Here is a 72,089-nt window from a genome sequence, read left to right as displayed (position 1 = left end):
GGAAGCACATGTTTCTTGGTCTTATCTGAGGAATGGGATGAATATTTCATCTGAGATGGAGATATCTCCTTTGGTTTGAAAATCTAGGGGGCAATCGTATATGATGATTCTAGCCTTTTAGAGTGGGATCAGTGATGCTTGTGATAAATATGATGACTTTCTATGTTAGTTTTTTGGTTAGGTTTCTTGCACATTTTTTTTGATAATTTTGGTGTCCGAGTCAGCTTTCACACACCTCGACTATTCCACGGGTACTTGTTACCTCCCACCACCACAAACATCGGGTAACTTTGTCCATCAAAGCTTAGAGATAATGAGATATGGCATTATGAATTTATGCATTTGTAAATATGAAGTTGCTCTACAATTGATGCTGTTTATGAAAGTATATTTTTTTTTTCAAAGAATTCCTTTACTGAACAAATGCTGAGTCATTTTCTGGCTATCTCGAAATACTGAATCCACCTTTTTATGATCAAGATTCTGTGAGGGCCAGCGGCACATTGTTTGAAACTCTGTGGATAATGAGCCCGACTCTCTACCCTTCTCCAGTTACGTGCCAGACTTCTGTCTGCTGTAGGGTTCAAACTCATAACGTACACCTAACCCAACACATCATGTGCTGTCCCCTTATCACTAGACCACTGTCATTAAAAGCCTATCACTTTGTCGCTTAAAGCGATGAAGCGATGCGAAGCAAAGGGTTATTTGTCTTGATTGAAACCATGCACCTCAGAGAAGTGTGCACTACAAACAATAACACACAAAGTGATCCCATTAGAAACAATCCTCTATGGATCTCAATTTTGAGTTGTTGGATTAATATCAGTATTACTGCATCTTGGATGTGGAGATTAGTTATGTTAATTGCAATTGATTATTAAGTACTAAATAACATATATGTTTTGATATTTTTAATTTCGCAAATTATCTTCCTTCTAAGGAAGCGTATGGTTTACTTTTGACTTATCAGTTCAAACCCCATGGACCTTGTTGCTTTTGTGCGCTTTTTACTTCTAAAGCACTGTGTATGTTGCTCTACCATTGTGTCAGTCCTTTGATTAATGCGAAATTCTTTAGGTCCTTTGAGATTAGTTATGTTAATTTCAATTTGGTTATTAAGTACTAAATAACATATATGTTTTGATATTTTTAATTTGGCAAATTGTCTTCCTTCGAAGGAAGCGTATGGTTCACTTTTGACTTTTCAGCTCAAACCCCATGGACCTTGTTGCTTTTTACTTATAAAGCACTGTGTATGTTGCTTTACCATTGTGTCAGTCCTTTGATTAATGCGAAATTCTATAGGTCTTGGCTGTGCCGAAACAAGGTGAAATTGTTTTTGGCCAAAATCTTTCTCAAGCTTTGAAGTTTTGTTTGTTTGAAACTTTTTGCGCGAACCCCCCCTCCACCAAAAAAAAAAAAAAAAAAAAAAGGAAGAAGAAGAAGAGAAAGTTACCATTTTTCTCTAAATTGAAATTTTTTTTTTTTTTTTTTCAAATACATTGATTTCAAAACATAAGGGACCTTTTTTATTAGCTTCAATGGCCCTAAGTGAAAAGCACTACTCCTCGAGCAGCTCACCTCCCCTTCCTCTTCTTCTTCTTTGTGTTTTCTTATAAACCATTTTGATATGAGAAAAAAAAAACCATATCTGTATGAGCTTAAGATAGTGCTCCAGTTGGTTTCTTCTTGATCTAGACTTCTTCTTACACTAGTGTCTTCACATTTAACTTCTTGGTTGGTTCTGTTCCTTTTCTCCTTTTGTCTTTATTTGATGGTTAATGTGCCTTAAGTTGTATGACGACAGACTGATGCAGAGGAGGTGTTCAGGATGCTTAAAACAACCCAAAAGGAGCTTTATGATTCTGGATCAAATTTTATGAGATGTGGCCTATGTGGAGGAACTACTTCGTCTTTCAAGATGCTTCCTAATGAGCGTGGTCGTGATAAAGGAAGAGATGATTATGATGGTTCAGTTTTGAGAAAAAAGGTGACGTCTGTCCCATTATATTATCATATTCATATTTTAGGAGTACTTCAATGCACATTTTCTTTATAGAGGATTATGTTTTCATGAAGTGTTTTAGCACATTTTATTGCTCAGTTCTCTTCAGTCTGTTGACATAAGTTTACTGCTTCATTATTCTCTGCCTGCCGTATTATACTCTGTGGTTTAATTTAACAAAATATTTTTGTGTGTGTGTATGTGTGCGCGTGCGCGCGTGTGTGTCTATGTGTGTGTGTGTGTTTCATTTATAGCTTTGGATCTTCTATGTTAGGATGACCAAATACCGCTATTAAGTGTTGGATCATATTATCTATGCTACACATAAAATATTTAGTCGAAAAAATGAAGCTTTTAGGTGCTGCGTGGAGAATTTCACTTCTTTACATTTCTGTCATGCAAGATGCAAGCCTATGGATGATTGTATAAACACAGTTGTAAATTATTTCGCATGGTTCGATGTAATCAAGCTTAGAAATGTGAGGAAAATCCTGCATTAATGGATACTAATTACAAATTTTATCTAGGTTCCTTTCTCTTTGCCACTCCAAGAAAGAAGCACTTACCTTTCTAGAACTTTTGCTTTTTCCAACGGTTTTCATATTTCACGAATACCAACAAATTCACCTTTTCATTTTTATCTGTTCTTGCAAATAAGCATATTTTATATGCTTGATATGACGTCTGTTACCTGTCAGTAGGCAGCACCAGTAGCTGTCAAGGAATGGTTTGGTTATGATGATTATGCTACTGTATGCCTACGTACAAAGTTTGTATTCGGTACTGCATGTCCATCATTGCCTATTTCGATCTATGTGGAAGTAATTTTATCTGAAACTTTTTAAAAAAGGGCAGCCCGATTCACAAAGCATCCTGCATTAGCAGGGTCCGGGGAAGGGCCGCACCCCAAGGAGGTGTGATGTAGACAACCTAACCTAATGCAAGCATTAGTGACTGCTTCCACGGCTCGAATCCGTGACCTATAGGTCACACGGAGGCAACTTTACCGTTGCTCCAGGGCTCCCCTTCATCTGAAACTTTATGTGGTGTACAATTGACTTCTTAAAACTTGGCATGCAGCATGATGAATATGAACTCCATGAGTCAGTGAATGTTAATTAGTCGGAACTAGCTCGTCGCTATTATTGCTCCAGAGTTCAATTGATTAAATAGTTTATGAAATCCCATATTCCCGTTCCTCTCTGTTAGAGTCCCAGTGTCCCACATTGGTTGAGTGTATAGGCCGTCTTCATATATGGTTTTAGGTAATCCTTACCTGATGAGCTAGCTTTTGGTGTTGATTTAGACTCGATGTCTATTTTCTTAACATGGTATTAGAGCAAAACTCATCCTGTTCTTGATTTACCTAGTGTTGCGCCGACACGTTATGTTGTTCTCACTCCAGATGTCCAGTCTTGACCATGCAAGGGAGTGCCAGACTCCCATATTGTTTGTGGGTATGGGCTTTTATCTCCTTATATAAATTTAGACAATCCTTACCTCATGAGCTAACTGGGTCTGAGTTTAGCTCAATATCCATTTTCATAATATTCAAATATTTCACTTCAATGACAAGAAACAACATTGAGTTGCTTATGTTTCAGAGTATGTGTACTAATCCCTCTGGCTTTTATTGGTGATTTTCTTACTTGTGCTAGATTTTTTTGTTTCACAAAATTGGAGATTGTTGCATCTTTTGAAACTGGCATTAGCCAAAACAAGATGTGAACTGAAGGATATACATTTTTCTTACAGGAATGTGCAGCTGCTGTAGTTTTTTTCAGGAATCGGTATGCTGCTTTAGTTGCTTCTCAAGGACTTCAATCTTCGAATCCCATGTCATGGGTTACGGATCTTGCGCCAGAACCAGATGATATGTACTGGTCAAACATTTGTGTTCCTTACCGACTCCTTTGGATTCGTAAAATTGCGCTTCTAGTGGCCTCTATTCTTTTTGTGGCATTTTTCCTTGTGCCTGTTTCACTAACACAAAGTCTCGTTCACCTCGACAAGCTGCAAAAGACATTTCCATTTCTTAGAGGAATTTTAAAGAGGTAATGCAGTGTTCTGTTTTTGTTTCTGTTGACCTAGTCTCTTGATAGTTCATGGAGCACAGGTTGTAGTCCATGCATGTGTGAGAGAGGGAGAGAAAGAGAGAATGAGAGGTGTTTGTGTATGTGTAGATAACTTATAGACATTATATTATAATGTAATGGAATAAAGTTTGGCTGCATAATTTCAAGACTGATTTTTTTTTGAAAGGATGATGCTGGGATTTAAAAAAAAAAAATCATCTAATTTAGAAGTGTTCACAGTTTTTAGTTCGTTTGTCATCATTTAAAAGAAAAAGAAAAGAGAAAACGGTCTCAACTTAACAAAGGCGCTAGACGGACTTAGGGCTTAAAAGAAGAAGTTAATGGTTGATTAACAAAGGAGAGTAGTAAATCATATTCGACGAAAACAAAAATAATTGGAATCCGTAGTTGTGGATCTCGATCCAAAGGTTCTTTCTTGATCTAGCTACAAGGATGGGGTAGTATGGAAAGATAAAATGTGGAACCTAATAGAAATTACTACTAGTTGGACCCAACAAAGAAGATGTTTCCAAGAGATTGTGTGATAACTTTTCTTCTTCTCAATCTTTACCAACTTCCTTTGTATTATAACATTTCCTGTTTGTTTTAATTGGAGCTTTTCATTTTCTTGCTTTAAATAACTTGTGTTCTTTTGTCCTTTCTTGAGAAATAGAAAATATATTATGAGAGGGAAACATACATGAACAATATAGTAACCCTTTATCTCCCTCTTTTTTGCAGGGACGGAGTTACTCAGCTTCTCACAGGATATCTACCAAGTGTTGTATTAATCTTATTTTCCTACATGGTTCCTCCGTTGATGATGCTATTTTCTAAAATGGAGGGCTCTATCTCACGTAGTGGCAGGAAGAGGAGTGCATGCATAAAAGTTCTATGCTTCTTCATCTGGAATGTTTTCTTCGGTAACATTGTATCCGGATCTGTTATTGAGAGATTAAATAAAATTTTCAAGGATGTAAACAATCTACTTTCTACGGCTGTGCCATCAACGGTAACTCCCCTGCCTCTCTGTGTGTTTACCTGCTTTATCTCATGGTATAACTATCTTGTTCCAATATTTATAAATATACTTACTCTCTATCTTGCCCTCTCATGAATTCAGGTATTCATATGTTTTATTTGAGGCTTTCTGATTAATGCATATAGTTCTTTTAGCTTTTCCACTGCTTGATGAATGCTAGAGCTAGTCTTCTTTTGTGTAGTTTATGTTTTGGTTTTGCATTAATCTCATGGTATGAGAATTTTACATGCAAGTAGCGCTAAATATGATTCAAGATTATTCGGGAGTGGGATAGAAGGTACTAATCCTATGAAGGAAGTACGTATCCGCTTTCCAATATGTTTGATTTGATAAAAGGAAGAAACGGGACTTTCCATTGTTTCTGTGACTGAAAGTATGAGAAGTCCAACAAAACTACTGCTTCCGACATTATTTGATTTGATAAAGGGAAGAGAAGGTAAATATGTAAAATCTGAGACTGGATATTAGAGGAAGTCAAACAACACTACCAAAGCATAATGATGTCTTTCTAGTGCCAACTGCTTCTAACCTGTCAAGTTGACGATCAGAGAATCTTACATACACCTAATTTTCCCCCTCTTTAGCTAGTTTTCTGGTTATCTACTTTTCCCTGACAATGTAAATGAATTAGTTTGTTTACCCTAGTCGTTCATCAATGATATCGGTATCGTATAATTCATTCAGAGCAAAATGATGCCTTCTAGCGCCAATCTGCCTCTAACCTGTCCAGTAGAGGACTGTAGAACCTCACATACACCTAACTTTTCCCCTCTTTAGCTAGTTTTCTCGTTATCTATTTTTCCCTAGCAATGTAATTGAATTAGTTTGTTTACCGTAGTCTTTCATCAATGATATTGGTATCGTATACGTGACCACAAGAGTTGATTGATTGGTAATATGATTTTTTTTGCAGGCCACCTTCTTTATGACTTATGTTTTGACATCAGGCTGGGCAAGTCTGTCTGTTGAACTCCTACAACCATTTGGTCTCATCTGCAGATTGTTCTCCAGGTTTATTCTCCGAAACAAGGAGGTTGAGTCTCATGGAACACTGACATTTCCATACCATACAGAAGTCCCGAGGATCCTCCTATTTGGGCTTTTTGGTTTTGCATATGCCATTTTGTCACCCTTAATACTGCCATTCTTGGTGGTTTATTTTTCCATTGCTTACCTTGTATATCGTAATCAGGTAAATATATCCATTTAGTTTAAATCTTCTTTTATATCTCCTTGTTTTTATCTATTACCTCATTGACATTTGGTTACAGAGTCTTTAGAACTAACATTCTTGTAATGTTTTTCTTTATCAGTATCTATTGAACTCTATGAATGACCCTACAATAATAAAGTGAATCCTGATTTTGTCTTGATTTGTGGGGAATTTTTTTTTTATGCCTGTTCTTGCCTTTACATTTGACAGTTAATGAGCTTCTAGAGCCTGCCCTTCTCATCTCTCATATGTTGTGAAACTTATGAAAAGTGACACTTTTAGAATATGTCACATGACATTTCTGTTTCTGTGATGTTTTGGTATTGATATGACATAAATTGGTGCGGATATGGGGTATCTTTAGGATTCCATCAACTTAGTATAGATCTAGGAAGAGCATTTCAGATACTCAATATAGACTACTATTGTTAACCAAAAATAAGAACTACACCTCAATTTCAAATGAGTTAGGGTCAGCTATATGATTCCTCATTCCAAGTCGTTCCATTTAAGTCCGTCATACTCCAATGTTATAAAAGTTAGTTTCTCTGCATTGGAGATTCTCTACATTTTCTAGTAGCATATAACTCACTCACATGCATGATGCATAATGACTCATAGCAAGTAGTGGACTTAAAGTAAATGTGCTAACATGAGTAGAAATTAATCTCAACTAATTGGTATCGCTTATGTAGACCTTTTTCTTGCATTGTGCTCTATCTTTTGCTAGGTCTACAGGGATTCGAAGATATTGTAGGTCTTTCGAGACAACTTTCTTCCATGTGATTTTAGGTCTACCTCATTCCTTTTTAACTCCTGTGTTCACCATGGTCTCACACCTATAAATTAGTGCATGTGGAGGTCAGATGTAGGACATGACCAAACCCTCAAGCGATCTTATCTTATTTTGTCCTCTATCTGTTAATTGCGTCTTCTGCCAAATGTGGTTATTTTTAATATTGTTTAATCTTTTATGACTGCACTCCATTTAGCATCCGCTGTGATACTCATCTTGTCGATATACTGGACTTTAGAGGTACAACATTCCCTCCTGTGCAACATAATTGGTCTTAGAACCGTTATATAGAATTTGTCTTTCACTTTCGTAGGTATCCTCCTATCACATGACATTTCGGTAGTACTTTTCATTTTCAACCATCATTTTATTATTCTGTGTAACATCTTCATCTATCATACCATTTTCCTGGAACATCGGTCCTAAATATCTAAATTGTTGCAATTAGGCAATGCAATCCCATCTCATTTCACTTTTACTTCACTTTCTTATATTGGCCAAAATTGCAGTGCATAAAATTCAGTCTTAATTGTACTTGTCCTAAAACTCTTACTTTCTAAAGTGCTACTCCAAAGTTCAAGCTTTTCATTGACACTCTTGGTAGTTTTATCAATTAATGCAATATTGTCTGACTCGGTACCTCTGCTGGTGGGAGGTAGCATGTACATGGTGGACTATATAATGTTACTTTTGTATCACATTTTAATTCTACGCATTATATCAAAGAAGCCTGCACTTCACTTCTCACTGCTTCTCGCTTAAAGCACTAGGAGGCTTGTCTTTTTCCTGCTTATGAAAACACTACGCAGGATTACATTCTTTTATTAGTTTTGCTACTTGTTGAGATGAGAAGGGATTTATTTGCAAAGTGTTTGTTGATTGACTTATATACTTTCCTTTTCACCAATGAATATCCACATTCTTGTATATTTTTTTCCCTTTTCCTCTTTATCCTGTGGTTTGACAACTTAGTGAAATTATCAGATTCTCAACGTATATGTGACAAAATATCAAACTGGTGGAACCTACTGGCCTATTGTGCACAACACAACAATATTCTCAGTGGTGCTGATGCAAATTATAGCATTGGCTGTCTTTGGATTTAAAAAATCTTCATCCACATCAAGCTTCATTATTCCATTGATAATCTGTACACTCCTCTTCCATGAGTACTGCAGGGAAAGGTTCGGACCGTTGTTCAAGAACCCTCCTGCTCAGGTATGACTAATTGCATAGTTCATTTATGTTTGTCCATATATGCATCTTATTCTGTGTGTGCATTTGCACAGATCCTCATTGATATGGATAGGGATGATGAGGAATATGGGAGGATGAAAGAGAAGTATCAACAACTCACATCAGCTTATTGTCAGTTCAAATCAACTTCACTTTCACTGGGCAAAGCTGCTCCTGAAAATGACGAAGAGAACATGTGTATCCATAAGGTTCAAGACATAGAAGACATTAATCCAGGTTCCAATAGCTTAATGACTAGATTGGACGGTCTTATTTATCTGGATGTTTTTTTGACATGCTTTGTTGCTTGCAGGGAAAAGTCCTTCGCATCTTCCTCCATCATGTACATCTATTGACATTAAAGGTTCTCATCTTTTATCACATACATCTTTGGAAATAAAAAGTCCTCACCTTCTATCACCACATGCGTCTTTGGAAATTAGAAGTCCTCCACATCTTCCGTCATCACGTACGTCTTTGGAAATTAAAAGTCCTCCTCATCTTCCTTCATCACGTACATCTTTGGAAATTAAAAGTCCTCCTCATCTTCCTTCATCACATACATTTTTAGAAATTAAAAGTCCTCCTCATCTTCCTTCATCGCGTACATCATGGGAAATAAAAAATCCTTCTCATCTTCCTTCACTATGTACGTCTTTGGAAATTACGAATCCTCATCTTCCTTCACCACGCACGTCTTTAGAAAATAGAAGTTCTCATCTTCCTTCACGATGTACACCTTCGGAAATTAAAAGTCCTCATCTTCCTTCGCCACGTACATCTTGGGAAATTAAAAGTCCTCTTCTTCCTTCACCGCGTGAATCTTCGGAAATTAAAAGTCCTCGTCTTGCTTCACCGCGTACATCTTCGGAAATTAAAAGTCCTCTTCTTCCTTCACCGTGTGAATCTCCGGAAATTAGAAGTCCTTTTCTTGCTTCACCCCGTAAATCTTCGGATAAAAGTTCTCGTCTTCCTTCACCGCGTAAATCCTTGGAAATTAAAAGTCCTCATCATCCTTCATCATTTACATCTTTGGAAGTTGAAGAATCGTGTGGCAAGTAGATGAATCTTTTCTGTGCATTAAATCGCGGTGTTGGTGCTGTTTGTGCATTCTTATGGACTGCCTATTCTGTGGGCACGGTTGATGTGTCGTGTGAACTGCCTTGTAAAGATACTACTTGGAAGTGTACAGGAAACATATACGTATGAGAAAAATGGCGTCTGAATAGACTTCTTGAAGTGTACAGAATGTGTTTGGGGGCTCTGAAGCTGCAAACCTTCAAAGAGTTACTTAAAAGATTTTTTTTGTTTTGTATTCCTTTATAGATGGTTCCATGACTATGGAGACCTGTGTATATGTATTGTTTGAACTGTTTTGCTTGATTCGAGTAAAATTTTGTTTCTTTAGATTTTATGGCTGAAGTTGTAATATGCAATAAGAAGAATAAAAATTAGAATACAAGGGAAAAAAACTTCTCTTGCATCAGCTAATACCATTGGAAGCGTGTGCGACCTGGAAGGTAAATTTTAGAATCTTATGACCTCAATCTTGACTGTAAAATTATTTCTACGGAGGATTGTTGGTCATTAGACTCTGTAATGTGAACTGTAGAATATTGTGACCTCAATATTGGCAACATTTTGATTGAGGCTCGTTGGTCACTAGACTCAATTTTTTTTTTTTTTTTCTTGGGAGTAAACTGATAACAACAGTAATTTTGGCTGTGGATAAGAGGATGATTAAGCTTTGATGAAAATTTATTATAATGTGATCAGGACCAAAGGTGTACAGAAACGAATCAACAGTGTTCTTTTAAAAGGATGTTCCTGGACAGCCCATACAATGGGTAAGACCGTATTAAATCTTCTATTGATGATTAACATTAGCTTCTGTCAACGAAACCAGAAAACAACTCCATATTACCAATAGTCCTTGGAATTATAAAGGATGCTACATAGTAATTCTTAAAATAGAGAGCAAGTACCCTCATGACTCATTGTACCATGTTTCCTCTCCCTTTCTTGTTTTCAGATCCAGGTATGCGAGATGGAATAGACAAGAATATCTTGTGGACTAGTTACCCCATCATTTTTGTACATCCCAGGGGATTATTATCCATTATCTCACCAATCAAATGTAGGATAAAATAATTTCACATTTTATCCCGAGATTGTTATCTCTTATCCCACCAACCAAACAACCCTTATGTAACAGAGAAAAGGGATAGTAAAGCGGCTGAATTCTGAAGAGTGCACTGACGGAGCACTTCAAAACTAGAAATTTCTTGGAACACTGACTGGTGCTTCATCTGTAACAACGGTTAACGACTTTATATCATAGAAATAACACTTATTGTTCATTTGTCGGCACTGTCTTTGAAAAATGATTACTTATGGAGTTTCAAATTCACATATGAAAGTCCATGAATATATTTTGGAATTTTAAATGTGAAATTTGAGATTTCATGATAGTGAATGTTTTCAATTGCAGGGGCTGCAATTGTATATTACCCCGTTTTATCCGGAAATTCTTTTATATCTCCTGGGCTTACTATGAGTACTAAACTCGTTATTTGGTAACAATCACTTTTCCTATACTTGTTTTTCGGTCTCTCTCTCTCTCTCTTTTTTGGTTTTCTAAGGGAAGATGCCTACATCCTAATTCAAAAAAATCTATTGATAAGGACAATGTATAAAATATGGTGAAAATTTTCATCAGACCAAATGAGAGAATATCGACAGGGGGAAATTTTCTCCAATATAGTACAAGTATTATTTACGGTGTGCATGATTATGTAAACTATGTCAGTGTCAGCATCCTTCTTTTGACAACTATTAAAATGTGTGAAATCGCTTATCTGCTTCTCTTTGGAGACAGAATAATCCACAATTATTTAGTCCTTTTCCTGTCCAAGAAAACCATGCTTTTCAACACATTTTTTAATATAAGAAAAAAAGAGCCTTTTGTCCAGTGATTGCATAGGACAAATCTAAAGGAATTTCCTCTTCTTAGTGACTGTCACTCTCATTTAATAGACAAACCATTTTAGTTTATTAGTATGACCTTAATAGCTATTTAATTGAAAAGTTGTGACAATAGTCGTCGTTTGGTTATTGTCATGCCTAATATGGCTTATCACGGACATCTTTAGTGATTATTATTGTCATCAAAATGTTGACAGTATATGTCTTTAGTAGCAGTCAAATTCTTTGAAAAAATTTTGGTTGCTTGTTTAGGACTGTTTCTGTGTTGCTCTGTTGCTAAGGGATATTCCTTTGGGACTTCACAGAAATTTAGGCATTAAATTAAGCTCCACAATATAGTTATGAAATTCGACAAAATTCAATAGCTTTAATTTAAAAGTTATATTTTTATTTAAATATGGGCCAAAGCCAAATATACCCCTAATGCATTCAATACAGAACAACTTATCCTTATTTCAAAATGATCTCGTTTGTAGCTCTGTCGTCACCCAAATGGCCCCTATTTGTCATTATTGACTAATGAACCTGATTTTTCCTATTAAAAATTATAATTTTTTTTTTAAAATTGAAAAATGCCACCTATTAATAATTTTTTAATCTACAGTTGTTCTACTTTAGACTTAGCTGCATATATGCTTTTTTACATTCATTAATAATACTGTTAAGACCTGAAAAGAAAGATTAAGAAAATTGTTAGATGATAAAAAAAAGTTAGCTAGGCTAGCTAAATTTGTCCGATTAGTTCCCTAGGTTCGACCTCTAGCTAAAAATAAGATTACAAGCCTTCTAATTAGTGTCTTTACATTATTAGCACAAACTTTCTTGTCATAAATTAATATAAATCTAATTGGAGTTGACAAAAATGTATGATTTATAGTTCCCTCCAGGCAACGGATTGAAAAGAGAGTGGTTGAGAAATTTCAATAAAGCAGAATGAGATATACAAAGTTAGTAATTCTTTTAACTGCTTTAGGCTAATAAAACATCTAATTTCTTTTAGATTGATTATATGTCAACGGTGTTCTAATCAACCACATGACTATAGCTTACCAAACAATTACTTTTGAAGAACAAAAGTCAGCCAAAAGTTATATATTCAGCTAAGTCTAAAGTAGAACAACTGTATTCAACTTTAATTTCCCTACTTGTGTGTTTTAATTTGTCGGCTAAAGGATATATAATTAATTCAAGACAAACTTTTTTTTTTTCACGGTTTTCAAAACTCAAAAGTTACGTTTTAGGACTAAATTATAGTACCAGTTCTTAAGAAGTTTTCAGTCTTTAAGCTGACCTAATTGTCAAATAAAGAAGCTATTTGTGAATACTTGTGACGTAAATCAAAAGAATTTTGGTGCCCTATATATAATGAGCTAAGTGTACTGATAATAAGAAGGCCATTATCGTTTGAGATATATGTTGTAGTCAATTACCAATTTTGAATATCATCATTACTTTTCTATAATTCTTTGCGTTGATTGTATTTGAATTTAAGGAAAAGGAATATAATACATGTAACGATTTTCCTGGTTTGCAATTTCAAATCTCAATACGAATAGAAGAACAACTACCGCTTGCAGAGATAGATTCAGTATTTAAGTGCAATGAATTCAACTTTTAAGATTTTTTGCATTGGATTATTGTATTTTTAAATAATCCGATAGACAAAAACTTACAACTAGGAATAATTGACTTGATAGCGTTATGTTGGAATATAATCACTCTATAATATGTGCTTGAAAGTATACCACATATTTAAAAAGATCCGACAAAAAATCGAAACATGGACAAAATCGACAAAAATCGAAGGAATGAAAAACCTACTTATTAGTTTGGTTTGATCCCAATATTAAAAAAAAAAATTGATCCCAATATTAAAAAAAAACTGACTTAATTTATTTATTTCTTTATAGAGAAAACTGATCCAAACCGAACCATGAACACTCCCGTGATCATCCTTCTACTGATAGACAAGAAGAAATTAGGGTTCCGGTTGGGACAAGCTAGATCATTTATTCAGTCCCGATACAAAATGGAAATGAAACATAGGGATACCTGGTTATTTACTAGGAAATTACAACTTCCTTTCCATTTTATGTAATCCTATTGGAATGAGCACGTAACTTAAAAAAGACAAGAAATGTTTGAAACATGTAGTTTTAACTCTTAAATATGCGCATAACATGTCTGTTGCTATATAAATTTCTCATAAAATTAAGTAGTTTACAAATTTATAAAGGAATTATTCTCCTTAGAATGGACTAGAAAAGAAATAGGTCACGTAGAATAGAATGGGTAATAAATTAAAGAGTAATAGATGCAGTATGCTACGGCGTAATGCAAATGTTTTTGTAGTTTTATTTCTTCTACTACATGGGGATGCAGCAGGATAAATCGAACCTACACCTATTGTATGAAATATTCTCACCAATACCACTAATAAACCATCACAATTTACCCGTTTTTGTAGTGTTTCCACCATGAACGATGACAAATTGATCCAATTCAGGAATTGAAGATGGATTGAATTAAATTAATGAAGCTCTTCTGCAAAATACATGGCTTACTAAAAATCAGTGATTTAAGGCCAAAATAATAGAAGAATCTGTAATACGAGGACTGTTTTCTTGAGAGTTTCAAGGGAATTTGTGACAGACATCCTCTGAGCGTTCATATGCAACAACTTGTAAGTGCACATAGTACATATACTAGCATTTTATAATTAAACCTCTAGAAGTAGGATCTAACTTATATGCTCTGAAAGTGTAAGAATTTTTAAACTGTTAATATTGTGTATCTTAATCTAGGTTTGCTGCTTTATATTCCAAGATACTAACATCTATTCAATTGTTACCTATATTTATATTCTAAATGAACTGATAATGTATAATTTACTTTTACACTTGACAGTACTATATAAAAAATTACATTCTTTCAAGTAATACCAATGAGTCCAAACTCATGACAATCGTCCAAACTGAGAGGATCATTATCAATGGACAAATATATGGATCAGCAAATTTTTGACATGGCTGACTCTAGCTAGTAGTCAAATAACCAAGTGAAAAGATGCAAATATTTGAGTAAACAAGTTTATTAGGGTTTCTCCAACAATTAAACACAAAATCACCCAGCGTCTCTCCTACAAGAAATTTACAATGTCAAATGAAATTTACAGAAGTATTATTCATCCCCAGTGTACCTAAGTTCATCAAGTGCACCTTCTTGAAGCAAAGTGCAATGCTGATGACCTTCATTGTTAGAAGCAACTAGTGGAGCAAATGGAAACACCAAATTATTCATATTTTCCCACTCCAAGTTTCCTCCCAAAGTAGTTGAAGGTTTATTATTAACCATATCCTCATATAACATTTCAAGACCATCTAATTTTTGTGAATTACTTGTGTACATCATATGCTCAAACTCACCAGCAAAACCATCATTTACTGCTAGGACTACTGGAGTATCTAATCCCATTCGCTCCACTAACTTTCGTCTCTCGGTGTCAGTGTCAGCCCAGCAGTCTGCTTTCCCGTCCATGTTGTATTGAGTATTTGTGAAATGTGAATGTGTCATGTTTATGACATCCATTGGATTAGAAGACATCAAATTGATAGAATTATGATCATATATTGGTTGCATCAAAGTATTATCCATGGTAGGATCATATTGAGGATTTGGTACTCCAATATTGATCTCTTTATCATCATCATCATTTGAAAATTTTCCTCCAAGATTCATCAATAACTTTCTGATCGAAGCGTGGTCGTTAGTGATATGTGGTTCTTGGTTTGAGTATGGTATTTGCTGCAAGATAGGACGCTGATCAGGCCAGCTAGGGTTTGTGTTAACAATATTGTTATGATCACAAACCATACTGGAGCTGATCATTTCTGACCTTCCTATTTTTCTTGATCCTTGTTTTTGGCTTTTCTCTTTAAGATTTTTGCGCTGTTTTCCAAATAATTTCTTCTTTAACTTGGTGTTCCAGTAGTTCTTTATATCATTATCTGTTCTTCCAGGAAGTTGTGCCGCAATAATAGACCACCTAATTCATCATAAAATTAGCCAAGATTAGAGAACTAATTAACAGAAGTGAATTCAAGATCTGGAGCCAGTGAACTCAGAACAAGTTTAATCTCATCATATGCATAAATATGTAAGCTCGAGGCTTAATAGAAACAGATTCAAGATTTACATTTGATGGGTTCAACCATCAAAATTTGTTAGCATGAACTCCTTATATATAGTTCTGAAATTGATGATTCAGAATTTAATATTTATTTAAAATTTAGTGTTTTTTTCCCCACATATATATAGATGTTCTGTATTGCTGGTATTAGGTTCAACCGAACATTGGGCGAAAGCTCAATCCACCTCGAAGTAGAAAGTAATAGTTTCAGTTGAACCTATATAAACCGCCCTAGATTTGTGCGACTTCACACAAAACCTTAGTATAATTAGTAGTAACAAGTATTGCTAGTTAAAGGGTGTACATAGTTATTAGGTATCTAAGTATAAACATGAAGGACAGATATAACAAGATTTGAAGAAAATTTACCTGCTTCCAATACTTATATAGAAGCTCAAAATGAAGTTATCTTCTTCTTCTGAGAATCCACCATGCTTGATGTTTGGTCGCAAATAGTTTAACCATCTAAGCCGACAACTCTTTCCACATCTTTTCAGACCTAATAAATATTTAATTTAGAAAAAAAAATCCTATATAATTAACTATCATCAAGAAATTAATTAAGACAACGAAATAAGGATATATACCAATTTTCTGAGGCAAAGCAATCCAATTTCCAGCAGTGCCATGTTGCTCAATGTATGATTTCAACTTAGCATCTTCTTCAGGTGACCATGGACCTTTCTTGACATTATTTTTGTCACAGCAAGGTGCTCTTCCCATTTCTTGTTTTGGTTTCACTAATTAACCAAAATTGGTGATTTAAAGCTAACTTAGATCTTCTTCTATGATTTTTCTTGTGCGTGTAGAGAGAGAGAGAGATTAATTATAATAATAAGTATAGTGGATAAATATGTTTTGAAAAGCAGGATGTTTTGGGGGTTGGGGGGAGGGGGGGGGGGGGAGTCGAGTGGGTATGGCCAGAAAAAATGCTGGAGGAAAAGACCTTTCTTCTTGTCTTTCTCAGTGAAGAATAATTAAACATACAATATTATGACTAGCTAGTATGATGAATAAAACTAATTTTTAATTAAGGCCATTTGGAAAAATCATGGACACAAGCTGGTAGTCTATCAAAAATAAAAAATAAATTAAAAATAATAATAATAATAATAATAATAGAGATTTAATAATAATAATAATAATAATAATAATAATAATAGAGCTTTTGCAAATGGAGTGTAACCTTTCCTAACTTATCAATTGTAGCAAATGATATGAAATTGACTTATAAACTATATACATTATCGGTATAAAATTTTTTATTTGTGGTCAGATTATATACTTAAAGAATATCTACATGTAAAGCTAAAGGCTTTTTAAAATGTGGATTTATAATCTTTAAAATAAGATAGATTACCAGTTGCTACAACAGGTAAAGATGACCTGATAGTGTAAAATTATATATACTGATAATATATAACTTAAACTCATTTGGTAATTAATTAAGATAGCTGCGAAGAAATGATTTAGCAAGTGATATGAAATTGATAACTAAGATATAGCTGCAAATGAAATTGACTTCCGTCCAAAATGAGAGAATTAAGTTAGTTTACCCAAAATAATTTCTGGTAAACAAACACTAGAAAATTTGACTTTTCTATGATAAATTCTTTTCTTGAAAACTGATTTCCGTTATATCAAACACATCTCTACATTGTATAGATTAACTTCTTTCGTCAAATGATAAAGCTTAAAACTCTTATATTTCGATTGAACTATACTAATTGGAAGAACAAAAAAAGATCACGATCATTGTCTTGCCGAAGAATGAGAGGTGGGATTAAAAAAACATACATAGATCTAAGAAGAATCTAATAAATTGTTTAATAGTCTAGCTAGCTAGATTAATTATATTGGAAATTCTTAATTAAACTAAATGTGATGTGACGCCCTATATGTCACTCTCTGTCGTGTTTATCATATTAATTGGCAGCATCTCACAACAAAAATGAACCTTGGTCATGTCTTTTATTAAATTACTTACAAGAGTATAACTTTTATGGAAGAAGAAGACCAAGATTTTAAAGAAGGAAATGAAGCCCCTCTAAAGTTTCGTTTCGAGGAATCTTAGTAATTTAATGGTCGACTATCTGAATATAAGAATATTCACCTTATTAGTGATAATTTAATTTTTCACCCTGTAATTCGATCTCTTCTCCATTTACTCTTCTTTAAATTATGCCCCAACATTACTGGTCTATAATTTTTGCCCTTCACGTTGCAACTCTGAACGTTCACGCAGAAATCATGAGGTTCTGGATTCGAACCTCCGCTCAAGCATAAATTAAAAAAAAAAAATTGCAAAGCAAGATTTGGGTCGCGTGTATGCCGGACCCGGCATACACTTGTTAAGGAATTACCAAAGTTATATTGGACCCGGCATACTCATGCCTTATGGGCAGGCTTGGCATGAGTATGCCGGGTCCGACATAACTTTGGTAATTCCTTAACTAGTTTATGCCGGGTCCGGCATACATATGGGCAAACTTTTAGTTAAGCCTTAACTAAAAGTCTTTTCCTGGTTATGTCTTATTGGGGCAGACTTTTAGTTAAGGCACAACTAAAAGTATGCCCCATAAGGCATAACTAAAAGTATGCCCCATAAGGCGGAACTTTTCCTTAAGGCATTATTAAAAATTTGACTTATAAGACAAAGTCTATGTCTTAAGGAAAAGTTATGCCTTATGGGGCATACTTTTAGTTGTGCCTTAACTAAAAGTCTGCCCCATAAGGCATAACTAGGAAAAAACTTTTAGTTAAGGGTTAACTAAAAGTTTGTCCATTAAAAGTTTGTCGGACCCGACATAAACTTGTGAAGGAATTACCAAAGTTATGCCGGACCCAGCATACTTATGCCAAGTCTGCCCATAAGGCATAAGTATGCCGGGTCCGACATAACTTTGGTAATTCCTTAACAAGTGTATGCCGGTGGAGGGCATAGCGAAATTTAAACTCTGCCTTGCGATTTTTTTAAAATTTTTGACTGAGTGGGGGTTCGAACCTGGAACCCATGGGTTTTAGCCGAAGGGCAAAATTTAAAGATTTCAAATATGAGGGGCAAAAATTAAAGACCACCCCAAAAGAAGGGCAATTTGGCGAATTGCCCCTCTAATTTCAATTTCTCTCTCTACTAGTGTCATTTGGCCCGTGCTAAGTCCGGGCCCAAACCAATGTTAGAAATTTAATTGGAAATTTTACTTGTCATAGCTACTTCTAAGACCTATTTATGAATAATAACTACCTTTTATTTTATTTATTGTTCATAACTAAAATATTTTCTTAAATTACACATCATAACTAGTGTCCTGTATTTCACAAAATTCTCTTTTAAATTAGTTTTCTCTCACCTCTCAAATCTATTTCTCCCTCACCCTTCTCTTTCTCTCTCTCTGTTCCCTCTCCTGCCCCCAGATCTGTGGGATCTACTTCCCTTGCCTGGACCCTCTATTTATGGCTGTTGTTCTCCTTTAGCCTTATTGATTTATGGCCCTTGTATCTAAACAGTCAAAATTATTTGAAATGGCTTGCAGAGGTATTGAGGCTAAGCAGCCCAACTTTGCTATTCGTAAATGTGCTAGGGTTCAATTGATCAAAAACGGGAAGAAGATCGCTGCATTCATTCCTAACGATGGTTGTTTGAACTACATTGAAGAAAATGATGAGGTGTTGATTGTCGGATTTGGTTGAAAGGGTCATGCCGTAGGAGATATTCCTGGTGTCAGATTCAAAGTTGTGAAGGTTTCTGGTGTATCTCTCTTGTCTCTCTTCAAGGAGAAGAAGGAGAAACCAAGATCTTAATTTGCCATTTTGCCAAAATACTGTTTCCATGGACTTCTAGTTTTCAGAGGAAGTAGAAGAATTTGATGAAAAAGAAGAACTGTTCTCAAAGTTGTTAACTTTTTATTCTTCTTGGATTTTTGGTGAATCTGTGATTAGTGTGGAAGTTGTAGAAACACCATTGATGAGAGTTGTGGAGCTTCACGCCCACCAAGTGTTTGATAAAATGTTTCAGTATATTTCAGTGTATTATTTCATTGTATTTCACTGTATTTATCTTCTTTTTTTTTTTTTTTTTGTGTAGAGCCTATTTTTTCTCCACTTTGTTTTCACGATTTTTGTATTTCACTGTATTTCAATGTAATTCTGCATTTTGTATTTCTAATTTATGAAATAGTTTCTGATATATTTCATTGTATTCCATTATATATACGCATACTACAAGTTTATATTTCTTAAACAATCAATCATGTTTCATTGCATTCCAGCGTATATTTTTCTATATTTGGAAGTTTTCAGATCTTTAGTGGTTTTTGAATTCAAAAAGTTTTGATTGTAATAAAAGTTGAGAGAGATTCGTGAGCTATTATGGAATGCGTAAATATGGTTGATTTAATTTAACTTATCATTTAAAAAGAAAAAGAAGAATTTGTTCCAAAAATATAGCCTATTTTTACTCAACCCGATTTTGTATTTCCCTGTATTTCACTGTATTTCAAAAAATCTATTCCATAAATAGCTCCTGATTTCACTGGAGTGTGTTTACAGTTCACTGTATTTCTCTATATTTCAAAAAAATAGAAATACACGCATTTTTAAAGAAAAGTAGCTACGCTTGGTAATTTTGCATTTTATAGTTATATCTAGTTAGAAGCCAATAAAAGGTAGCTATTTATGTAAGTTGCCCAATTTAATTTGTAGATAATTTTTAAATTTTTTCTGCTCTTGCTTCTTTATTTTTGTAACATTAATTTGACACTTTAAAAAGACTTCTAAAATTTCAAAGTACAAAAACGTATATGAAGGTTAGAAAACATTTCTCTTAGTTGTATTATATTCTTTAAAAAAAAAAAAAAAACAATAGAATGCTCTTCTAATTTATATTTTATTTAAATCTTTTGAGATTAAAGTCTCCGATGATCCAAATTGAGCTTTTCATATGTTATATTAATTTCATTTGATTCTTCGAATTGAACCCATATTGGCTAACTTATTTTTTACCAAAAGATATTACAGTATTAGGTAAGTTTTATGTTAAAAGTGTGCGCATGTAAAATTTGATTAATTATTATTGTACTTCAAAGTTCATTTTTCGATTGAAACGAAAGGACTATAATTTACATTTTAAAAGTATTTAACATTAATATAAGTTTATATGTATTTATTAATTTAATTTTAAAACTTAATTCTACCTTAAGTGAAATATTTGTTAATTACTTATTTTGCCAGCATGCACGACACAAAATTGCAGGAGAAAATAAAAAAAAATTACGTCTAACCAGACGAATAAAAAATAAAAATAGCAAATGATTACAACATCAACAAACACTAAATAGTATTATAAGAATGATATTTTAATTCAATTATTAAGCCTACATTAAGATAGAATTTGAATAACAAGATAATTCTTTACGTGTCTATAATAAATTCTTAAGGAAAAAATATTTTACAACAAGTTTAATAATATTTCCTCAAAGGATCAAATATATATGAGTACGCTTTGTGGGACCACTATAATCTTTTCCATGACACCATTATTTTTAGTGACATAAAAAAGTTCCTAAAATTCTCAAAATTTACCAAAATATTTGAGAATTCACAAAGTCATAAAAATTTCAATTAGGGGTAAAGAGATAAAATAAATTCATTTGAGGACTACAAAAAGTTGGTATTATCAAAATCCATGTGAAGTGGTCTCAAAAAAAAAATGAATGAGAGCAAAAAATGAAAAATGAAAATATGCAAGGAAAAGTCAATAAAAGAAGCCACATATAAGTATCATATTAGTGTTGTGAGGACTACAAAAACTCACTATCCTCACTTATAATGTATGTTGTGCATGCATAAGTTATGTTAGACCCTCTCAATTTATATGACATTCTCAGATTTCGAGAAAATTTGACTGCAATTTATTCATATGCCCTCTAAATATTTTAATTTGTTAATTCTTGTGATTTATAGTACTTTTATATAATTTTTAAATATGTATATTATTTCTCAAAAGCCTTAAAGATTGTATGTCCGAATTCACGATCAAAATAAAAAAAATTAACTTTCAAAATCCAAACTATGTCATATAAATATATTGAGGTGGAGCGAGTATATATATATAAACATCACGGTTCACAGCTATGTTCTGCTAATAAGAAAATTCAAAAAAATCCAAAATGCATCATTTAGGATTTGATTTAATTTGAGCTGGCGACTTAAAGCAATATTTGCCCCCCTGCCACTATGTTGAACATTTTATTATGTTAAAAGGAGTTTAACAATTTACTTATTATAATTTTCTGACGAAAGGCATGCAATTCAACCCTTCAAAATATAACTTGTCCTATTTTTACTTGTTTTAGGCTTTTAGCCAATTCGTTGACATGTTTCACTATTTTTCTTTGTTTGAAAGAATCTTCTGGCTGTCCCATTGCCAGTAGAGGTGGCAAATCTCTAGTGAATTATTAGGATATAACTTTTTTTTTAAAAAAAATTGTTTTATTATTACATAGGGGGAGGAGAAGGAGAATGGTGAAGGGGATTATAAGGTGGTGAATTGAACCCTCACCAACAAATAAAGTGAAAGTTCAAATAGTCAATCAAATGAGCTACTAATTAAGAGTCCCTGGATATAACTCAAATATGTCGATGTCTGTGCAAATTAATGCAGATATTATATTGGACAAAAAACATAAGGAATATTGTTTTCAATAAATATTAATAAAAACAAGTTTATAAAAAAATTATGACATTGTTTGCCACACCTCTTGCACCTAAGGTGAGACAACGTAACCTTTACAATTTTTCAAGCTATAGGTTATAGCTGGATGTAAATTAAAGGAGCATTATGCACCAAGAGATGAGAATTTGAAATCATATATATGTTAAGACGACAACAACAACATTGCCTTCTGCCATTTGATTTTTTACTTTATTTTATAATGAAATCCTAATCCCTCTTTTAAGTCAGAATAAGAAGAGGCAAAATGCTAGGCGATAATTTCTTTGGAGCTGCTTAAGTTTTAGTTCGAGAGTTACGGATACTTATGCCAATAGGAGATATGCAGTAGGTACCCTATAAAAACAATCAAGATGTGCGCAAATTAATCAAACATTATTGAGGGGGGAAGTTACATTAAAATGACAGATTATTAAATGAGACACGACACATAGGTCTCTATCACTTTCTATTAAACCTAACTAGGGTTAAAAGGTCGACCAATAATTTGACTACGTCTTGTGTACAGCTCAAGACAACTTTCTAATCTATCTAATTTACGGTTTAATTTTGATTACATAAGCAAAAGAAGATTTTTCTATTGACTAGTACAATACTATTAAATTATTAATGTTCTTAATGTGTTGGTGATGGAGAATGGAGACAACGAGCTCCACAACGTCTTTTTACTTCATTTTAGGCTTAATATATATAGTTTGCTATCAAGTTTTACGTAAATTTCTCTGATATACCCCAATTTCACGAGCAATCTTTTAGATATTAAACATTTTTTCCATTGTACAAGAGGTTTAAGATTTGCTTTTTGTGGTGGGTCGTCTAGGGAAATAAGAAGAACAAGGAGTTTATTTATTATTTTTTCAAGTTAATGACAGATATCACAACATCATTAGGGCATGTCATACACTTATCGAGAAAATGTAGCATCGGAAGGGAAATGTTATGATGTATAAAAGGTTGCCCGTAAAATTGGAGTGTGTTAAAAAAAAAAAAAATTACAAGCTGGGGAGATGATATCATATTTGATTATTGATATCATTCGTTCATCTAATTATCATGAATTTCCAACATCTCTTGCAACATATTCTTCTAATCATATTTTGCAAAGTGATCTTATACCAATATACGGTTGGATTTAGTGTTTATTTTTCCTAACCGGCATACATAGTTTTCAAATTAAAGTGATCTTATACAAATATACGGTTGGATTTAATGTTCACTTTTCCTAACTCATATACATAGATTATACATTATACACGAGCATATCTTCTTTTGAAAATGTAAGCATGTCAGTAGATATGGGCCTCGGCCTTGCAATCCCAGCTCCATACATAGCCTCCACTGCTTTTAACTTTTGGCAAAAATGTTACGTTTCCATTATCCAACAGAAATGCTGTACTATCTAATTTCAAAAGGATCATTTGCACTTTTATCCCTTTTTGTGCTGGTCTTTATTTTTTGCCACTCATAACAATAATTTTTGGTGGGGCATAAATTATATTTTGCATAATAATATCTCACAAGTTATGCCTTTGGCTTAAAGAACTATGCTCCGCTAGGCATAAGTTCGATTGCTAAAGGACCACAAAAAAAAAAAAAAAAAAACAGCCCATTTGAAGGACAAACCATGCAATTTCTTCATTTCAAAACATTCATCCAATCCACAGCAATGGCCCAATACATAGGGGATAAGGAGCTCTTAGAACATAGTTACCTTTATGAACACAATGATAGTTTCTCTAATCTCATGTTTAAAAATCCCTATTTAAATATCACAACTATCCTTAGCCCCACAGTGGACGCCAAACTGTTTACCCCAAAAAGGTACAGTTGAATTTATTTACTGATTTAAATGATACGTGAATTGATTTGTTACAAATAAGAGTAAATTATAAACAATACGTAATGGAATCGATTGAATATAAAATAAAAATATCATAGATGAAGTCTGGGCCGCATGAACTCGGAGGAATCTCTTACTGAGGACGACTTTGGATAGACAATCTAACGCCACTACAAGAAAGAAGACGTTTGCCAATTTTTTTATTATTTTTTTTGTTGACTATTGTTGCAAAAAGTATTTTTGGCAACATCTTTTTTGTTGTTGCATAAACTTTTCCATTGGCTATTATTGCAACGACGTGCAACAAGCTTTTTGTTGTTACCAAAATTACTTTTTGCAACAATAATCAATACTATGGCAACAAAATTAAATTGTTTGGCAACATAAAAATAGTTTAATTTTAAAAGTTTCATCAGATATGCCAACAATAAAACTAAGTTTTTGCCAAATATTGAATTTTGCCGACAATATTATTTTTGTTACTAAAGAGTTGTTGCCATTTCTGCACTTTCTTGTAGTGGGCCTTGAAGAACACTTTGAATCCGATACAATAAGCAGAAAACAATAGTGCAATTTGCTTTAGTGCGTAAATATAAATTGTTAAGCTAGAATTGGATGCCGTCTAACACTGAGGTTGGGCTCCTTTTATAGGTGATAATCATCAACACAAAGCTGTGAATCAGACCTCATAATGAACCATAATGATCAATAAATGCTACTTAATTACAAAAACATAACGTTTGGCTATGCATCCGGACCGTTTATGTAACGTCTGGAACTCATTAATGAACCATGACAATTGCTTCATAACCTTTGCTCCGGGCTTGCGTGGAATCATTTCTTTCGGGTTCTCGCATGAAATACCACCTCATGCCACGTATAATGTAAGATTTCACCGTATACAATAGATTGTGTCATATGGTCATCTGGTAAGTGGTAAATAATTAATTTGTTCGTGAATGTGACTTTATTAATATGAAGCTCGAATCTGACTATTTATTGGAGGTTGAATTTAGCTTGGGAGACACTTGTAAGGGATATACTCCGTCTTATGTTCATCTGGAAGTGCTAAAACGTCAATTAGCTCGACATTGTGAATTTAGCGTTCAGCAGATTTAATCCATATTTCTGCCAAAAAAAAAAAAAAAACCGATAGACTGTTGGTGTATAATAAACATGTATACAATAGACCCAGGGGCGGAACTACAGGGGTGCAAGGGGTGTCAATCGAACCCCCTTCGTTTGAAAAATGCACTATATATATGGGGTCAATTTTTTGATTCAGGTATAAATATTTATGTTGCATCCCCTTAACATAATGGAGAACTCAGCTTAGCGGCTGAGGCGCCTACTATTGAGCCCATGGTTGCGGGTTCAATTCTCTGTAACAACACTTTTTTTTAACCCTCTTTCATCCAGTCTCTTTTTCTTGAACTCTCTTATCAAATGTTCTGGCTCCGCCCCTGAATAGACCCACTCCCACCGTCGATTTATTATAGACTGTTCCCACACTATCGGGTGGGAGTTCCCGGGAACCCTTTTTTTTTTTTTTTTTTTTTGAAGAAGAAGAATCAGCAATATATCTTATTAGCAAAATTGAAGTGGTTTGAAGAAAATTACATTTTTAGAGTCATTTTCTAGAATTGGTTGGTGCACCAATTACACCATTAACCACAGAAATTTGCTTGCCAATTACAATAGCAGTAAGTTGAATCTTGTCCACCTAAACAATAATGAATGAAAGGGTGATGCCCTTTGGATATTTTAGTGCACTCTGTTAGGCATATCCTTGAATCTGATTCTACTGGACAATCAATTCCAAGTACTAATTTCTCACATATATTTCCTTGAATACCCTCAACTGAAAGCATTCCATTTTCTGATGTGAATACTTCTTTCACGCGGAGCTTGAATTTATAGTGTGAAAACCTTTAACTGTATAAGAATATTTCAGTTTGGAACCCACAACAATAGATTTGTTGGTTCCACGGTAAAAAAGAATCCAATTAAGTCTCAGCCCACATCTAAGACCAGGGATCGATACCCCCTGGTCATGTTTTTTTAATTTTGACTCTGTTTTTTGTTTTAAACCAAACACCATTTTTCCGCAAATCATAATTTTTCAAATTAATTTTAAAACCAAATGTAAATATAAAATAAGAAACTAAGGTTCTTAAAAATTGTCGTTGGTTTCTTCCATTTTGTCGTTGCCGCTAGCCACTCCCAGGCCCTTCATTCTTCTTCCTCATTCTTTTTTTCTCTTATATGGGAATACAGTTTCTCTTAATTTTTTCTAACCATTGTCATGATATATTATGTTTGAGTGGTTTTTACTTTTTAAATATTTATTAAATATCAGCATTGTTTCTTTAGCCGATTATATTGTATTAATTTGAGTTAGTTGGGAATAGGAGTGCACAAATTTCGATTTAACCGATGAATTGAACCATAAAAATGTTATTTCGGCATTAGGTTATAAGTTAAACCGAACTGTTAGTGTCACGACCCAGCTAGGGGCCGTGACGGGTACCCGGGACTAGCCACCGAGCACCACTCGTTCTAATACTCATCTTACTCATTTAATGCCTTTTTACCAATTTTATACACGAATTGTAGGAAAATCATATTTTATATAAAAACATAAATACTTATATACATTTGCCTCTCGGCCATCAAAATAAGATATACATAATAATAACATCTTGCGAGACCATCTGACCCACACTGCGTATCTACGAGCCTCTACTGACATACTAAACATATAGACGGAACAAGACTCCGTCATGCCCAAAATATGCATATATACCAAAAGAAGAACCATAAGCACCTCCGGACAATGGAGTGCTCTCGATCAGTTGACAGCTACTAAGGGTCTGGACCAAGCTCACCTTCCTGTCTACCTGTGGGCATGAACACAGCGTCCAAAGAAAACGGACGTCAGTACGAACATTGTACTGAGTATGAGAGGCATAAACAATGAAGAAAGACAGTGATAATATAATGTGAACATCAATATGAAACATCTGAATCTGAATGACAATCATAAAAGAAGTAATGCATGCTGTCTTACTCATACTCATCATAATCTCATATATGCATAATATGCAAGCTGCCCGTCCATATCGGAACGGTGTAATAATCAATAACATTAGCCCGCGTCCAGGCCTCCTGCGTCCGGGGTACCATCTTATGCCGCCCACTAGTGGTGTCTGCCCATGCCAAAAGGTCATGGTGTATCCGTATAGCTGCCCGCCTTGGCGGTGACTGCCCGGCCAACTAGGCGCGGTGTAATATGATCATGACATGCTCATAAAAAATACTTGTAATAATATGCTTATCATAGTACATGCATAAGACTCAAGATCAACTATACTCTATCGGGGTGACGTAAGGTCGTGATCCCCCGATTTCATTATGGAGCAATTATTGACATTCTGCCTCACCTTGAAGGAATTAGTACATAAGGTGAGTGTAAGCAATAAATAGCATCATTATCAATATGGCATCATCATATCATATCTCTTATCTTATATAGACATTTATGGACTTAGGCTTCTAGCTTTCCGGAAAATAGGAACTCATGAAGAGGAAAAGAACTTATGCTATAGGATTCATGCCATTAGAAAGAAAGGACTAGCCTCACATACCCTTGTCGTTTAGCTATGTTATCGTTCACTTGCTCTCCTCCAATGTCACGTCGTTACCTTCACGGGAGAATTCATATTAACATTAGTTAATAGATTATAAGGACGCGTCATAAATTCTAGAGAAAATTGGGCAGCATTTCCCCTGTAAACTTAACAATCCTCGAAATTCCAACTTAGCCAAACATCAATCAAAATACCAACAACAACAATACCAACAATTTCATATCAAACTAGACTTAAATCCATTCTTAAATTACTCCCAAAACAGCCCAATATACATTCGGATGCCAATGCTTGTATACACTTCTTTATTTCTGTATATCCATAATATAACAACAACAACTACAGTCAATCCCCCGATATTCCAGCCTACAAAACAGTCCATAACGACCATAAAACAGTCCCCAAAATATCATCGCAAAACAGCCACAAATATTATACCAAACAGCTCCAAAATATAGTCACAAAACAGCCACAAAAATTACATAAAACAGCCCCAAAATTTTGTCATAAAACAGCCACGAAAATTATATAAAACAGCCCCAAAATATTGTCAATAAACAGTCACGAAAATTACATAAAACAGCCCCAAATATCGGCACAAAACAGCCCGGTATACGCTTTGTATACAATATCTTTATACGCTTTATTCTCCCAAATTCAAGAACAACAACTTATCAACAACTTCAACAACAATGTCAACAATTATTATACATCATAACTCAGCTAATTTCATCCATTTAATCCACCTAAAACAGCCCCTTAATCCATAAATCCCAACAAAACAACAAACGAGTTTATAATGCTATTTTCTCCGTTCTAATCCGTTAAAACTCTAAATAAACTTGTTAACAATGAAAAATGGACCTTAATCTTACCTTAATTATGCAGCAACCACTTCCACCCTCTCTTTCTTGGCTGATTTTTAGCTCAAATTGAAGGCAACGCGACGTACAACACTTTTCTCTTCAGGAGCTTCGCGATTCGGGGCTTAGATTGTGGTCAAAATTTGGTTTCTTTCTCTATCTCTCCTCTCTCTCTCTACCTCTGAAATTTCTGGGTTTTTTTGAGGTCTGAAAATGAAAGAGAAGGCCGAATTTTTTCATTAAATGGCAAAGAAAATGGGCTGACCCGACTTGGAATCGGGTTGGGCCGAATTCATTGCCCAGCTTGACCTTTCTGCCTTAAAATGTAGATATCTCCTTATCCCGATGTCACATGAAGACCCACGACCTATGGTTGGAAAGCTATTTCAATTATCTACAACTTTCATTCTGGGAGTTTTCCCAAATTCCCAAAGGACGATAAGGTTATGACCTCCCGAAATCAAATCACCCGAAAACGTATCTTAAAAATATTATTTTGGAGGGCTTTCACTTTGATTTGACTCAAGGGTCCTTCTTGGGTTGTGTTTAACTTCGCATATATTATTCATATAACTTGTCATATGTTCTAAAAAAAAAATCTCGACATGTGGACCCCACCTCAGCTTATGAATAATTCATCGTACGAAAATACGGGATATAACAGTTAGCCCCTAGGGGCCATTTCTTATCCGTTAAACCGATAACCGAAATGTTAAGCCCTTCTAACCGATTACTCGATGACCGATAGTGAATATCTTATTAGTTATGTTATCACTTTAGCATGTTTATACACCAATAATCGATAAACAGAATCGATAACATACAAAATCGAACCGAACCGACCAGTATGCAATCCTAGTTGGGAACCCATAAGTTTCAAATTCTGGATCTACCTCTGTTGTTCAAGACCTAATCAGTAATGAGAAGTCATATAAATTGTATGTGGTGATTATTTCGGTGAGTGGATTGAGGAGCCTGATATGTTTACTTGGAAATTGAACACAAATGCGACAATAGCTATTTGTTCCATGAGAGAAAAGATCTATCAAAGCAGAAAGTCCAAAGCCAATCGCATGCACAAGCGAAGCTGAGAAACGGACCGCAGCGCAACGACTAGGACTCGTGTCGCAAGTGAATATGGCCGGTGCGTGGCGAACGGTTCATCAAGCCATTTTTCGCGTCAACTCCCTAAATAGGAATAGGGGTAGTTTACAAACAAGGATTCACACCTAAAGATGCTACATATGATGAATTTGTCCAAAATAAGAATGTTAATTTACGTCCAAAATTCTTTTTCAAATTGGTAGAGCTTTCTTCCGACCATTTTGGAAAGCAGACACGCAGAAAAGACGAATAAGTAGTCATAGTATATATTAGAAATTTCGAATTGATTACCTTTCATTTACTTAATTCTGGAGAAGTTTGCACTCTATATAAAAACAGGCAGAATCGAAACATTCTCCAAACAAACAATCAGAGAATTAAGAAAATGGTTAAATCAAGCAGAGTTCCTCTCGACCTTTTATGGTTGTTATTATTCGTCTTTGCATCATTAGGTAGGTCTGTGAAATCCCTCCAACTTTCATATTTATTTCAATACTATTTGTTCATGTTACTCCCTTCGTTGGGTGACAATTTTTCATTTTTATTATCATGTTAGTTGATTTTCCCCTTTGGCACACGCAATTCAATTAATAACACTAATTTGTTTAGAGGGTTATTTGAATAATTTAATTTTTATAACTCCATAGAGAAATATGTAAAGTATTAAAGGACCTTTTAGAAATTTGGTCATGTCATTTTTTATTTTTTTTTGTAAATCGGTACTAACTTTGGACCAAATTTCAAAGGCTTAAAAATGGGAGTAACAATTTTATTTTGAAGTTCTCGTTTTACTTTAATAATATAATTTTATATCCACAAACATATCATAGTACGTAAAATCAGAAGTTTCAAAACTATTTCTTTTTCCTTTCTTAAATTTCATAACTAGTCATTCACCTAAAATAAAGGGAAAAGGGTCAAAAATATCTCTCTACTTTGGGAAGAGGGCTAAAATATCTCCCACTACAAATTTGGATAAAAAATATTCCTTACGTCATTAAAATTTTTAAATATATCCCTGTCTTAACAGAAATCCCCAAAATAATCCGATTTTATTTCCAAAGCAGAAGGTCATTTTTGACCCTTTTCCCTGAAATAAATGGATGGGGTGTATTTTTGAGTGTTGCGGACAACCTTTCTGGTAATTAGCAATGAAATTTCCAATTACGTAATACATGTCATCTTGTGTATATTATTTATATACCTATCATTAATCACTAGTAGGTTTGTTTGATATTACGCAAAAGATTTATAAAATGTTTGAATGAAGCTACTCTGTTTGTTCCAATTTAATCATCTTATTTTCCTTTTTAGATTGTTTAGTGCTTTTTCTATATTTAGTAAATCCTTAATTTCAGTATTCTACATGGTATGTGTAATACCGCAAATTTCAAATGTTTTTTTTATTTTTCTTAAAGTTTGTTCTTGGTCAAACCAAAATATTTAAATTGAACGGAGGGAGTAATTTTTAGTTTATAATTAGCTTAAGTTATTGTATTCTTCAAATTAAAGAGTTTTAACCAAATAAGTGGAAATGGTTTTTGTCACTTATTATATATGAGGTAACTCGAATTAAATATATGTCCACCGCTTCTTGTCCATTTGATATATACTAGTTAAGTAGTTTTTGAACACGCACATTGCATGTCGACATCTTATCAATAATTGTACAAATTTTTTAAAACTCATGTTGTTCATATAGAATATTCAACACACTAACGTTTCATTTTACTTTATTCGTGTGCTATTTTCAGATATATTGGACTATAAATATATATGGAGCATATATACACGTTGAAACTTGGAAGTGAACAAAATCGCCAGATAAATCCCCAAAAATAATTGCCAGCTAAAATTGCAACAACAAAATCCTTAAGTAATTTCCTGGGTAATAAAATTCCTAGGTAAATCCCCAAGAAATAATTCCCAGGTAAATGCGCAAGTATAACTACACGGGAAATTTCTTGCCAATTCACAAAGGAACTAAAATTTTCATATTTTTGATCTTTTACCTGCGGAATTACCTACAGAATGATACTTGGGGATTATTTTCCTCAAATAAATCCTCATGTAAAATTTTGGCGCTAAATGGCACCAAATATACATTCGGATTTACCTGGGCTAATCATATCCGCAGGTAAATATAATAGATTTTAGAAATTTTTTGATTTCTGCATGAAAATCCGCAGGAATTATCTGTGAAAAAAATACCCAGGTAAAATCCCCCATAATTCGAGTTTTTCTAGTAGTGATATGTTTCAAAATTCTATTATTTATTTCACCAATTAGACCTGCGGCTGCGCATAAATCATCGAAATTTGAATCGAAGTCCAATAAAAGATTTCAACTGTCTTTTGTTGTTTACTTTGTTTTCATGTTAGCTTGTTCCTGAACTAGTACTTTTCTGTTCACTCCGTTTTATCTCTTCTTAATTCATAAAAGATATTACATTGGTATCTACTTTCAATTACCAATTATCGAAATCGAACTTTGAAAATATCGAACCGAATATCGAATGTCCACCCCTAATTAGACTTATACTTTTTACAAGACTTGTAGTTTGTAATTTAGTTTGTTCATCTCATGATATCATAAAGTATAAATTCAAATCTTAGATTTTTTTTCTTCTTCTTTTACACAGGTTATGGAAGGTGGAAATTGAGAGTAGTTCCTAGAGAAGAGTTTCTACAATGGTATTTTGAGAAGCAACCTCCATTTTATTCCTAAGTTTTGTTGACGTTTAGTATGTCTTACGGTTAGACTTTCGAGTTGGATAAACTTTACTTAATATTAAGTTTTCTTTAAGGAGTACTAGTTTTTCTTTATGGAGTATGTAATGAGATACCATCTCAATGTCATTTTAGTTGCTCTTAATTACTATATGGCAGTGTTTAATTTTCTTATTATTATCTTGCTTCTTTTAGTATGTTGTTATTTTCACTTTGTATAGGGCTCATTATAGAATAAACTACTCCAGGCTATATACGAAGTTTAAGATATTTATGTACTATTTGATAATTGTAATTTTCTTTTTATAAATTTTCAAATTAACGGAAACCTAGTTAAATACAAATTGCAAATAGTACCATTGCAAAATAAAACGTCATCAAATTCTTGTGATTAGTGACAAAACATTTTATCCTTAAAAGCTTAGCTTTTAGCGACAACTACATTGTACTTTTAGGACGATCACAGTTTCGTCATAAAAGTATGACGCTTTAGTGACAAAAACATACTATTACCTACAAAATTTTATAATTTCTATGACGAACTTGTTCGTCATAAATACTATGCATTTGCGGACGAAAAATATTTTCGTAGTTAATACAACTATATTTAGCGACGAAACACTAAGTTGTCGTTGTATACATTTAGTGACACATGCTTTAGGAACGAATGATTGACGAATTGTTTTTCGTCACAAAAAGTTTTTTGTGACGAAAATTGAGTTTCTAAGTGACAAAATTATTCGCTGATAAAGCCATTTGTTGTAGTATGTCGCTGATAAAGCCATTTGTTGTAGTATGTTGTTTCTTTTACTTGGGTTATTTTTACTATTTTTGTTGTCAGCACTTTTCTTTTCTACAATATTTTTATCATAGTTTCTACTCCTGTATTTGTCAAATCTGTTTTTGAAAACGTTTTTGAACCGATGTTCTTTCAGAAACAACTTCTTAATCTCACACAAGATAGGGGTAAGATCTGTGTACACCCATGCACTCTTTCAAGATGTCACTTATAAAATCACACTAGGTTGTCGTTGTTGATGACAAAGATTATTAAATGAGACACGAGAGAAAGGTCTCTTGATCACTTTCTACTAAACCTACCTATAGGGTTAAAAGGTCAATCAATAATTTGACTAACTTGATCTTGTGTACAACTCAAGATAACTTTCTAGTCTATCTATTTGCGGTTTGGTTTTGACTACATAATCTAAAGAAGATTTTTCTATCGACTAGTACAATACTATTAAACGATTAATGTTCTTAATGTGTTGGTGGTGGAGAATGGATACAACGAGCTCCACGTCTTTTTACTTCATTTTAGGCTTAATATATATAGTTTGCTATCAATTTTTACTTAAATTTCTCTGATACACCCCAATTTCACGGGCAATCTTTTATATATTAAACTTTTTTTCCATTGTACAAGAGGTTTTAAGATTTGCCTTTTGTGGTGGGTCGTCTAGGGAAAGAAGAAGAACAAGGAGTTTATTTATTAGTTTTTCAAGTTAATGACATCATTAGGGCATGTCATACCCTTATCGAGAAAATGTAGCATCGGAAGGGAAATGTTGTGTCTAAAAGGTTGCCCGTAAAACTATGTACAAGCTGAGGGAGATGTTATCATATTTGATTCATGATACCATTTGTTCATCTAATTGTCATGAATTTCCAACATCTCCTATAAAATATTCTCCTGATCATATTTTGCAAAGTGATCTTCTATAAATATACGGTTGGATTTAATGTTTACTTTTCCTAACTGGAATACATAGTTTGCAAAGTGATCTTATACAAATATATGGTTGGATTTAATGTTTACTTTTCCTAACTAGTATAAATAAATTATACATTGTGCGCGCATATCTTCTTTTGAAAATGTAAACATGCCAATAGATTCAAAAAATTGCGCCGATTGCCCTTCATACGGACTGGTCTTTAATTTTTGTCTCTACTTCTCGTTTAATGAAAATTTATGGGCCAAAGTACCCTTATTCGCTGGTCTATGAAATCAGAGATCCGGGTTCGAACCCCACCAAAGGCAAAAAAGAAAAAAAAACGCAAGGCAAGATTTCATAGCAAAGTATGCATATTCGGGCAAAAGTTATGCCTTAAGGCTTTCCAGCATAATTTTTAATTTCTACAAAACAATGTGGGATAAGACATACTTTACATAAAAACTATGCCTTACGACATAACTTTTGCCCGAATAGACATAATTTGCTATGAAATCTTATCGTGCGAATTTTTTTTAATACTCAGCCGAGGTTCGACCCCAGAATCTCAGGAGTATTTTCGGTCATTTAAAGTGCCGAAGGGCAAAAATTAAAGACCAGCGATTTGAGGGGAAAAATGGAAAGACCACCCCCGAAAAAGACTTTCATTTTTTTTTTTTGCACGGATTTCCCTTCTTTTGGGGTGGTCTTTAATTTTTGCCTTTCGCTTAAAAAGGTGACCGAAAATACCCCGAGGTTTTGGGTTCGAACCCCCGCTCAGTCAAAAAAAAAATCGCAAGGCAAGACTTTTGCAAAAAGTTAAGGCAAAGTCCGTCGTCTCCTGCAGACTTTTAGTTATGCCTTAATGCAAAAGCTGCTAAGCATAACTTAAAGTCTGCCTTACAAGGCACAGTCTGTCATCTCCGGCATAGGTTCTATGTAACTTCGCCCGAATAGACATAGGTTCATAGAAACCTATGCCTTGCGAAATTATTATTATTTTTGACTTTGTTGGTTTTCGAACTCAGAATCTCGAGATATTTTCAGACACTTATTTAAGCAAAGGGAAAAAATTAAAGACCAGCGAATTGAGGGCCAAAAAATAAAAACCAGTCCGTATGAAGGGCAATCGTGCAAATTGGCCCATCTACATAGCCTCCGGTGCTTTAACTTTTGGCAACAATGTTACGTTTCCATTATCCAGCAAAAATAGGGAAAAGATCACGCATGCCCATTGGAGGCAAAATATTACCCCCCCCCCCCCACCCCCCCCCCCCCCCCCCGCCCGCTCCCATCGCTTCTATACTCCCAGAAAAATTAAGACTATTTACCTGAAACGCCCCCAAAATTATAATACCAACATGGTATATAAATATACTGAGATGGTATCATGGAAGACTGTTTCAGTCCTTCTCCTAGTCCTCTGTGATATCATCATATTATAAATATATACTGTGATGGTGTCATGGAGAACTCCTCCAGTCCTTCGATGAGACGCTCCACGGTCCTCCATGGTACAATTGTGATATATAAATATATTGAGATGGTATCATGGACGACTGCTTCACTCCTTCTCTTAGTCCTCCATGATACCGTCGTGATATATAAGTATACTGCGATGGTATCATCGAGGAAGGGTTTTGGGTGAAGGGGTACGTTGAGTAAATACTTTGGGCTGGGCTGGATAGAAACGAAAATAATTTTAGTGAGGGCATGGGCGGGTAATTAGTTTCAGTCCAATGGGTAATTAGTGTTATTTTCCCACAAAAATATCATTTTTGCGCGGATTGCCCTTCTTTTGGGGTGGTCTTTAATTTCCCCCCCTCAAATGGGTGCTCTTTAATGTTTGTCTTTCGCTTAATACCCCGAGGTTCTGGGTTCGAACCCCATCTCAGTAATATAAAGAAGGAATTTCGCAAGGCAGAGGTTTGGATTCGCAAGGCAGAATTCTGCCTTAAGCATGCAAAAGGTCTACCTTGCGAATCCAAACTCTACCTTGCAAATTTTTTTAAAATTTTTGACTGAGCGGAAATTCAAACCCGAAACCAAGGGATTTTTAGCGTAGGGCAAAGATTAAAGACCACCAATTTGAGGAGAAAAAATTGAAGACCACCCCCAGCGAAGGCCAATTTGCAAATTGCCCCGAAAATATTATAAGGTAAAGTACATATATATACACTAGTCTTGGGAAGCCCGTGCTGAGCCCGGGCCCAAGATCAAGGCAGAAAATTCCACAGTAGTTTAAATTAGAAAAGAGATAATTTAATACATGGTAAACAAATATAGTTGGATATATTGAAAATATTTTTTAAAAAAAACCGACTGTAAGAGTAGTCGACCATTTAGTTTTGTTTTTCTTCACAATGGTTCAGAAAAATTCTACTCTCTCCATTCCTAGTTAAGTGTCTTAGTTTGACTGTGCACGAGGTTTAAAAAATAAAATAAAACTTTTGAATTTTGTGGCCTTAAACTTGACATGTAAAATTTTGGAATTGAAAAACTTATTAAATATAGAAAGATGCATTTTTTTTGGGAGTTAGAAAAGATAAATAACAAAATTAAACTTCAAAAGTTACAAAATTTTTAAAAAATTATTGAAAATAAATGCAAAGATGGGATTAAGGAGCTGCCCACTTAGTAGGCACAGTTACTTCCTTTCCCTTTTATTCTCCTCCACCCCTAACTTAATTAAGCAAATTGAATAAAATTTAAAGTTTTTTTTTCTTTTATTTTCAGAGATCTTAATATAATAATTCTTGAAAAAGTTTTGATACCGTAATATATCTCAGTGCAGAATCTAAAAAAAAAATTGCTAGAAGGACTTGTGGTTTACATATGCGTGATTAGTAACAACCATGTTTTATGAACTATCTGGTTCAAGAAAAAAGTATCAAACTATACATTCTACATTTATTCTTTTGTTGAGGAATTAGTGAACTCACTTATACAACAACAACATACCCAGATGAATCCCACAGTGTGGGGTCTGGGGAGGGTTAAATGTACGCAGACTTTACCCCCACCTTGGTAGGGAGGCTGTTTCCGAAAGACCCTCGGCTAAAAAGAAAACAAGAAACAAGGGGAGAAAAGTCAGATACCAACAGGCAAATCAAAGCAATGCAAAAATGAAAAAAAACAAGGGCAAAGAAATCATGATAAAATTAAAATTTAAGAAATTGATACTTTATACTGATGTTAGTATATCTTAATTCTAATTAAATTATATATATATATATATATATATATATGTAAAATATGAAAAGTAGCTACTTTTCTTAATTTAAACTTTCTTTTTTCTTTCAAAAAATGCATGTGATAAAATAACATTCCCCCCCCCCCCCCCCCCCCTCCCCCCCTTTTTTTTTTCTTGAAGTCTAAGTGAAATATTAATTTGTAAACTTTACGTCAATAATAATATTATAATTCTGCTATCAGTCCCAAGAAAGTTAGGATCAATTAAATTAATTAACTAAATCATGCCTCAATACTACAACGTACCTAAAAAAATTATTTGTTCTCGCTTTTATTTTTCTAAAGGATCGATTTTGATTTTTGTTTTCCTACTATACAAAATTATGTTAAATATCACTCCTAAATTTATATTTTCAAAATAAAATATAATATCAAGAGAAATTTAATTATAATCTTAGAATTTATGAAGTGAAAATATCATTTAAAGACTTCCCTCTCAATACTAAATGAGGTCTTCCAAGTTATTAGTATTATATAGTTTTTGTCTTTGTGGAAACATCATAACCCCTCACAACTTTTTAAGCATTTTAAAGAGTCTTTAACTTTTTTATATTTATCAAATTGAAAGTGGCAACCTAAGTAATAACGGAATAAAATAGGGCTAAATATATGACACAAAAAAAGTCATGGTACATACTTCACTTGCAAAAAGTTAAACTAAGGGGTCATGTAATTATCAAAAAAGTTTGAAAGTGTCTTGATTTATTTGGAATATACTATGGTATATCATGTAATAAATAGCAAGAACAAGGGCAAATTTGAAAAAACACTTCTTTTGATTAGCAAGATGCTCAACTAAATAGTTGAGATGCAACAAAGGACTACAAGAATCATTAGATTGCTCCTTATTATATATACTAATATTAAAGAGAAATATTTACGAAACGTGACTATAGTTTTCTATTTACAAAACATAACATTACAAAACCTATACAAAGCATGTTTTTTTAAAAAAAAAATATTTTTTTTTAAAATAAAAAAAAATAAAAAAAAATCGCTCAAAAATTTATGTATGAAATGTGTATATCTCGCTCAAGGCTTAAAAGTTCGCTCAAAATTTAGTGTATGAAAATGGTATGAAAAATGTATGAAATGTGTATATCTTGTTTAAGGCTTAAAAAATTCGCTCAAAATTGTGCATATGAAAACAGTACGAAATTTGTATCTTGCTCAAGGCTTAAAATTTTGCTCACAGTTTTGTGTATAAAGTTCATGTTAGATTTCTGTAAAATTAATACAACTACAACAACATTGTATACAACTTTGATACAACATTCAAGACTTAAAATAATTGCTCAAATTTTTGTGTATGAAATGTGTATATCTTGCTCAAGGCTTAAAAAGTTCACTCAAATTTTGTGTATGAAAACACGATCAAGGCTTAAACATTACCCTCAAAATTTTATGTATAAGAATGGTATGAAATGTGTATATCTCGCTCAAGACTTACAATTTCATTCACATTTTTCGTATATAAAGTTCATATTAGGTTTCTGGAAAATTAATACAACTACAACAACATTATAACAACTTTTGTACAATATTCAAGGCTTAAAGTTTTCGCTCACAATTTTGTGTAAGAAAATTGTATTAAAAATTTCGCTCACATGTACACATTTCATACAACTTTCATGCACAAAATTTGAGACTTTGAGCAAAAAAAAATTATTTTTTTAAAAAAATATAAAAATTATGTTAAAAAAAATTAAAGTAATTTTTCTTAAAATATTTTTTTAAATATATTTAAAAAAAAATATTTTCTGAAAAATATATGAAAATCCGTCGTGTTTCATAAAATATCGTTATGTTTTGTAAATAAAGAAAACTATCTTTATATTTTGTAATAAAGAGTCTTAAGTAGATACCCCACGTTAATTTCCCAATATTATCCTATCCAATTTCAAAACATTTCATCCAATCCAATGGCCCAATATATAGGGGATAAGGAGCTCTTAGAACATAGTAATTACCTTTAATGAACACAATGATAGTTTCTCGAATCTCATGTTTTAAAATCCCTATTTAAATATTACATAAAAAAATAATCATTTCACAAACAGATCACAACTTTAGCAAATGATTTTTTGCTAAACATCATTAAAACAAAGTTCACTTAATCTCAATAATCCAATCCCTCTTGTCCTCGATAATACCTTTTTGAATAGCTGCTAACCTCGAATTCAATTGCTCACTTATTAATTCCGAGCTTACCTTGTATTCAATCCTGCAAGTTTTATATCACGGATTTTAGTTAGCTAAAAAAATAGCAGTGCTAGTAGTTTAAACTTTTAAATAAAGTCATAAAAGTACAAAATTAGAATTCTTTGAATATATTCTGAAACTAAGTGTAAACAATGTCAGGACGATAATTATTTGAGACACGAGTAAATTTCAAATTGAATATAAAAATTACCGTTTGTTTTTGTAGGTAATACTTCCTACAGGAGCAACACCAAGTGCAGTTCCTGTGCAAAATACTTCATCAACACTAATCAATTCTTCAGCTTCAACCAACCGTTCTTCAACCTAGACCAAGGTGTCCAAATTAAATCCATAAAAATAAATCCTTTTTTGGTGGTTCACATTGTTTAAGTATATAATTAGTACCCCATTAGTTGATTCTTTGTGAGTACCTTCCAAACATTGATTGTATGTTAAAAAAAAAAAAACACTCTCGAGTCACTTAAAAGATATATACAAGTAATTGCGTAGCCAAATTTTTTATTATGAAAAGTCAAAATACAAAGAAATAGTGATGCGAAGAATTTAAGGGAATTCAACATATAGTATTACATAGAATAAAAAATTAAACCTATCTAAATAGTGTAATTTTTGTGTCAATTAACATACTTTAGACAAACAACTTTCTCTAACATGTTAAATTAAATTTGTAATGTAAACATTATGTACAACTATGAGTTATATAATTAGTTAAATCTTTCTTTATTAGTTAATTAAACTGCATCGACTAACAAGGTTATTTATACCTGGTATCCAAGATCATGTGCAATGTCTATTATACTTTTCCTTGTGATTCCTTCAAGAATTGTTCCACTGGCAACTGGCGTTGAAATGATTTTTCCCTGTTGAATATATTAATTAAATCTTTTAAAATGGAGGACCAAATATATTACATTAACTGCAAAAGCATTTTGTAGAATAAATTAGAGCATGGATTAGTTTACCTTAACAAGGAATACGTTAGAGGCAGAGACCTCCTCAATATATTTGTTATTTACTGAATCAAGGTACAATACATCTGAGTATCCTCTCTCTTTTGCCTTCTTTATAGCTTTCATGACCTACATGACCAAAAATTGTGGACTTAAGATCTAAAGAGTAACAATTGATACCGTTTACATGAACATACTAATAGCCTATATATATAGCCAAATTTCTAAGAAGTCAAAAGTATTATTTCCTTTTTTTTTTTTTTTAATTTTAAAAAAGTGTTTATTTTAGGGCGTTGAGATGTTTGGCATAGCTTTTACGAATAAATAAATGTTTTTGAGTAGTAGTAGAAGTTTCTCAGAAGCTGAAAATGTATCTTCTCCTAGAAACACTTTTTGAAACATTGGTCAAGCACATATTGTTGTTTTAATTAATATTGATAAAAGTATTTGCTAAATTGATTAGACGAACACAAGTTGCTAATATCCGGAAATACTTTTTCGAAAACACTAATGATAAAAAAGTATTTTTCAAAATAAGTGAATTTGGATGTTTGGCCAAAGAGGGTATAAGAGTTTAATTTTTATATCGATAGTAAAAAAAAAAAAATACACTAAAGGTGATTCTCCATAGAAAGTGTGATCTATATCTTCATATTAAGGCAAGTTATCTGTTATAACAAGTAAATATGACATGATCGAGTAAAATTATTTATATTATTGGTGTATATAAGTTAGTCATGAAATCTACCGGGGCATAATTAGTAATGGCTTTGACTCCACCAGCTCCCCCTTGTGAGGCACGATGAATTTCTTCCTCAACATATAATGTTAATGGTTGTGTCCCGTTCTAAATGGAAATAGCAAAAACAAAATAAAAAACAAAACATCAAACTTTTTGTGAAAATAATTATTACATCAAGAAAATAAATGGTAACGAACTTACCCTTAAATAGTTTCCTACTGGGCAAGCATAAACAAGAAATGTGTACTCAGGAGCAGGAGCAATTCCAAGTATAGGTCCATTTCCTATAAGCAGAGGCCTAATATAAAGTGAACCTTTCCCAGCAGGAGGGATCTGTTTTTATTTATATATAAAACATAAAACATATGGTTAAATAAAATTAACACGTGCTGATAAGAGGGGTTGCGAGAAAAATAAATGTGTAGTATGAAAAAATGTTTTATCGTATGAAAATCATTTTTACACCATTTTTCAGCATTTGGTTTAATATAAATTAAATGGAGTTGATCGTTCAAATGGTCGCTTAACTATAGAGAATTATACGATTATCGTTTTTTATGTTTTTTATTATAGGAAAGTCATTTTTATAACGATTTCACACAAAAAATCATTCTTGCTGAATTTGTAAATTTTTTAATCTCGACTCTTGATCTGACATTTATAGCAGTCCAAGTGGATTGAAATAATCTCAAAACCGAAAAGAAAACCCGAACCACAATAAAATTTGTTGACAATAATATAGAGCCCGTTTGGATTGACTTATAAATTGCTTATAAGCTGTTTTCAGCTTTTTTGAGTGTTTGGCTGGCCGGCTTAAAGTCATTTTGTGTTTAAAATAAGCTCAAAAAAATAATTGGGCCCATTTGACTTAGCTTATCTAAAGCAGCTTAGCTGAAAACAGCTTATAAGCCAAAAAAAATAAGTTAGACTACCCCAACTTATTTTTTTTAGCTTATAAGCTGTTTGCAGCTTATAGGCATAAGCCCATCCAAACAGGCTCATAGTACACTTAGGGGTCGTTTGGTTCAAAGACAAGTTATACATGGATTAATAAGGCAGAGATTAGTAATATAGGGATTAGTACTACATGGATTAATAAGGCAGAAATTAGTAATGTAGGGATTAGTACTACATGGATTAGTAATACAGGGATTTTTTTTGTTGGGTGTTTGGTTCATTGCACAAAAATTGGACACAAAAGATATCATTTGAATATTTATTTATTTTTAAAATTTAAGAAAAATTAGTTCCAATTATACCGTTGGATGCTTGACCTTTATAGGTTTCTTGGAACAAAACAAGGCTAATTTTGTCATTTTAGTTTTTATCCATGGATAAGTTATCCCGTGGTGGTGGTGGAATAAGATAATACACCCTTTGGTGTATTAAGTAATCCATGTATTAGTTATACATGTCCCAAAATGTCAATCAAACATGGTATAAAATAATATCACATTTAATACCATGACTATTTTAACTGAGACCTCTTACGGAGATGAGAATGCACAATATGAAAAATCACAACATTTTAGCCGGGTCAGATTTTATTTTTAGTACTGTAGTTAATCCGGCCACGTAGACTAATAGAAAAGCCAAATCAAGAGCTAAATATCGAAAATTTGACAAAATTGGCCAGAATAATTTTTTATGTGAAATGATTAAACAAAAATGATTACAAAATATAAAAAGTGATCTTATTCATCCAATATTAGAGCGACCACTTGAACAATAACTCAAAAGAAGTGACTCGAAAACAATGCATTGATGATACTTCCGACTTTGGAGTATCAAGACTGGACAACAATATTGATAGAAACAAGTGATGATAAAAGTTAGGAATATTTTTAAAGAAAATTACTTTCGCTCAAAAAATGACGGATGTCATTTTCCTTTTTTGAATTTTTCTTTTTAGAGATAATGTGTCTATCTAACTCCCAAGATAAGAGCAAAGCCCACGTACACTCTACTCCAGTGGCGGACTCAGGATTTTACACAAGCGGGTTCAATTACGACGTAATAATTGAGGATCATTGGTGATAACCAATAGTTTAAGCACCATTAAGCAGAACAATCTCCACCCTCCCCCCACCCTTTTTTTTTGTTAATAATGTAATCTCAAAATAGACTTATTTTAAACTCAACCCTCAATTTTTTTTTTAAAACAACTTGAGAAAAAAAAATTTACAAAGAACCTATTACTTTTTTTTTTTAAAAGAAAAACTATCTAATTAAAAGAGTTTTACTTCCACAAGAATTAAAAAAATCTATTTACTCTATTCAATTTAATAAAATTCATTCATAATGACCAATTTTGTTATTTACGAACAAAAGACGATACAAAAAAAGTTGTAAACTAAAAAACTAATATAAACTGATTAACTATATTAAAATAAACTATATATAATTTCAACAAATATAGTTGCATCTTTTAGCAAAAAAAAAAACTATAAAAGAGAGTATCAAAATTCATTTTATAACATTTTAATTTCTTTAAGGTAAAATAGATTTTATTTTTTTATTGAATTTGGGTAAGAAAACAAAATATAAAAGGTGACATAGGAAAAAAGAAAGACAATATAAAGGCTAACTAGTTGACTACCACTCAACATTAACTGACTTTTGTTGGCCAATACTTTGTTCTTTGTAGCATGGCAGGAAAATTGGCCAAAAGTAACAAAATACAGCATGCAGAGTGTCTAAAAAGGTTCAATCCCGCATTCGGAAGGTGTAATTGAACCCACTTGACCGCTGCGCTAGAGCCAAGCTTTGTGTCAAGCGGGTTCAAAAGGTTTCATATATTAAAATGTAATGATGATTTTCCTTACCTAAACAGTAAATTTATAGACCAAGTGGGTTCAATTGAATCCACTTGGCACCACGTGGGTCCCCCCTGCTCTACTTTCTTCAAACCTCACTTATGGAATTAGACTGGGTATGTGGTTATTGTTGTTGTCCTTTTTAGAGATATATTTTTAACAAGTCAAGATAACCAAACACTGCAAAATCGTAGAATTTTTTTTTTTTTTATCGTACCAAACACAGTTTAATGAAAGATATTTTTCAGAGAAGAATAATTACCCAACGTTTATTAGCGAGAGCAGTTAGCTTGACAGCATCCACAAATTGTTGAGTTGAAGGAGACAGCATGCACATTCTCTCAGCACCAATTTGCATTCTAATTGCACTTTCTTGTGGACGAAAAAGAAAAATTCGTCCATCATCTCTTCTATATGCTTTTGTACCTTCAATTAAACCCTGTTTGGTACTTTAATTGCGTTATTTTATCAAATGAGTTAAGCATAATAAAACAGTAAGCATTCATATAGTCGATCCCAACTTATGTGAGACATGAGGATACGTAGTAATTATTGTTATATCAATTTATCAAATGCATTTTTGTTTTACACTGTTGTCGTAAAATATGAAAATGTAGTTTGGTATAGTCGATTAATCTTTTGTCTTAACTTTCTCTATAGCATGTCATGGTCACTGGTCAGAAATAAATGACTCTGCAATCACTCTATACTTCTTGTCCCCCATATATATTAATAATTTTGGCAAACTAAAGCTTTTTTTTTTTTTCAAATATCTGACCTTTATTTAAAAAAAGAAGAAGTAGTTTGTGAGTTATTCCCGCCATCCCAATTTGATATTTAATGCTCTTTGATTGGATACAGAGTTTAAGAGATAAAAGAATTTTTTTGCAATTTATAATCATCTAAAATAAGTCATAGACATTTGTGTAACTATAAATCAATCAATCTGTATAAAATGAAATTATGTCTGAATAAAGAAATATGACATTTATTTTTGGAATACGCTAAAAGAAAGTGTGCAACACATAAATCAGCATAGATGAAGTACTATTTATTACTATACCTTTTTTTTCTATTCCAAATCTATAGTTATTGTTCCAATTAATAGAGTATTAAATTAAGTGAGATAATTCATGGAAAGATAAAAAATATATTCGACAAATGGTTTTATGATTGATTTTCTAAATGCATAAGTTTTTTCTTCTTTTTTTTTCCTGGTAAGAAAATGCATAATTTTAATTAAAGAAGAATACACAACCGCTAAACTAAAAATAACCGGTTGTGTTTAATTAAAGTGTAATTTATAAATATAAACAGTAAACTCAACCGGCTATTTATATCCATTTGCCATACTTTCTTGTTTGATATTGCTGATGCAAAATATTAAGGCCCCGTTTGGCCATGAGAATTGTTCACTTTTTTGCCTTTTTTTTTTTACTTTATTTGAAATTCAGTGTTTGGCCATGAAAACTCCAAGTACAACTTAAAGTTGTATTTGCAATTTGAAAAACACATCAAATCATGTTTTCACTTTCAGTACATTTAAACAATCAAATATCTTTGCAAAAACTATAACTAAACACAACTCCATCTTCAACTCCAACTTCAGAAATTCTAAATAAAATAAAAAATAGTAATTGATTTCTGTGGCCAAACGCCTACTAAGTCGTTAGCTAGCAAATCTTATAGCCTGTTTGGCCAAGCTTATTTTTCCCCCAAAATTACTTATTTTTTCAGTAAGTGATTATTTTAAAAAGAAAGTGAAGTGTTTGGCCAAGCTTTTGGGAGAAAATAAGTGTTTTTGGAGAGTAGCAAAAACAGTTTTTCAGAAGCTAAAAAAAAATAGTTTTTGCCCAAAAGCACTTTTTTGAAAAATACACATAAAAGTACTTTTTTGAAAAATACACATAAAAACACTTTTTAAAAGCTTGGTCAAACACAAAATGCTGCTCAAAAGTATTTTTTAATTAATTGACCAAACACAAACTGATTTTAGCCAAAAATATTTTTTTTTAAAAGTACTTTTTAAAGTAAGCTGTTTTTAGAAGCTTGACCAAACATGCTATTAATGCCTAACTTTCCCTAGCATAGCGTGGTCAGGAAAAAAAAAATCCACCTAAATAAGAAAGTACTTTTGTCGGACTTCTTTTATTTCCCTTTCTATAAATTTAGTCAAATAGGCTATAAGTGTCATTTGCCAAACAAGCTATAAATACCACTTGCGCATATTAGACCCACAAATTGTTGCATTACAACCATTCATTCTCTTTTACTAGTTCCTCATATTAAAAATTAAAAAAATTCCGTTTATTTTTAATTTAACAAATCAAAAGAGAGTTTTTCTTTTCAATACTATTATTATTTTAAGCAATTATATAGAGTAAGTAATCAGATTTAGATTTAAAACATATAATTAATATGAATAATTTAGTAAAACAAAATCTAAATAAATGTTTTTTTGATGAAAAGTGTCAAGTCAATAAAAGACTAGTAAAAAGAGTATATTTAATGGAAAAGAGACCAAAATGTCCTCGAACTATCTCAAAAGGTTTAAAAATACTCTTCATTCATCTATTGGGCTAAAAATACCATTCTTCCACCTATTTTGACTCACTTATGTCCATAAAACTAACAACGCACATCAAACACGATCCCTTCCAAATCTAAAACCTAACAAGAACTGAAGTTTTGATATTTTTGAAATGTAGGAAAATAACCCTTTTCTTATAGGCACACATCAATGCTTAATTGGTTGAGATTAAGCCTAATCCATATTATGGATAGATTTAGAGAAATCATTGAGAGACTAGTATTAATTACTAGTATATGTCCATGCATGTGATCATAAAATCAACAAGTTCGTCATTTTAATATAACCAATCTTTAACAGCCAGTTCAAATGAGCTTCAAGCACCATTTTTGGACAACGATAGTATAGACTTAATCCTTAATTTGAACTGCTTAATGTATTTATTGCATATATGTAGGACAGCGATTTATGCCTATGTGAACAACTTTGGAACAAATTTATGTTTTTGCAGAATTGCAGGACAAAGGTATTAATGCCACGAGCCATGTGACTCTGTTTTTTTACCCCCCCCCCCCCCCCCCCCCCAACAAGAATAGAGAGGGATAAAGAAAATACGATTAATGGGAAATGGGTCATGGGTCGGGGCGAAGGGAAAAGATTCAATGGGGATGGGTTTTAATTTTGACTAATAGGGAGGCGCCACGTAATAAATAACAAAAATAAAAAATAAAAAAAGTGGTTGTTAGTTTTGAAGGCATAAGTGGGCCAAAATAGGTGTAAAAATAATATTTTTAGCTCAATAGATGAATGAATGGTATTTTTAAACCTTTTGGGATAGTCCAAGAGCATTTTTGGCCCTTTTCCATATATTCAATCAATAGATTAATGTGAAATGGGTAATGGGTAATGGGTCAGGGTGAAGGGAAAAGATCATGTGGGGATGGGTTTTAATTTCAACCAATAGGGAGGCGCCATGTAATAAATAACCAAAAAAAAGTGAGTTAACAATTTTGTCTAATCTCATTTGGATCGTGAAGGATCCCATAGTGAAGAAAAAAGGAATAATTTCACATATGATCACTCAATTTATATTTTATAGCATAAAAATTATTTAATTATTTTGTATAACAAAATAATTACTTAATTTTATCTAAGTATCACTAAAAGTTGCTAAACTCTTTTTATAATAAAATAGTATCAAATTTTGTCTAAGTATCATCAAAAGTTACTAAAAAATATTTTTGTATCAAAAATTCAGTCAACGTAACTTTGGCTATCTATTTTGCTTCCTCTTATGACTTTATGCTACACTTAGGCAAAACTGAGTGATTTTTTATTACAAAGATATAGTTTAACGACTTTTGTTATACTTGGAAAAAATTGAATAATTTTTTCGTTATAAAAATAATTTTTCTAATTTTAATAAAATAAAATGAATAGCCTGTTTGGCCAAGTTTATAAAAACTAAAAAAATACTTTTTTCAAATGTACTTTTCAAAAAAGTATTTTTGGCTAAAAGCAATTTGTGTTTGACCAATTAATTTAAAAAATACTTTTGAGCAGCAATTAGTGTTTGATCAAGCTTTTAAAAAGTGTAAGTGTTTTTTTGTCAAAAGTACTTTTTAAAAAAATATTTTTGGGCAAAATCTATTTTTTTAGCTTCTGAAAAATTGCTTCTGTTACTCCCCAAAAGCACTTATTTTCTCTCAAAAGCTTGACCAAACACCTCACTTTTCTTAAAATAAGCACTTATTGAAAAAATAAGTATTTTTAGGGAAAAAATAAACTTGATCAAACAGGCTGGAAAATTGAATGGTCATCTATAACTCGAAGAAAAAGTAATAGGAAAAAAATTTAAGCTTTTTCTTAAAAAAAAAAAAAAAAAAAAAGTACCTGTCCATAGTTTAAGACACCAGCTGAAGGACTCAATTCAATATTTCCATAATGATTAAGTTGGCCTTTTTCAAAATTCCCATCTTGAGAACTTCTCATCATAAACATATAATCAGTTTGGATCAACTTGAATCCAAGATTATCCCAATCAAATATATCCGTTGATTCGCAATCCCTGACATTATAATAACAATGTAATGCACAAAATGTAGACTATATATGAAGGTCAATTTAATTTAAATAAACATAAATGGATTTCGTTAGAAAAATATTCAGAGAATTAAATTTCAGACATTTTTTCTGAAGTTTTGGAGTTTTCAGAAATGCAAATTCAATTTTTTAATTTTGCAAATAGTACTCTTTTTTCCATACTTAACATTTGGAAAAAAAGCTTTACTTTTCTATAGAATTTTCAAAATGTTTTTCAAATCTTTTAAAATAGTTTTAGTTGTTTGTCCATAGATTTGTAGACCCCGCGTAGCAAAAGCTTAGTGTACCTGTTATTTTTAAAAAAATTGAAAATATGTGAAGTGAAATAATGATTTTCACTCACAAAATTTCAGCTTTTCCAATAAATACATGTCCAAAATACCCATTAATTTTTTCCAACTTTAAGAAGATATAGCTCAAACACACTTTTGAAAAACTCAAAAGTCCAAAACTTCTAATAAACATAAAAGAACATGAAGTTAATGGTTTTAAAGCAACTCACCGATAATTCTTAGATTGTGCAGAAGTTAGAGCTGGGGCACTGAAGTACCTTGGTCCTACCTACAATCACAAGTAGCTCATCAATTCTTTATATTTTTTATTTTATTTTTAACTCGGTATTCAATTCACTTGGAAAGTTTACATTAGGGGTAAAGCGCTCTGAACAAAGGTGATTTCTGCATTCAGTAGAGCCCAAATCCCAGACTTCTGATTAAGGATGAATTTGTACTTAATTATCATAAGCCTTATTTGATTCTCATTGATTCCTTATGGAGACACATATGTTATAGAATATTTAAACACAATACTAATAGAGGAAACATCAAGGCTCAAGGGTCATAAAACTTATTTAGTAAACCCAGATGTGGGCATATTTTTGGAAAGGCAAATATTCTCTCGGTTTCAGTTTATGTGACACAGTTTGAAAAATTCAGAGTTTATGAAAGAAATGAATTCTTTTGGGATTTGTAGTTAATTTAAACATGTCATAATATTTGTGTGTTTATAAATTTTTTGAAATTTGTTAACTTAAACATGTCATAATGATTTTGTAAAAGCTTCTCATAAAGAAAAAATTGTGAAGGGTAAAGTTAATTGTTTCCAAATTTAGAAGAATGTCATTCTTTTTTTGTAAAAATGAAAGTGTGTCACTAGAACAATATGAGTAATAGCATAAGTGAGACTTTTGAATCTTGTAATAGGAGTATTCAGTTTAAGACCACAAGATTCAAAAGTCTCTCTTAATTTTTTAAACTTCGTGTCCAGTCAAATTAAGATACATGTAAAATGAAACGGAGAGAGTAGTATGATCTTACAAGAATTAATAAACTCCCAAAAGGATAATTGCAGAAGAAAATCATGGCTATATCCTATATATGCACTCTTGATATCAATATGAGAAAGTTTTAAGCTAGGAAGATGGAGAATAATACGTAGCTCACCTTATGTAGAGAAGAAAGTAGAGCTCTGTGAAAGCATGCAGCCCTTCGAATCATGTTGCACTAGAAAAAGAGTATTGTTGGAACTATTACCCCAAACACTAAAGAAAAATCTGGTATTAAAACCTGAAATCTCTGAAATGATATACTATGAGAGAGGATTTAGCTTGAGCAACTAATGAGGAAGTCATGGTTGTTATGAGGTGTACAAAGTAAATAGGCATGCAGAATTCTAATTTGCTCAGCTAGCTACTATTGTTGTGGCCAAGTTTTAATACAGTATCTTTATTATTTTTTTCTACTTGTCTGATAGCAATCTTTTCATCAGTGCCCCACCCCAACTATAGTTGGGTGAAAATAATAAGCATTCATGTGTTTACAAACAGAGTAAATGAATGCAAGCTACTCCTATGTATCAAGCTCTTATCATTTAATTGTGATTTTATTTTTCTACTTGTCTGATAGCAATCTTTTCATCAGCGCCCACCCCAACCGTAGTTGGGTGAAAATAATAGGCATTCATGTGTTTACAAACAGAATAAATGAATGCAAGCTATGTATCAAGCTCTTATCATTTAATTGTGATTTTATTTTAATTTGTGACTCTTATAGTTGATAAAGTCGTGTATATGTATAAATACAGACAACCATTATTTCAGGTGTTACAAGGGGTTGTTTGGTTGCATGTATAAGGTAATATCATACCTGTATAACTTGCGTATGTATAAGACCATCCCTTCTTTTCTAAAAAGGATTACTAATCCTTAACTTATCGAGGAATCCTTCATCAGTGGCTAGTAATGACTGATTTTTTTAATCTTTGCGACTTGATTTCGCAGCAGCAAGTCAGAAAGATTGAGAAATTGAACCATATGATTTAATTCGTTCTCAATAACCATAAGATGATCATCTTAGAGTGATCCTTTTGTCGACGGAATTCCAGCATCAGTAACGTAATGTTTAGTTAATATTTTGATACTTGCATAAAATCTGGCATTAGCAATGTAATATTTGGTTGCCATTTTTTTAATTAAACCGCCTTGGGGTGGTAGGAGGGTTTGTTTTAGATCCGTACCTCATGTATTAAAATTCAAAAGGTAAATACACAGAAGAGAGGACATAAAAACTAACCTCCCTCGAAGATATTTTTTTTAAAAAATGATAATTGTATTTTCAGCAACACTATTATAATCATCATCAGATCACTCTTATAATAGTGATAGTACTACGAATTTAGATACATTAACCTTCCAAACATGCCACTTCAATCACTTGTGCTAGGGAGAGGTCAATGATGTAACAACTCTCTTTTGAAATGTGTGACTTCTTCACTGGCAACAAGATCTTTTTCAATGAAGCCAAATTACTGAGTCATATCAAAGGCGCCATCAGAATGGACAGAATGCAAATTCCATTATTATAGCACTAGATCTAGGCTAATAATAACTTAGTACTATTGTTATTCTTCATCTGAGGTTTTGGTATATGTCTCCCTTCTTTGTATTTTATAATATGAAGATAATATATGCTAGGGTCTCAACCAAATTTCCCACCACCACAGGAGGTGAAAGTCTGGGGGATGGTCTTGGAAAAAAAAAATGAATACATTAACCTTCTCTTCAGTATTATTGCACATTTGGGTTCCTTTTGTCCCTAGGTACTATTACTATTAAAAAATATCTATTTTCCCACTAACAAAATGTTCAATCGTTATTCCTACTTAAAATCGATGAGAAAAACTCAAATAATAGTGTTTTCACATGAAAAAATTAAAAAGTTCCGCAGCGTTTCAATGGGAGTCTGTTTCCCACCATGCATTTTACCAGTGAGCTGGTTCGATGGGAATAAGGTGGGAAAATCATGTTTTATAACATAAATTTTTCATTAAATCTCGATGGAAAAAACCTTTGTTTCTAGTAGTGTATCAAAAGAAATATTTAAATTACTGCTTCATCCGTCTCAAATTATTTATCATGATTTCTAAAAATAGTTTCTCAAATTATTTGTCATTTTAAAAGTTCTAGACAAACTTAAGTATTTTTTTTTCATTTTATCCTTACTAGTAATTATTTTTAAAGATTATAAACACCTCATAATTTAAGACCGAGAGAATAGTATAAAGCAATAAAATATCCACCCTAGATGATTCATCAAAATTGGAGCATTCAACCTGTCCACTTCCACTATTCCTTGAACTAGGGAAGAAAACAAAGACATAATTGATTCACTTTATTTCAGTGACATATCGAATATTGAATAGGATCAAAGAGTTGTCATGTTCTTCACATAATTTTAGTTAAACAAGAAGACATGGAATATTGCTTGATTTTTTTTTTTCACCTTTGCAATAATTCTGTGAACAAAACAAATACTACTTTCAATATCTTATTGATCTTTGATTTGGTTCTGATTGGACAAACAAGAGAATATGCAGGTTGGATTATGCAGTGCAACGAAACAATAAATGATGAATTAGAATAATAGGGGTATTTTGTCTTTTTTCTTTTGTTAGTAACTCCATGAGTTATCATAGTAATATAGTATAAGCGAGAAGTTTTATCACGTGTGACATATGACACGTCATACTTGTGAGAAGGACTAATAAAGTTAAATTGTGGGCCCCCTAAATGACCAAAATTTCACTCACTAGCCGAAACGTTTTATGGTGGGTGGTGTGAGGGCATTCTTTATTTTGACAAGTGTTTTTGTAGCCCCACCTTGTCAGCAGTCTCTCTCCCCTTCATTTCTTCAAATTCCCCTACGTTCTACTTTTGCAATTCTCCATTTGGTTCTTTTCTTTCTTTTTACCGGCACTTCACACTTAGAAAAGAAAAAAGAAATGGATTGATGCCATTATGATTTGTTTCCCCACTCTCCTTTTTTAATAGTTCATTATGCTTTTACAAATTCACGGTTTGATTGGCTTTTTATTTTCGATTAATCTTTATTCTTTATTCAGGATATGGATACGGTAAGGTATGATCACGGGCGGACCCATCCTATTAGGAGGGGGTCACGTGCTCCTCCCAACCTCGGGAATACTCTGTATATATATGGTGTATATACCTTAAAGAACGTATATGTATTTAAAAGGATTCTTGAGAGATATGTATTGCTTTGGTGCATTTGGTTGTTGTGCCCTTTAGGTGCTGCAAGCGAGACTCAAACTGAGGTGTTATATAAGGACCTAAAGGACACAACAACCAAATGCACCAAAGCAATGCATATCTCTCAAGAGTCCTTTTAAATACATATATGTTCTTTAAGGTATATACATCATATATGTACAGGGTATTCCCGAGGTTGAGAGGAGCACGTGACCCCCTCTTAATAGGATGGGTCCACCCGTGATCATACCGTACCGTATCAGTATCCTGAATAAAGAATAAAGATTAATCGAAAATGAAGAGCCAATCAAGCCGTGAATTTGTAAAAGCATCAATCCATTTCTTTTTTCTTTTCTGTAAGTGTGAAGTGCTGGTAAAAAGAAAGAAAAGAACCAAATGGAGAATTGCAAAAGTGGAACGTAGGGGAATTTGAAGAAATGAAGGGGAGAGAGACTGCTGACAAGGTGGGGCTACAAAAACACTTGTCAAAACAAAGAATGCCCTCACACCACCCACCATAAAACTTTTCGGCTAGTGAGTGAAATTTTGGCCATTTAGGGGGCCCATAATTTAACTTTATTAGTCCTTCACACACGTATGACTTAATAAAAAATAATGTAAAATACTTTTAAAAGTAAAAACACCTTAAGAAATTTATTGGAATTCTTTTCTTCCTTTTTGTTTTGATATATATTATTCAAAGTTGCTATATTCTGTGTCCGAGAAATTTAAAGTTCTAAGTGTCATCAAAGTAGATTCTAAATTTAATGGTGTGCAAAAATCGATTTAATCGATAGACTAAACCTAAAAAAAAGCTAAATAATAAAACAGAAGAATATCTTAAAAAAAAAAATTGATATGCGTATAATAGAATTGATTTTAAAATTGATGGAAAAAAAAGAAAATAAGAAAAAATAGGAAAGAGGAGACAGAAATGACAAAACACGTGAAAGAAGAAAAAAAGAAAAGAAAGTGCATAAAGTGGTGGGGCTCATAATATAATTGTAATAAAATACTTCCTCACACATCATATCATATTTATATCTCATCCATTGTAAATTTTTTCGGGTAAAGAGAGAAGGAGAAGTAATAATAGAGTGGGACTCACAATTTATACTTATCAATTGAAAAGCCCTTACACAACTATGACATGACATGTCTCACCAGCCATTCCCTAGTTCTAGTGCTATAATAATGGAATTTGCATTCTGTCCATTCTGATGGCGCCTTTGATATGACTTGGTAATTTGGCTTCATTGAAAAAGATCTTGTTGCTAGTGAAGAAGTCACATATTTCAAAAGAGAGCTGTTACATCGTTCACCTCTCTGTAGCACAAGTGATTGAAGTGGCAAATTTGGAAGGTTAATGTATCTAAATTCGTAGTACTATCAGTATTATAAGAGTGATCTACTGATGATTATAATAGTGTCGCTGAAAATACAATTATCATTTAAGAAAATGAAGAAAACAAAATCTTCGAGGGCTGGATATCTCGCTTTCTTTAAAGAGACTTAAGCTCACTACCACAAATCATACAATAACCTGAGCTCAAACTAACTTTAGACAAGTTGTTGAGTCCAAAGCTCCAAAAAAACACCTTCCTTCAACAAATAAACTCACTTTTTCAAGCACTCTACAATACTTTTACATACCATCACAAGGTAAGAATGACTACTTTATAGGTGAAGAATTTCTTCCTTGAAATGAATTGGAAGAAATGATCTATATCATGGGAGGTCTTGGAGTAATGGTCTTGTGGAGTTATGGTCATTTTCTAGCTTTTATGATGAAGTGGGAGGCTTGAATTCCTTAAGGACAGAGACTAGTCTATCAAAGCCGGATTGTTCTTCCCCAAGTATTAATTTCTAACAATCTTAAGGAATTTAAATTACTGCAATGGAGGCTACTCGAAGTGATATTGTTTTCAACAAGATGTTCGAAGTGTTCAAACTGGACCGCTTTGATGGCTCGAATTTCACCCGCTGGAGAGACAAGTTGTTGTTTTTTTCTTACGGAGTTAGGAATTGCTTATCTGCTAAGTTTTGATCTTTCGGCAATTCCAGAACCTACTGCACAGTATACTGATGAAATCAAGGCAACACGCAAAAAATGCGAAGATGATGAGGTGCGCTGTAGGGGGTTTATTTTAAACTCATTATCTGATCTTTTGTATGATTTATTTCGTCCTCTTAAATCACCACAAGAAATTTGGAAAGCCTTGGAGCATAAATACACAACTATGAAACAAGGAACAAATAGATTTCTTGGTCTGAAATTTTTTGAGTTTCAAATGGTAGATGGAAAATCCGTTATATATGGAACAGGTTGATGAGTTGCTTGTCTTGATTTCTAGACTCAAAGATTTTAAAGTCGAAGTTTCTAAATCTCTTCAAGTGGCTGTTATACTTGCAAAACTACCCGCGACTTGGAATGATTATAAGAAAAAATTATTACATTCTTCCAAAGATGTTAATGTGGACTAGTTGACAAAGCCTATTCGAATTGAAGAAGAAACATGGAAACGTGAAAACAAATATGCTGCAGAAACTGGTCCAAAAGTGAATTATGTTGAGTCTAGCAAGAGAAATTATTTTGACAAATCTGGAAACAAAGCTGGGAAAAAAGAGAAAATTGGATGCTGCTCAAAACGAAAATTCTTCTAACAATAAGAAAGGACCATGTTATAACTGTGGCAAACCAGGCCATTTTAAGAGAGACTACAGATATTTGAAGAGCCAGAAAAAGGAAGAAAATGCTGGACAGAAGAATGTTAATAATGTTGAACAATAACAAGCAGCTTCTTCGGATATTGTTGTAATGGTTTCTGCTTTTTCTTGTTTGAATCTGAGTATGGTAATTGAGTGCAACATGGACACGACTTTGAAATCTACAGATTGGTGGTATGATTCTGGTGCTACCATTCATGTGTGCAACGATAAGAGTTTCTTCAAACACTACAAAGTTGCAATAAGTGATGAAAAGGTTTTAATGGGGAATCACGACACTGCCAAGGTCCTTCGAAAAGGAACAGTTGAATTGCAATTTACTTCAGGAAAGAGGTTGATTTTAACAAATGTTCATCATGTTCCTGATGTTAGGAAAAATTTAATTTCTGCAAATTTATTATGTAAGAAAGGCCTCAAAGTTGTTATAGAGGCAGAAAAGATTATTTTCTCTAAGAATGGTGTATCTGTAGGACAAGGCTACTCTTGTGAGGGCATGTTCAAATTAAGTATTAATAAAGTTGAAGTTTCTGCTTACATGATTGAGTCATCTTTTAATTTATGGCATGCTAGACTTTCACATGTTAATTTTGGATATATAAAGTTTATGTCAAATAATGGTTTAATACCTTGTGTAAAAGGAGATGATAAAAAATGTGAAATATGCATACAAGCAAAAATGACTAAAAAATCTTTTCATTTGATAGATCGAACTACCTGGTCTTGTGCATTCTAATATATGTTAATTAAATGGTCATTTAACTAGTGGTGGAAATAGATATTTTATTACTTTATAGATGACATATATATATATATATATATATATATATATATATATATATATATGTTTATTTAATGAAAATAAAAGATCAAGCATTGGATATGTTTAAAGATTACAAAGCATGTGGAAAATCAATTGGAAAAGAAGATTAAAATCTTACATAGTGATCGTGGAGGTGAATATCTTTCAAATGAATTTTCTAATTTTTGTGAAGAAAATGGTTTGATTCTGTAACGACCCGCTTGATCGTTATAGTCTTTACAACACTTTTTGACCTTTCCCCGAGCTTGTTAGCTCAATTTTGACCTGAGAGGACCATTGACACGCTTCCCGACGTGTTCGGGGTTGATTTGGGTGACTTTTAGGGAGAATTGGGCTTTAAGCGAAAAAGAGTTGACTTAAAGTTGACTTTTTGGTAAACGGACCTTTTTCGAAAATTCGTCGATTCCGAGATGTCTGGATGGTCATTTAGAACTTGTTTGCATATTTGGTTCGGTTTCCAATGCACTCGGGTGCATTTCGGGACTTGGGTTGGGAAGTTAGAATTGAGGTATCGGTGGTTGACTCGGTCAACGAGACCTCCATTGGGAATTCCAAGGCCATGAGTGAGTTCGTAGCGTGTTTTTATGTATGTCTGAATATCCGATATGTGAGCAGATGGCCTCAGGAGATAGTCAGAAATGTAGGTTGAGTTGTTAAAACTTAGGTTATTCTGGTGTCCAGTGCCCGTTTTGGCCACACCAGCACCGCGGTAGCAGTACCGCTATAGCGGTCACCCTGCCGCTGAAGCAGCCTGTGCATTTTTGGCTTGACCGCTATAGTGGTCATTGGACCGCCGAAGCGGTGCCGCGGGAGCGATCAGATGGTCGCGGAAGCAGGTGTCGGGCAGTTAGTTCGTTTAATGAAGTGCTAAATGCCTTAAGTCCCTCATTTATTTCTATTCTGAAATCTGGTCTATTAGGAGCAATTCTAGGATATTCTTGGAGGAAATCCTTGGTGGTAAGTCCTTTTAATTCCTTTACTATTTCATTGTTCTTAATCACCTTAGAATCCATTTATCTTGATAGTTCATTAAGTGATTGAAGATTTTTTTTGGTCAGAAAACTAACAGCTTCTTATTCCACCTTAGCAACAAAGTACAGCTCAATCAAGACACAAAAACAACTACCAAAAAACCAAATTGATCCAGTAGCTCCCATCAACCTCCTATACTTTAGCTATATCTATACCTTTCCTCTATGTAGAATTTCTTCAATCCACATTTTATCTTTACAGTTGCATTTCCTAATTAAAAATTTAACTATCTTGTATCTGCATTCTGCTCGTATCTTCTTGCATATGATCTGTGGTCGAGGCACTCTCTGATGCCACAAAGCTTCATTTCTTGCCATCCATATCTAGTACACGGGGCCTGCAGACACTATCCATAGAAATGCTTTGCTCATCTTTCCTTTTGCTCGTCTTGCAATTCTTGTCCACCACCCCTGGATACTCTGGTTCACTACCGTAAGCTTCAGCCATTGCAATATACTTGCCATACATGTCTTTGAAAATTCACACTGAAAGAAGAGGTGTTCAACAGTTTCATGGTGATTTCCACATAACATACATATATCATCTGCACTTATCTCTATATGTTGTAATCTAGCCTTGGTCTGCAGTCTTTTGTGCATTGTTAACCAACAAATGAATTGGTGCTTTGGTATACTAGCCTTGTCCCATACCCCCCTCCAATCTGGCCATATTGTGCCAGTTTCTCTCCTTCACATATAACCACTTTTAATTGTATATCTCCCATTAGCCTTGAGCTAACCATTTTGAACATATCCAGCCTCAATTTTTTCCTTGAGTGTACATATATTTTTCCAATACCAGCATGAGTCATTTGGAGCTTTATATTGCCACCACTCTGTCCCTTTTAAATTAACATGGTCCACCTATTTCACCCAAAAAGTGTCTTCTTTATTTGCCACATTCCACACATAGTTTGCCACAACTGTATCATTCCATGTTAAGCAGTGAATGATCCCCAACCCACCTTCTTTTTTAGTGCACACCATGTCCCATGCTATCAGAGGTGTTTTTTCAATATGTACCTTAGCCATCCATATAAAATTCCTACAGAGAGCTACAATCTACTTCATTATCTTTCTCAGTAATATAAACATCGAGGACCAGTAAGAATGAATATGAAGTAGGAAATAATTAAGAAATTGGACTCTCCCTGCATAGGACAAATTTTGATCCCCATGTTCTGACTCTACAAGTCATTTTGTCTATCAACATTTCACAATCTACAACTGACAGTTTTTTGGATGAAATAGGAACTCCAACAACAACAACAACAATAACATACCCAGTTGAATCCCACAGTGTAGGGTCTAGAGAGGGTTAAATGTATGCAGACCTTACCCCCACCTTGGTAGGGAGGCTGTTTCCGAAAGATCCTCGGCTCAAAAGAAAACAAGAAAACAAGGGGAGAAAAGTCAGATACCGACAGCAAATCAAAGCAATGCGAAAATGAGAAAAAAAACAAGGGCAAAGAAGTCATGATAAAATAGCATGGAGAGACAAGACCCAACACATAAAAGTAGGAAACATAGGGCAATAAAAAGTAGAGCAAAGCTACGCCTACTAGTGCGACAGAAAAGCGAGACTACCTACTAGCCTTCTACCCTAATTTGAGCCCTCCACAACCTCCTATCTAAGGTCATGTCCTCGGTAATCTGAAACAACGCCAAGTCCTTCCTAATCACCTCTCCCCATGAAATAGGAACTCCTAAGTATTTAAATAGTAGAATTCCTTTGGCATACCTAGTTACTTCACACAACTCATCTAAATCTTTGTTATCCATCTTTGCAGAGAATATATTAGACTTTGTGGCATTAGTTGTCAATCCAGAAGTCATTGAGAAGGTTTTTAACCCTCTTAACATCAGGACCACTGAATTGCGCTCCTCTTTACCGAATATGAGCATGTCGTCCACAAAACACAGATCATTCAGCCTCATACTCTTAAATTTAGTGTGAAATTCAAATCCTTGTTGTTTTGCCACCCATTGCATTATTCTAGCGAAATACTCCATGCAAATTACAAAGAGTAAGGGGGATATAGGATCCCCTTGTCTCAGTCCCCTTATACATCCATATACTCCACCATTCAACGCAATAGAATACTGTGTTGAAGATATACATTCCATAGTCCTTTTGATGAACTTGGAGGGAAAATTGAGCCCATGAAGCATTTCCTCCACGAATTCCCATTCAACCCAATCATAGGCTTTTCTTAAGTCAATTTTAATTAGGCAACTCTTTGTTGTGTTCTTCCTATTGTATAATCTTACTAAGTCTTGCAAATCAGAATGTTTTGAACAATTGATCTCCCAGCAACAAAGACACTTTGATTCTCTGATATGATCTCAGGTAGCACCATCTTCAGCCTTATACACAACATTTTGGAAATAATTTTGTGTAGTGTATTGCAACATGATATAGGTCTGTAATCTCCCACATTTTCAGCATGGGAACACTTTGGGATCAAAGTAATAATTGTTGAGTTCACTCCCTTTAGCATCTTACTAGTCTTGAAGAATTCAAGGACCCCAGCTACTACGTCATGTCTTACAATCTCCTAAGAGTCTTTGAAAAATTGGCTACCATAGCCATCAGGCCTCGGTGCCTTATCCCTCTATTGACCAAAGTGCTTTCTTGACATCCTTTTTAGTGAAATTTTGAACAAGCAGCTCCATTTGTTCTTCAGAAACAATTTTCCTTTATCTTATGAGGTCACTATCAACATGTACTCTATCAACTGAATTTGTCCCTAATAAATCAGTGTAGAAGTCAATGAAGGCTTTGGTTATACCTTCCATATCATTCCTTTCTTGGCCCTCAGAATCCCTGATTGAGAATATCCTGTTAGCATTCCTCCTGGCTCTCAAAGAACTATGGAAGAATCTTATATTAAGATTTCCCTCCTTGAGCCACTTTATCTTGCATTTTCGTTGCATGAATTTGTCCCTTGCCATTTTCCATTTTTATACTGTTGTGCTAATTCTGTTTCCTCCTCTATTATACCAATATTTGTGGGGTCTAGTTGGAGATTTCTTTGACATTGGAATAACAGCTTTTGTGCTTGTTCCGCTTTGGCCTCCACTTCACTAAACTTTTCTCTATTCATCTTTGTAAGAACACCTTTTAATCTATTCAACTTCCCTATAACTTGAAACATTCTCCTTCCCTGTATCCTAGTCTTCCAGCTTGCTTGGACCATCTCCTTAAACTCAGGAATAATGCTCCACATGTTAAAATACTTGAACTGTCTCTTGATCTGTTGATTTCCCATCTCCCACCGTATTATCGTAGGACAGTGGTCAAATAAACCTTCATTCATGTAGTGGACTTCAGAAGCAGGCAAGTCTACTTGCCATTCACAATTCACAAGCACCCTATCAATCTTACTCAACACTCTATTTGTACCTTTCTATTTATTGATCCAGGTGTAATAGGATCCTGATGATTTCAGATCATGTAAATAGCATGTCGCAATACATTGTCTCATATCCCTTGTTTCTACTGCTGTCACTTGACTTCCTACTCTTTCCTCTACATTCATTACACAGTTAAAGTCTCCCATGATTGCCCATGGTCCACTTTGTTGATTGTGAATATTGATTATATCCTCCCACAGACTCCTTCTAAGTCCTTGGTCATTGAACCCATAAACAATTGTGATACTCATTTTATTTCCTATCCCTCGGATGCTTAACTTCACTATGTGTCATTTGTGCTGTTACTACTTTCACATCTACTTGAAAAAACATAAGCTTCCAAAGCATCCAAATTATGCCCCCAAGATGAACATTGAGATTTGTTGTAAAGGACCACCCATTGCATAGGTTAAGAGTAACTTTTTGTGCTTTAGCTTTCTTAACCTTTGTTTCCGGGAGTCCAAATAGGCTAACATTTGCATTATGCATAAACAAATGCATCTCTATTTTCTTGTCAGCTCTATTTAAACCCCTGGTGTTCCAAAATCCCAACCTATCCATGAGGAATGGGGTTAACCCCATCCCTTTCATGCCTAGGGCCAGTACCTCTTCCTCCTCCATTGGGACTTGGAGGACTTGAATTAAGTTGTACATCTGGAGCAATAATTGTCAAACTTGCAAAGGCATTGCTAGTTGAAGTCTGGGTGCTTGTTGTGGCAACATTCTTTTGCGGACTTGTTAGTTTAGCCTTTCCTTGCGTCCATATTCCATTTCTGATGCTCTACACCGCACTCTGTCCACCCGTATCCTTGTTCGGCTGAGTTCTCTTTTCGCCATTTTCCTTTGCAACGTTTTCCCTCTGTTGCTTCCTGCATTCACTTACATTATGGTCAAAATTTTTACACTTGGCACATAAAACAGGTTTCCACTCATATACAATCTTTTGCTCCACAATCTTACCATTTTCATTTCCAAACAACACCTCACTAGGATATTCTTGGTTTATTGGTACTTCAACTAGTAGCCTTGCAAATATAATTCTCTCCTTGTTAGTAGTGGCTTTATTAGCTTTCAACGGGTTCCCCACTAGACTTGCTATCTTTGTCAAAGCACCCTTCCCCCAGTATTTGACATCTAATCCCATTAACTTGATCCACACTGGTACTTTTTCCATCTTGTCCTTTGTTACATCTATATCTGCCTTCCAAGGTTTGACAACAATTGGCTTTTTGTCAAACATTTGGACTCCTTCTTCCATTGCCTTGTCCCTGCTTTCAGCTTGATGAAATCTTACTAAGAAGACTCCCTTATTAACTTGAGCTATTTTATCTATTCCCCGATTCTTCCATATCTTATTGAAGTACCCTTCAATTACTACTTGCGGGGGATTAGACCCCATTACATAGCACACAATAGCTGTAGACCAGTAGACAATTTCATCTTGGACATCATCTAGTGTAATTTTCACATTTACGCTAGGGTTCTGATTAGCCGTAAAATCAAATCCCACTGTTTGTGGTGGGATTCCTACTATGTTACTCCATGTAGTATTCATCTCAGCACTCAATTTAGGGGTTAGGGTTTGCAATTTACCAGAATTCACCGCAATTCCCATTTCTTCCTCGACCATATTTGCCCAGGACGTTTTCTCGGAGCTCATAGCCTCTTCCGTAAGACTAATTTGTTGTCTCGCTGGTGTTCCTTCCTTTAATTCATGAGTTGCTGTTGTCCTCATCACTAACGGAGTTATTCCTTGGAGAATATTGACATTCTTTATGTTCTTTGTATCACATAATTGTGGAATCCCTTTCGGAACCCTTATGGGACTTTGAACCCTTTGGATCTGCTGCCCTCTTCCTCTATTTCTCAATTTCTTTGCCATGGTTAGCCGGCGTCGAGATGAAATCTCCTCCTACAGAGAGAAAGGCATTTTTTCTTAAGTGTGACAGTGATTGAAGATTAAAAGTGGGTTCAATGAGTTATTCTTTCTAGGCTTCTAAATCTTGATTTGTTGGTTGGGTTAGCTTCTTTAAGCATTGAATTGATGATTAGAATCCTTTATTTCATAATTTCTTCCTAATTAGTGGCTAATTTATGGAATTGGAACTTAGGGTTTATACCTAAATTTGGGAGTTTTGTCTAGAATTTGAATTTGAATAAATTATTGATTCTTCTAGCTTGATATTAATGGGAATTGATCACCTAGAGCTTTAATTTCACATTGGAACATTTAGATTCCTAATTTCACCCTTCTAGTTCATAAAACCCATTCCATAGGTTGGGGATTTGGGTCTTGAATAGAAGTAGGATTAGTTTGATGTTCTTTTTTATTCTAATTTCTTGATTTGAATGTGCCTAGACTTTCCTTACCTCGAGGCTCAAAGAAAAGAAAAGTATAAGGAGTGATTGTTGGTGATATTGCTGCTCGGCCTTATAGGTAGGTTACAGTTTACCCTATGGTGAGACTTCGTTTAGTGAAGCATATAGTTAGATGATATTGTCGGAGAAAGCATGTAAACCTTCAGGTATGAAATTGAGTTGGATATTGTCTTAGGTTGGGCCCTGTTGTGTGATTGGGGTTAGCCACCCGTTGTGTTATGATTTATCTTGTTATATTATTGTTGGCTTGATGCCACGTAGAGATAGAAGATATCGGAGACTATTGATATATCTTGACCATGATATTGTAGTATCTTACTTGTTAACGTTTGGTACGAGGGTAGTGTTCTATTATGGCTTATTGTGTAACCTTTTCATGATATTGTTGGTGTGTCCATACGTGATACTTGTGATATTGATTTGATTATTGACATTAAACTCATACATTGCACGCATTCTCATCCTTCATGATATATTGTTGATACATTGATGATACTTGAGGAAACACTGTTACAAGCTCAGCTCAGTTGGATGAGAGCGACATGAGCATCGATATTCGATGTTTATCCCGGAATCGAGGTATGAGTGTAGCGATTGCTGAGGTTGTTGCCGGAATCGTGAGGTAGCGGTTGCCGAGGTTGTTTCCAGAACCGTGAGGTACATAGACTTCACGGGTCCTCCATGGGTTGTGCTGCCGAGATGTGATGTTCCATCATTGGAGTACATGTGTACGGTGCATAGGCATTGCATTCAATTTTCATACATCATTGCATTGCATCGTACTATCGCTTCTATTATGATATTCTTGTGATGTACTAGTGATATACAGATTCAGACTAAATGTTTTGAGACTTGGCATATTTGGGTTTAGATGCTAAACATAGGTGATGATGTGTACATGGATTCTGGCTCGTGTTTGACTTATATCTTGTTGATTTCCCTGTTTATCTTACTTTATTGACTTGATATGTGTTATCTAAACTTAATCGGCCTATGATACCTACCAGTACTTGTTGTTTGTACTGACCTGCATTTAATGCATTCTTTTATGAATGCGGAGTTCCAGGTAGGATCGACCTCTGCTTCTCGTGGCTGATAGTGGTTCGAGAGTTGCTGCTTAAAGTCTTACAGGGTGAGCACGGGGACGTCCGCCGCCTTGAAGATTCTTCTTTATCTTATGTCTTACTTGATATTCCAAGACATATTCAAACTATTGATGTATTATTGCTATTTCCAGACTTGCAGATTCTAGTTAGTTGCTCTTGTATGACTAGACAGATTTCTGGGTGGTTTTGATGTATTTCCGCATATTCTATCAATTGTTATGTCAGACTTACATATTTCTATCTCTTTCGCTTATGTATTTATTATTTCATGTTTTGGAGATTGTTGGGATAAGGGTTCGCCTATCGAGATGGAATAGGTAAGTGCCCGCGCGACTTAGCTAAATTTGATCGTGACAAGTTAGTATCAGAGCCCTAGGTTAACCTGTCTATAATATAAGAGCATGTCTTGTAGAGTCTCGTGGATCGGTACGATGAGCTCCGGTCGTATCTACAAGCGGCTATAGGACATTTAGGAAACTTCGCTTTCTTTCCTTTTTTTGTGCTACTTTATTCTAATTGGTATCTAGAACAATAGAATTGGTATCTGACTCTTATCTCTTCTCTCTCAGATAGTGAGGACTCGAGCTACGATAGCCCGAGACCAGGTGCCAGAGCCCGATGCTACGGCTAGCACCAGGAGCCGAGTTACAGCAAAAGGTCGTGGGGCTACCCCAGCCAGGGGCAGGGCTCCTGCGGTAGGGCAGCGACATGAGAGATCTCCGTCTCTAGAGCTTGAGGTTCAGGAGGTTCGAGGCCAGGCTGCTAAGGGTGATGGGGCACCAGCTCGGGCACACCTCGAGATCACTTCAGAGCAGATGATTCAGGATGCTATGACTCGTGTACTACTCCACTTAGATTCCCAGCAGGTTGCCGCTGGTATTGCTTCTTCGGGCGGTGGATCGCAGACTAGGGCTAAGGCGCAGACCCCTGAGCATAGACCGACTCATTCAGCGCACCCTGCTGTGGCTATAGCTCCACGGATGGATGTCGTGCCAGCCCAGAGAGATGGCCTTTGGACCTGTGGGGGGCCCTATTATGACCTTGACTGATCAGGAGTTGGTTGAAGGCTTAGGAAGTTGGAGCCGCCGAGATTCTCAGGTACTTCTAGAGAGGATGCGTATGAGTTCATCTTGGATATGCATAAGTTGTTACATAGGATGGGGATCATTAAATCCTATGGAGTTGACTATGTGTCCAACCAGTTTTGCGGAGATGCGAAGACTTGGTGGAGGTATTTTATTGCTTGCATACCTGAGGGATCTCATCCACTGACTTGGACACAGTTTCATCGGGCCTCCCTTAAGAAATATGTACCCCGGGCTTTAAGGGAGGCGCTTCAGGATGAGTTTCTACATCTACAGCAGAGGAGATTGTTTGTGGAGGCCTATGTTACTCGCTACTTACACTTGGCTTGTTATTTAACTCCTTTGATCCCTATTGAGCCTGACAGGATTAGGCGCTTTAGTGGTGGGCTCGTTGATTATCTTTAGATCGAGGCTCTGGGGGCTTCCTTCCAGTCCATCGTTGAGCATGCTTCTTTAGTCGAGGCCGCTAAGGCCCGTGCATTTAGAGGGGGCAGTGAGAAGAGGCAGCGACTGTTAGGGAGTTATGGTGGTTCTAGCTCGAGGGGCGCCGATCAGTCTTCTAGGCCATATCAGCCATATTTCGGCCGCTCTGTACATTTAGCTTTGCAGGCTTCCTCTAGTGAGCCACCCAGGCAGAGAGCTCTTGAGACCTCATTTTCTCGACTAGTAGACAAGGTTGTTTCAGCCGGGTCCTCAGCTTCAGTCTATCAGTCTCTGCCCTGTAAGGGCTGTTTTGTGTGTGAAGCGTTCGGTCATATTGCTAGAGGGTGTCCCTGATCTAGGCAGGGTCATCAGTCCTAGAGGACTCCGGTATCGTCAGGTAGTCAAGAAAGTATATCTCAGAGGGGCGGTGCTCAGTCAGGCCATGGCGGTTCTCAGGTTTCTAGAGGTGGATCCCAGTTTGGTAGAGGTGTGTCCCAGAGTTACTCATTCCCGGGTAGACCCGAGGCAGAGGCCTCAGATGCTATTATTTCAGTTACCGTTTCTGTCTGACATAGAGCAGTATCTGTGTTATTTGATCTAGGATCCACTTATTCGTATGTGTCCACATATCATACCGTTGATTAGGATTTTCCTTGTGATAACATTGCTATACTTTTTCGTGTGTCTACTTCGGTTGGAGATTCTGTTGTGGCTGATCGAGTTTATCGGTCGTGTTTGGTTACTTTTACGGGTTATGATACTTGGGTAGATTTGATGATTCTTGATATGGTGGACTTTGATATTATCTTGAGTATGGGCTAGCTTTCTCCTTATTATGTAATCTTGGACTGTTATGCCAAGACAGTCACTTTAGCTATGCCGGGCATTCCTAGACTTGAGTGGAGACGGAGGGGTACTCCTAGCCCCGCTCTGAAGAAGATTATTTCCGTTCATCAGGCGAAATTAGTCAACAAGAGGTGTTTAGCTTATCTGGCACATGTGCGTGACACTATTGTTGCATCTCTACCCCTTGAGTCTATTCCTATTGTGAGCAACTGCGTAGAGGTATTCCTGTCTGATTTTCCGGGTTTGTCACCCGATCGCGATATTGACTTGGATCCAGACACTCGTCCTATTTTTATTCTGACATAACTGATGGCACTGGCTGAGTTGAGAGAGCTTATGGATCAGTTACAGGTTTTATTGAGCAAGGGGTTCATTAGACTGAGTGTCTCCCCTTGGGGTGCTCCTGTGTTGTTTTTGAAGAAGAAAGATGGATCTATGAGGATGTGCATTGGCTATCGCCAGCTGAACAAGTTTACTATTCCGAACAAGTGTACTATGCCTCGTATTGATGATTTATTTAACCGGCTTCAGGGTGCTTCAGTGTTTTCAAAGATTGACTTGCGTTTAGGATACCACCAGTTGAGGATCAAGACTGAGGATATTTCGAAGATAGCCTTTCAGACGAGATATGGACATTATGAGTTTCTGGCGATGTCATTTGGGCTTACCAATGCCCCGACTGCATTCATGATTTTGATGAATAACATCTTTAGGGCATTTCTTGATTCCTTTGTGATTGTGTTTATTGATGATATCTTGGTGTATTCCAAGAGTAGACAGAAGCATGAGAGCCATCTTCACACTGTACTTAGGTTGTTGAAAAAGAATAGCTTGTTTGCTAAGTTTTCGAAGTGTGAGGTTTGCTTGAAGTTTGTGGCATTGTTGGTCCATGTTGTGTCTAAGGATGGGATCATGGTTGATCCTCAGAAGATTGAGGCTGTGAGGGATTGGGCGAGGCCCACTACTGTGACTGAGATCCATAGTTTTGTGGGTTTGGCCAGTTACTACAGCCGATTTGTGAAGGGTTTTGCTTATATTGCTTCGTCTTTGACCAGATTGACTCAGAAGGATGTTCATTTCTAGTGGTCCGATGATTGTGAGGAGATCTTTCAAAAGCTCAAGATTCTTTTGACTTCAACCTCGATTCTGGCATTACCCGTGGAGGGTAAGGATTTCACAGTCTATTGTGTTGCATCCCGTGTAGATTTAGGTTTGGTATTGATGGAGGAGGGTAGAGTCATTGCGTATGCTTCCTATCAGTTGAGGATCCGTGAGAAGAATTACCCTACCCATGATTTGGAGTTGTTGGTCGTAGTCTTTAATTTGAAGATTTGAAGGCATTACTTGTACGGTGTCCATTGTGAGGTTTTCACCTATTACCACAACCTTCAGCATGTGTTTACCCAGAGAGATCTTAATTCCAGACAGCGCCGGTGGATGGAGCTCCTGAAGAATTATGACACCTCTATTCTTTATCATCCAGGGAAAGCCAATATGGTTGCTGATGCCTTAAGTAGCAAGGCCATGAATATGGGGAGTTTAGCTCTTTTGGTTGTTTCCGAGCGTCCGTTGGCCATAGAGGTTCAGATTCTGGCCAACAGTTTCGTTCATCTTGATATTTCATCCCCAGGATGAGTTTTGGCTTGTGTAGAGGCGAGATCATCCTTACTAGATCAGATCAGGACTCATCAGTTTGAGGATGTTCAGTTGAGCAAGATTCGAGATAAGGTTCTGAGGGTTAAGGCCAGGGAGGCCATGATTGATTCAGAGGGCACTTTGAGGATTAAGGGGCGCGTGTGCGTTCCTTGTGTTGGTGACTTGATTCATTTAATTTTGACTGCGGCCCATAGCTCTCGATATTCCATTCATCCGGGGGCGACTAAGATGTATAGTGATTTGAGGCAGCACTATTGGTGGCGTCGGATGAAGAGTGATATAGCCGATTTCGTGGCTAAGTGTGGTAATTTTCAGTAAGTTAAGTATGAGCACCAGCGACTCGATAGTGTACTTCAGAGGATGCCCATTTTCGAGTGAAAGTGGGAGAGGATTTGCATGAATTTCGCTGTGGATCTTCAGAAGATCCTGGGTAAGTTCGACTCGATTTGGGTGATAGTCGATCGGTTGACTAAATCCTCTCATTTCATTCCAGCTTAGATTTTCTATACCGCAGAGACGTTATCCAAGTTGTACATTCGTGATATTATGAGGTTGCATAGGGTTCCTATCTCTATCATATCCGATCGGGTACTATTTTCACTTTCCATTTCTGGAGAGCTTTTCATGAGGAGTTGGGTACTCGATTGGATCTTAGTACAACTTTACACCCCCAGACCGATGGGCAATCCGAGCTGACCATTCGGGTGCTCAAGGATATGTTGAGAACTTGCGTTATTGATTTTAGTGGTCATTGGGATCAGCACTTGCCGTTGCCAGAGTTTGCGTACAACAACAGTTACCACTCGAGTATTGACATGGGGACTTTTGAGGCTTTGTATGGTAGGAGATGTATATCTCCGGTTGGTTGGTTTGATGCATTTAAGGTTCAACCTAAGGGTATGGATCTGTTGAGAGAGTCTCTTGAGAGAGTAAGAGTTATTCAGGCCAAACTTTTGGCAACTTAGAATCGACAGAAGATGTATGCGGATCGAAAGGTCTGAGAGTTAGAGTTCGCTGTTGGTGACCAGGTTCTATTGAAAATCTCAGCCATGAAAGGTGTTATGATATTTGGGAAGAGAGGCAAGTTGAGTTCGATGTATATTGGGCCGTTTAAGATTCTTGACCGTGTGGGCAATGTTGCTTATGAGTTGGCCTTGCCGCAAGGCTTGGCAGAAGTTCATCCAGTTTTCCATGTGTCTATGCTTAAGAAGTACTATGCCAATGGTACTTATATTGTTCGTTAGGATTCAATATTGCTTTATGAGAATTTGACCTATGAGGAGGAGCCTATTGCAATTTTGGATAGACAGGTTCGAAAGTTGAGTTCCAAGGAGATTGCTTTTGTGAAGGTGCGATAGAAGCATCGTCCAGTTGAGGAGGCTACTTGAGAGACTGATTCCGATATGTGTAGTCGATATCCTCAGTTGTTCGCTGATTCAGGTACTTCTTCGTTCTTTTTCCTTCATCGCTCGAGGAGGAACGATGATTTAATTGGTATCTGATGTAATAACCTATTTGATCGTTATAGTCTTTCCGGTACTTTTTGACCTTTTCCCAAGCTTGTTAGCTCACTTTTGACCCAGAGGGACCGTTGACACGTTTTTCGAGGTGTTCGGGGTTGATTTGGGTGACTTTTAGGAAGAATTGGGCTTCAAGCAAAAAAGAGTTGACTTAAAGTTGACTTTCAGTTAAATGGACCTTTTTTGAAAATTTATCAATTTTGAGAGGTCCGGATGGTCATTTAGAACTTGCTTGCATATTCGGTTCGATTCCCAATGCACTCGGGTGCATTTCGGGACTTGGGTTGGAAAGTTGGAATTGAGGTATTGGGAGTTGACTTGGTCAACAAGACCTCCATTGGAAATTTCGAGGCCACGAGTGAGTTCGTTGAGTGTTTTTATGTATGTCTGCATATCCGATATGTGAGCAGATTACCTCGGGAGATAGTCGAAAATTCGGGTTGAGTTATGAAAACTTAGGATTATTCTGGTGTATGGTGCCCGCTTTGGCAGCACCAGCACCGCGGAAGTGGTACCACTATAGCGGTCACCCTGCCGCTGAAGCGGCCTGGTCATTGGACTATCGAAGCAGTGCCGCGGGAGCGGTCAGATGGTCGCGGAAGCGGGTGTCGGACAGTTAGTTCATTAAATGAAGTGTTAAATGCCCTATGTCCCTCATTTATTTCTATTCCGAAATTTGGGCTATTGGAAGTAATTCTGGGATATTCTTGGAGGAAATTCTTGGTGGTAAGTCCTTCTAATTCCTTTACTATTCGATTGTTCTTAATCACCTTAGAATCCATTTATATTGTTAGTTCATTAAGTGATTGAAGATTAAAAGTGGGTTCAATGAGTTATTCTTTCTAGGCTTCTAAATCATGATTTGTTGGTTGGGTTAGCTTCTTTAAGCATTGAATTGATGGTTAGAATCCATTATTTCATAATTTATTCCTAAGTAGTGGCTAATTTATGGAATTGGAAGTTAGGGTTTAGACCCAAATTTGGGAGTTTTGTCTAGAATTCGAATTTGAGTAAATTGTTGATTCTTTTAGCTTGATATTGATGGGAATTGATCACCTAGAGCTTTAATTTCATGTTGGAACCTTTAGATACTTAATTTCACTCTTTTAGTTCATAAAACTCATTCCATAGGTTGGGGATTTAGGTCTTGAATAGAAGTAGGGTTAGTTTGATGTTCTTCTTGATTCGAATGTGCCTAGACTTTCTTTACCTCGAGGCTCAAAGGAAAGGGAAGTCTAAGGAGTGATTGTTGGTGATATTGTTGTTCGGCTTTCCAGGTAGGTTACAGTTTACTCTATGGGGAGATTTCGTTTAGCAAAACATATATTTAAATGATATGATCGGAGAAAGCATATCAACCTTCGGGTATGAAGTTGGGTTGGATATTGTCTTAGGTTGGGCCCTATTGTGTGATTGGGTTTAGCCACCCCGTTGTGTTGTGATTTATCTTGTTCTATTATTGTTGGCTTGATGCCACGTGGAGATAGTAGATATCAGAGACTATTGATATATCTTGACCATGATATTGTAGTATCTTACTTGTTGACGTTTGATACGAGGATAGTGTTCTATTATGGCTTATTGTGTAGCCTTTTCATGATATTATTGGTGTGCCCATGCGTGATACTTGTGATATTGATTTGATTATTGACATTAAAATCATACACTGCATGCATTCTCATCCTTCATGATATATTGTTGATACATTGATGATACTTGATGAAACACTGTTACGAGCTCAGCTC

The 72,089-nt window shown here is 34.6% G+C and overlaps 4 protein-coding genes and 1 long non-coding RNA gene across 6 annotated transcripts in view; 1 reads left to right on the top strand and 4 right to left on the bottom strand.

Annotated features, from left to right (window-relative positions):
• LOC132604049 (CSC1-like protein RXW8) overlaps nt 1-9,777 on the top strand; it is a 12,926-nt gene extending 3,149 nt beyond the window's left edge. For both annotated transcript variants that reach the window (XM_060317371.1, XM_060317372.1), the window contains exons 6-12: nt 1,811-1,993; nt 3,764-4,062; nt 4,825-5,095; nt 6,039-6,317; nt 8,119-8,352; nt 8,424-8,607; nt 8,684-9,777. In XM_060317371.1, coding sequence (XP_060173354.1) covers nt 1,811-1,993; nt 3,764-4,062; nt 4,825-5,095; nt 6,039-6,317; nt 8,119-8,352; nt 8,424-8,607; nt 8,684-9,432 — 2,199 coding nt within the window. In that variant the 3' untranslated portion in view covers nt 9,433-9,777. The remainder of the gene's footprint in view (nt 1-1,810; nt 1,994-3,763; nt 4,063-4,824; nt 5,096-6,038; nt 6,318-8,118; nt 8,353-8,423; nt 8,608-8,683) is intronic.
• A 4,589-nt stretch (nt 9,778-14,366) lies between these two features.
• Nucleotides 14,367-16,356, bottom strand: LOC132602520 (transcription factor RAX3-like). The gene is made up of 3 exons (XM_060315351.1): nt 16,132-16,356; nt 15,914-16,043; nt 14,367-15,400 (listed from the first exon to the last, which is right to left on the bottom strand). Exons 1-3 carry the CDS (start codon nt 16,265-16,267, stop codon nt 14,536-14,538), a joined length of 1,131 nt encoding a protein of 376 aa, XP_060171334.1. The 5' UTR covers nt 16,268-16,356; the 3' UTR covers nt 14,367-14,535.
• Nucleotides 16,357-26,780: 10,424 nt separating this feature from the next.
• Nucleotides 26,781-28,827, bottom strand: LOC132602519 (uncharacterized). The gene is made up of 3 exons (XR_009567811.1): nt 28,640-28,827; nt 27,762-27,818; nt 26,781-27,014 (listed from the first exon to the last, which is right to left on the bottom strand). It is a non-coding gene; the product is annotated as an uncharacterized LOC132602519 (long non-coding RNA).
• A 10,532-nt stretch (nt 28,828-39,359) lies between these two features.
• On the bottom strand, nt 39,360-50,627 carry LOC132604048 (branched-chain-amino-acid aminotransferase 2, chloroplastic-like). The gene is made up of 10 exons (XM_060317370.1): nt 50,231-50,627; nt 49,291-49,349; nt 48,579-48,753; nt 44,418-44,594; nt 41,541-41,672; nt 41,346-41,444; nt 40,610-40,726; nt 40,412-40,507; nt 39,838-39,950; nt 39,360-39,648 (listed from the first exon to the last, which is right to left on the bottom strand). The coding sequence occupies exons 1-10, from the start codon at nt 50,282-50,284 to the stop codon at nt 39,534-39,536; spliced, it is 1,137 nt and encodes a 378-aa protein (XP_060173353.1). The 5' UTR covers nt 50,285-50,627; the 3' UTR covers nt 39,360-39,533.
• Nucleotides 50,628-58,216: 7,589 nt separating this feature from the next.
• Nucleotides 58,217-60,039, bottom strand: LOC132601849 (uncharacterized). The gene is made up of 2 exons (XM_060314907.1): nt 59,596-60,039; nt 58,217-58,369 (listed from the first exon to the last, which is right to left on the bottom strand). Exons 1-2 carry the CDS (start codon nt 60,037-60,039, stop codon nt 58,217-58,219), a joined length of 597 nt encoding a protein of 198 aa, XP_060170890.1.
• Nucleotides 60,040-72,089: the final 12,050 nt, after the last annotated feature.

This window comes from Lycium barbarum, chromosome 7 (genome assembly GCF_019175385.1).
Source record: "Lycium barbarum isolate Lr01 chromosome 7, ASM1917538v2, whole genome shotgun sequence".
Classification (NCBI taxonomy): domain Eukaryota; kingdom Viridiplantae; phylum Streptophyta; class Magnoliopsida; order Solanales; family Solanaceae; genus Lycium; species Lycium barbarum.
The sequence above is the reverse complement of the archived record's forward strand: the minus strand, read 5'-3'. Positions and strand labels throughout refer to the sequence as shown.

What these genes read in the sequence shown, in the direction of transcription:
- LOC132602520 (XM_060315351.1), bottom strand. Translation starts at nt 16,267, where the DNA reads ATGGGAAGAGCACCTTGCTGTGACAAAAATAATGTCAAGAAAGGTCCA. An exon ending in TGCTTTGCCTCAGAAAATTG is followed by an intron (nt 16,044 to 16,131) that starts GTATATATCCTT and finishes AATATTTATTAG; the next exon opens with GTCTGAAAAGATGTGGAAAG. An exon ending in TATATAAGTATTGGAAGCAG is followed by an intron (nt 15,401 to 15,913) that starts GTAAATTTTCTT and finishes ATGATGAATTAG; the next exon opens with GTGGTCTATTATTGCGGCAC.
- LOC132604048 (XM_060317370.1), bottom strand. Translation starts at nt 50,284, where the DNA reads ATGATTCGAAGGGCTGCATGCTTTCACAGAGCTCTACTTTCTTCTCTA. An exon ending in CTCTCGCTAATAAACGTTGG is followed by an intron (nt 41,673 to 44,417) that starts GTAATTATTCTT and finishes AAATAAAAACAG; the next exon opens with ATCCCTCCTGCTGGGAAAGG. An exon ending in CCATTACTAATTATGCCCCG is followed by an intron (nt 40,727 to 41,345) that starts GTAGATTTCATG and finishes TTGGTCATGTAG; the next exon opens with GTCATGAAAGCTATAAAGAA.
- LOC132601849 (XM_060314907.1), bottom strand. Translation starts at nt 60,039, where the DNA reads ATGGAATGTATATCTTCAACACAGTATTCTATTGCGTTGAATGGTGGA. An exon ending in TTCCTATTTCATGGGGAGAG is followed by an intron (nt 58,370 to 59,595) that starts GTGATTAGGAAG and finishes ATGTATGGCAAG; the next exon opens with TATATTGCAATGGCTGAAGC.